The 69551-nt window shown below is 43.8% G+C and overlaps 2 protein-coding genes across 8 annotated transcripts; one reads left to right on the forward strand and one right to left on the reverse strand.

Moving 5' to 3' along the window:
* Positions 1-445: 445 nt before the first annotated feature.
* Positions 446-24490, reverse strand: LOC121573829 (ARF GTPase-activating protein GIT2). Of its 5 annotated transcripts, XM_041886154.2 has the most exons (22): positions 24259-24490; positions 23571-23704; positions 23354-23466; positions 23044-23149; positions 22827-22913; positions 22513-22643; positions 22124-22218; positions 21738-21783; positions 21516-21521; positions 20634-20685; positions 20467-20539; positions 20253-20350; positions 19991-20102; positions 19687-19841; positions 19439-19591; positions 5246-5455; positions 4968-5057; positions 4233-4312; positions 3909-4082; positions 3392-3579; positions 2306-2369; positions 1941-2027 (listed from the first exon to the last, which is right to left on the reverse strand). In XM_041886154.2, exons 1-21 carry the CDS (start codon positions 24308-24310, stop codon positions 2332-2334), a joined length of 2193 nt encoding a protein of 730 aa, XP_041742088.1. In that variant the 5' UTR covers positions 24311-24490; the 3' UTR covers positions 1941-2027; positions 2306-2331. The 5 variants fall into 5 exon arrangements, with proteins under 5 accessions (XP_041742085.1, XP_041742086.1, XP_041742089.1 ...); XM_041886151.2 differs by lacking the exon at positions 3392-3579 and having other exon boundaries at positions 446-2027; XM_041886152.2 differs by lacking the exons at positions 3392-3579; positions 21516-21521 and having other exon boundaries at positions 446-2027.
* A 5462-nt stretch (positions 24491-29952) lies between these two features.
* On the forward strand, positions 29953-50829 carry LOC121573828 (small G protein signaling modulator 1-like). 3 transcript variants are annotated; one of them, XM_041886148.2, is made up of 23 exons: positions 29953-30213; positions 30341-30384; positions 32669-32744; positions 35623-35785; positions 35895-36044; positions 37347-37414; positions 39628-39770; positions 39860-39991; positions 40129-40250; positions 40358-40425; positions 40515-40678; positions 41376-41505; positions 41927-42118; positions 42326-42471; positions 44457-44585; positions 44700-44876; positions 45024-45092; positions 45176-46591; positions 46796-47003; positions 47120-47229; positions 47354-47450; positions 49446-49613; positions 49860-50829. In XM_041886148.2, exons 1-23 carry the CDS (start codon positions 30207-30209, stop codon positions 49946-49948), a joined length of 4068 nt encoding a protein of 1355 aa, XP_041742082.1. In that variant the 5' UTR covers positions 29953-30206; the 3' UTR covers positions 49949-50829. The 3 variants fall into 3 exon arrangements, with proteins under 3 accessions (XP_041742082.1, XP_041742083.1, XP_041742084.1); XM_041886149.2 differs by having other exon boundaries at positions 35898-36044; XM_041886150.2 differs by lacking the exons at positions 29953-30213; positions 30341-30384 and adding an exon at positions 35340-35499 and having other exon boundaries at positions 32682-32744.
* Positions 50830-69551: the final 18722 nt, after the last annotated feature.

Consider the following 69551-nt stretch of genomic DNA (forward strand, 5'->3'; position numbering starts at 1 on the left):
ACACTGTTAATACAACCCCCAAAGTTGTGCATGTTAGCAATCAAGTTTTCAAGATAATTTTTGTCAAATACTATATCTGTTTGGGATTCTTGAGGTCAATTTGCAATGTACAAATTATTTATAACTATGTTCGGGCACCCCGACCATCCACTCATGGAAAAATCGTCCCTCGGCTGAATATAATTGGGGACCCCTGATGTAGGCTACCACAGCTAGTCAGGGTACCAGTCTGTTTAGCTATCATTCCACTCCTTGTCATGCTAAACATCTTATCGTATATTTGGCATATGACACGGAGTACAAGGAGCGTAATGTGTGAAGCTAAACCGAATGGTACCCCGGCTACACCACAGCACACAAACTGTAGCATAATTGTCAAGGTATTCATTACATTTTTACATTTTAGTCATTTATATTCATTCATTTAACACAGAAACTGTAACAGTTCAGTTATAAATTAAAGTGTATTACTTTAAAAGGCAGGTATTTATTTAAGCCACAAAGGCAATAACTGTATGACTTGTGTCAGGCTCATAATAACACTCAATGGCACACATAATTGATCATCACTCCCACATCCCTGGACAACACATGACCCTCACATGCCTAATAGATGAGTCCATATTACATATAAAGAACCAATGCTTTTAACACATCTTAACACCCTATTAGTTGCACGTTTGACCACTAGCAGCATAATCAAGACAAAATCAAGGCATGGGACACACAAAGGCATAGACTGGGTTTAGCACCACACACACACCACACAGTGAGCGACCATGAGCACAACTGATTGCCGGTGGATATATAGAAATACATATACCACCAAGATGAAAACTTCTTGCATGTCTTCAAACAGCACGGAATATATAGGAGGAAACTAACTGTTAAACATACATTTTATGAAAATAAATGTTTTTGTTAGATAGGTGTGAGATATTGTATTCATAAATAGAATATAGATTAGGGTTGTATGAGTTAAGAATAGATGTTTGTACATTTTCAGTCATTCATAAAAAAAAGATCACACAAATGATAGAATTGTGGTTTACCATTTTGAGTATCCCTTTGGGATACATTTCTTTACAAAATACACTAAAACAAAATGTATATTGGTCATGTGTGTGTGAGGTACATGTATATTAGAGGTATGGCTTCACCTTTTGAGCTCAAACTACTACAAAAAAAAAATATTTTAAAAAAATGTAAAACTGGCTTGGCAGTTGTCCTCACCTTTATGGCTTTAGCATAAAACATTGAAATGGCATTCATGGAAAATACCTTGATGAAAACCTTGTAATGGACGTATCATGACTCATGAGGCAGTATTCCACTAAGCTATGTTCAAAATCCCAATGTGTTTGGCATTGAATAAGAAGTTAAAAGCTAACTGTTTAAAAAGCTGTTTGAAACCTTTGGACAGTCACGTGTCATTGGTGCATAGGGAAGCGCACCAAGGACAAGCACCCCAGCAACCACATAAATGTTCGGCCACCAGAAATGTTTAAATGTGTAACGTTGCAAAACTGTTTAGTCTCCTATGAGGTAAGCCCAGATAAGCAGGTCGTCAACCTCTAGCAGTATGAGTATATATAACAGACAAACCCATGGACAAATCCCTGGGTTGACCCATGTTTCGCAAGGTACACTTTCTGTAAACGTTCTTCACTAGAAATCTACTATGACCAATTGAGCGTTTTAAAGAAAAATGGAGGCATTCAAATAATAACATAACAGTAACACTGATAACTTGAAATTAGCGATAATAACATATATTATCAAATATCCAAGAGGGATGTTAGTCTTTGGGTTAAAAATCAGTTGCTGTTTTCTTTGGTTGTCACAGTGACGAGTTGCTTGGCAGCCTTGGCGATGTCGTAGGCGCACTGGATGACCTGCTGCGTGACCAGCTGCATGTCGGAGGGGCAAGGGTCGTGCGGCGTGGCCTTCTGGCACTCCCCCTGGAGCCGGCTGGCACTGGAGGTGAGCAGCCGCAGGGACCCTCGCACTGTGTCAGAGTACGGCCTCTGAGGAGGAGAGAGAAGAGGCAGGGAAGGGTAACATACTGTTGGCAAAACATAGGCAATAAACGGTCCACTTAACATTGGAGTGTAAGGGGCGGATTAACTGCCATTGTGTGTGTGTGTGTGTTAAATTCTCTCCATCCTGAAGAAAGAGTGCATCATCTAACAACAGAACACCAGCTGCAAGACATTTATTTCCCATCCATGTTTACCAAACAAACCCTCACTGGCTCTTGCATACAAAGGAGGAGTCTCTGTTGATGGAGGTCATCCCAGCTTACCTTAGGAAACAGAGTGGCCATCTCCCTCACAGCCACATGGATCCTTTCTGAGCATGGTACAAAGCTGAGGGGGGAGGAGGAAGAAAACGTCAAGTAAGGGAGTGATCCTTTTCCCAACATATATGTTAGTAGAAAACTCCGGCCCTGTTTTTTTTCAATAACATTGTTAAACAAATATGTAGAATACTTAGGAATGTTTACAGAAGCTTGCCAAGCCCTTGACTCCCTTCCTACATGAAACACCTCTCAAAAGAGCAAAGTCAGCCAGCGATATCCTGGTGGAGCTTTATTTGAGAGAATGAGAAGCCCTGGCTAACGGTTGTCCACAGTGAAGCAGACAAAATAGAGAATATACTGAATTCTCAGTGTGTTCATTAACAGCAACCATGTGCTCCATTTGAGTAAACTGAACACATGTACTGTATTATTCCGTAGACAACATAATGTAGTGGAGGCTGTTAAGCCATGACAATATCGTCAACAAAGTTTTTTTTTAAACAAAAAAACAAAACACATGGCTTAAAAATCAGATAACGGAATACATCATAACTTTCCACTGTTTCAAATCAATAACAATGCCTCTGTTATAACCCAGTAGCTAAGTGACTGAGAAGACGCATACAAATTGGCAGGGTGAAATTCTTCAGCAGTGTTCTTTGGTCACCAGCTGGAGTGAGGTTTGGTACACAAGCGCAAAAGCTAAGCAAATACCACACAGCTCTAGTCAATTGGCGGCCAATAGTGAGGGTTTGTGTTAAAGACAACAAAATCAAGTGGACTGTATAAACACTAAATGAATGCCAGTGTGAATATGTCTCTGTATTTAATCCAAAAACGTAGAAAAGAAATCCAAGATAACGCTTGAGAGCACAAATATTAACCAAACACAGACAAATATAGATAAGGATAGCCTGTGTGTTGACATATAAAAGCCCTGTAGGCCTATATTTGGCATTCCATAAGGGAATCTGACACATTATCCTCTTTGTTTCTTGCCAGCTGCGTTTGACACAAGCCCCGCCCCTCAGCACACAGACAGAGGAGACAGTGACAGTGCCTGGGAGACAGGGACAGAGGCCAGAGTACCAGGAGCCAGGAGGGGCCTGGAGAGAGGAGGCCGGGGCGACTTCAGCTCTCTCAGAGCAGGGCAGCAGGGTAGAGAGACAGCCCTGTCAGAGCAGGGCACCAGGCTGTAGAGACAGGCCCGTCCGCGGCCGCCCCCCTCACAGCAGGGCAGCAGGCCAGAGAAGCAGCCTAGACTGCCTGGCCTGGAGCTAGCCCACACCGTAAGGAAGGAAGTCAGACAGACAGGAAAACACAGGGAGGGGAGGACAGAGTGGGAATACAGGACAATGAAAACAGAACTCAGGAGGAGAACAGAAAGATAGAAAAACAAGATACATCCTCTAAAAAACAATTACTGTAGTAGGGTGAAGGACAGGTGCTGGAAGGTTGGATGAAGGAACAATATATGGACAGCCTAATTTCCTATATTTAGAACTGGAAGGGCAAGTTCCACATGAACACACAACCTTTTAGTCAACAGACCTTTTCTCTAACTGCTGATTGGTGTTTTCTGTGTTCTTATGACCCCTGACCTTACCTCTCATGTTTGTTCTCCTGTGCGGCCCTCAGCAGCTCCTGGATGTTCTTGGTGATCTGCTCCGTCTTACAGATGACGTCCTCGGTGAAGGGTAGGGTGGAGTCAGCCTCAGTCTCATCCTCCCCCTGATCTGATGTACTGCCATCCCCCAGCCAATTGCTGTTCCTGCCCAGACTGCATGGGGAGAGGAGAGGTTCCAGTGTTAGGCTCTCCCTCACTTGTGGATCGCTTTGTATAGGAGCGACTGCCACATGACTAAGTGCCTAAATTTTTCTAAAATATATCATATCTTTCTACTATAGAGATTTTAATCAAAAGTCCTACCCGGACTCCTCCAGTTCTGAGTGGTTTGGTGTGTTGTCATAGTCACTCTCCAGCATGCTCTGTCCCTCTAGGCTGCAACCCTACAATGGGATGAATGATACAGTAAGATGTGTGTCATCTCTTAGTTCAGTTTGCAGACAACCGTTGAATCTGGTGAAAGCATCTGAACAGCAGCACAGACATGTTACAGAGGTCTGAACGTGCTTGATGAAGCATACGCGTCAGAATCATGCTCTCTGAACCTAAAAAGCAATTTCATATTAAACAGACCTCAACTGGTTTCAAAGCAGAGAGTAAAAAGAGGTAGGAAGTTTGAAACCAGGGACCAGCGCCGTGTGGCATTAAGCAGTAGGTACAGCAGTGGGTGCTGTTAGTGCAAGATTAAGATCAATGAATTCTGCTGTACGGGTAAAGGCTTCAGTACAGATGGTTCTTTTATTTTTTTTACTTCAGCTTATTTTAATAAATAAAAAAAGTTTTTCAGGTACTCTACAAGGCAGTGCTGGCTGGGGGAATAAGGGTCAATGAAGAACAGCAGCAGCACAGTGGTGTATGCAGCCAGACAGCCATGCGATGCTGAGCGGAGATGTAGTGAGGTACAGGAGCAGTTAAAGGACAGAGGTAAGGAGGAGGTACAGGAGGACAGGGACAGTAGTGGACAAGCAGAGGGGATAGTCCACCCCTTCCCATGGGGCTGCTGCCCCCACCCTCTCGAGGGGAGATTCGGTACTTAACCCTTCGAGCTCTTTCATCCCGCGACCAGGACAGGGAGGAGGGGAAGGTAGGGAGGGAGGATGAGGCGGTCCCCAAAGGACCCCTCCCAATCTAGAAGGGGGTCAAACCAAGTTTACACATAAAAGGAGTCGACTATATTCCAGAGGAGGAGGGGGGAGAGGATAAATGCACAAACAAAAACGGAATTACCGCAAACCAAAATTGCTGACAGCACCAGTCCACGGTGACGGTCATAAAACAGTCCAGGAGGGATCGGTGTGAGTGATTTCTGTACTTACATTTGTAGGGAGGGGCTGTAAGGTGAGACGGTCGTCACGGCGAGGAGGGTCGCCCCTGTGGGGGTACTGCCTCATCCCCGAGCCTGTCTCGTACATGGACATGGGGCGGCCTCCGTGGACAGGGGGGCGGCTGGAGGGGTCCGGAGGGTGCTGCGGGCCCCTGGGGGCCTTCCATTGCAGGGAGGAGTTCTCAGTCTGCAGGGAGTTCAGCTGGAGGGGAAAACAGTTCAGAACGTCAGCTTTATTTCTGTGTAATATCCTAAATAAAGGGCCTATGGGTGAAACCTAGGGTGACCATAACATGGAGGTGTGAGAGTATCAGTGCAGGCTTAGAGAGAGACAAATCTCTCCATCCAGACTGTAAAAAAAGGGAACACATCTCTGTAGAAAAGGGGAACCCATCTCTGTAGAAAAAGGGAAGCCATGGCCAGAGAGCGCAGCTGCACTTCCACTAGGGCTGTCCCCGACTAGAAAATAATCTTGGTCGACCTAGAGTAGTCTGTTCTTTCGATCAATCGATTGATCGAACTTGTAAAATGCGTGTGTTTTAATAAAATCAACTATATGTAGGCTACTGAGCTTGTCTGATGCTTTAAGCACACTGTGATTAAATCATTATGACACAAAAATGACTCAAGAGGGAGCCAGAGATCAAGATAGCCTAACCAGAGGGAAAAAAACACCTGTTCCCAACCATCCTCCAGCTGCTGCTGGCCTTCGCAGATTCTGCCATTAAGCTCCTGAAGTTGCCTGTAGGTAATAGGCTCCACCAGGGGTTGTCAACCTTTTCTATTTGGAGTACCAATTTATCTTACTATTTCTACCGATCTGCGTGCCAGTTATGATTTTCATATGCACATTTTCATGGAACAGTTTAATTTCATTTATAATAAAGTATTCGTATCTCAAAATCATTATCATGTGGTTAATAAACATTCTAAAATTAACTTGTATTGCCAACTATGTAAAAATAGCCTCCATAAAGCCAACAAATAAAAACACTGCAGCCTGCAGGTAGAAAATATCGTGAAAAAAATTAATATCCTATAAACTTGGGTCCAGCCTGAAGCTTGCACTAGAAAACTTGCAACATTGTATAAAATATTCTGGGCCCTCAGAGTTTCCCACGTCAGTGACTCAGACATAGCTGTAGGCTATTTGCGCAAGAGATAAGATGTAATCAGGTAGGCCTATTTTATGACATTTCCACCAGATCAGAGCATTACATGTTTTTCCCCTTTCACGCCGAGTGGATATCGAAAGAGAGCTGGAAAGATTTTTCAAATAGGCTACGTTGAGGAACTATTGTCATTCTCAATTGATGTAAAAACAGACTTCATTTACTTGCTGTTTGAGGTGAAGAAAAAATTACTTTGAGAAGCTCCACAGTGGTGGTGAGTTAAGAAATCGATAGTTACCGGAGTTCTAACTCCAGTTCTATGAGTGGAGCGGAGCCCCATAGGGGAGCTCTGCTCCTATTGGTTTACCCCGCTGCCAAAACAAAATTATGCACACACCTGCAGCCAATAGGAGTACAGGTGTCCCTATAAGAGGGGACGCTTCCCCTCAATCAGCCTCCCGAGAGGGGGTCGGGCAGGGCCTTAAGTCCTATGGGGTTCCGCTCCACTCATAGAACTGGAGTTACAACTCCGGTAACTATCGTTCTATATCATGGAGCTCCGCCCCATAGGGGAGGTCTGCTCCTATTGGTTTAAGGTGGAGCGCAACGCTCCAAAATGTACTCCCTGCCGAGCCCAACACTTCCCACTTAAATGAAAAGGTCGGGCCTAGCAATGGCTGCGACCAAGTCCCACAGTACTGTGACACACTGTGTCACAATATACTGTGTCCTCTGTACAAATCCGCCCCACCTAGTCCAATGGCATTGCCAATGTCTAGTGGGCAGATAACCAGAATATGAGCCATACTAATCTGAACCAGCAGATAGATGGTGCCTCAATATCCTGTTAAACAAAACCAAATCACTAATGGAATGACACAAAGTGTCACTCTACACTGTGTATTCGGTAATCCACCACACTAAATCTATGGATCCCCAAAGATTAGTGGGTAGACTCCAGAACATGAGTCATACTAATCTGAACAAGCAGATAGATGACATCACAATTCCGTCAATATTATATGACCGGTCTAATAGTAATGTAAACAAAGTTACAAACACTATTTCCCTCATCATTCCGCCCCAACCCAGTTATGCACTGGTGGGCAGATCAATAACATGCCTTCTACTGTACTGAACACGTCAGTCAGGAGTTATGCCATATATGTCTCTCTCCTAGAAAAGAGCGGACCTGATGGAGACCAGCCCCTTCAGTTCTGCATTATTTTCTCCTAGTTCAAGTCTTCCCATCAGCTACGCTGAGTACAAACTGAACGGGAGAGTTAAGACATATCCAGAATTGAGGACATGAGCTAAAAACTAAACTGAACAAAGCAGACAGTTAATGCTCTAATATCCCTATAACTACTGGTACTACAGTGTCGCAACACAAAGTGTCGCTGAACACTATCTTCAGTAACCCGCCGTCCCTAGTCCAAGGAAACCAAAGACTAGTGGGCAGGAACGTAATACTTGAGCTCAACTGAACTGCACAAGCAGACAGTTACCGCTCTAATATTCCTTTAATAACTGACGCTCAACAGTGATGCGACATAAAGTGTCGCCCCCCACCGTGTCGTCAGTAAAACCGCCGCAGCCAGCCTAAGGAATAACCCAAAGGCTAGCGGGCAGATAACAGGACATAAAACCACACTGTTCTGATCCCTCAGACAGTCTGTATCTCCATATTCCCACACAACTGATCTCACAGTGAGGCATCACAAGGTGTCGCCCTAGACCGTGTTATCAGTAAATCCGCCTCACTCAGTCTAAGGCTAACCAGAGACTAGTGGGCAGAGGGAACAATATGATGTCCTCTCCATCACCGACACAACAGTTATATAACCCAAGGTGCTATCATAACTTGTGTTTTCAGCAATTCACCACCTTCAATCCAATGATTGATAGGTAAAGGAATATACAAAAACATGAGCAAACACTGCACTGAACCCTCAGACAGTAATAATGCTCTAATGTTATTTTAAGATTGGTTTAATAGTAATATAATACAAGGTTACAAAAAACTATTTCCCTCATCCTCCAGCCCCAACACAGTTATACACTGGTGGGCAGGTCAAAATACATTACCTCTACTGTACTGATAACCTCAGTCAGGAATCATGTCTCTCTCATAGAAAAAAAGCTGACCTAATGGGAACCCAGCCCCCTGGTCCTGCATCTTTTTTCTCTTAGTTCAAGTCCTTACATCAGCTACACTGAGTACAGACTGAACCAGAGAGTTAGAAGACATATCTAACAGGTAGAAATTGATAAAAGGAGACGGTGACGATCAAGACGCAGCTGCGCAATTATCCTCTACACATGTTCCTCTGAAAAAGGTAATAGAAGCCGCTACTCCACGAGTGGATTGGGCTCTTCTACCCAGAGGCAATGGCCGCCCTGCAGCCTCATAAGCTGTCTCAATGCCTTACAAAGCCAATGAGACAGACTCTGTTTAGAAAGTGGTCTACGGAGTGCCGCCGCACCGTGACACACAAAACAGCTGAGGCGATGATCTAATCGCCGCCTTGCGCTCCACGTAGCGCACTGGGCACAGGCGATAGAGCCGTTCCTATCTCCTCTCAACATGGTGAGAGGGAGAGAAGGCCCACAGCTCTACGATCTGTAATATATATAAGCTCTTAATAACCTCAGGCATAAATGCCGGGTTAAGACTTAACACCGTCCTGCTCAATCGCCATAAATGGCAAGGCAGTAGGGTCTTGTCGAAAGAGCTCACAAATCACTTACACGTTTAGCAGTGGTCAAAGCGAGCAACAGTGTCGTCTTCAAAGATAACATCTTAAGGGGGATTTGATTCAATGGTTCGAACGGTGGCTCGCAGAGCGCTTCGAGTACCAAAGTCAAATCCCACTGAGGAAGCGTTGCTCTAGGCATTGGCCTAAGCCGCCGCGTTCCCAAAAGGAAAACGTTTCACAAGAGGGTGGCTGAGAACAGTGTCTCTGCCAAACCCGCATGACAAGCCTAAATCGCCACCGCAAGCACCTACATGGTGGCGGATGAGCGCTGCTTATCACATAGGAACTGTAGGAATAAGAGTATGCTCTCGACCTGACAACACACGTAGTCCACATTTTCTGTGACAACACTGTGAAAAAACATTCCATTTACTGGCATAAGTCCCAGCGGAACCACGGAATGGGCCGACGACATGAGACCCAAGAGTGACATGACCGAAAGTGCCTTTACCGTGTGATTCGGATAAAACCTTCGTAGGGCTAGCAACAGGGCAGCCCGTCGAGGATCTGAAATTCGAGCCCTCATCGTTACAGTGTCTAGCTGTATCCCTAGATAGACAATCTGATGACTGGGCCAGGGCGCGCTCTTTTTCCAATTCACAGCGAACCCCAGACGCGTGAGATGAATCACTGTGTCGTGTGAGTGAACGCCAGCTCTGCTGACGGGGCGAGAACCAGTAAGTCATCTAGGTAGGCTAGTAGCCTTATTCCCTGACGACGTAACGGTTCTATTGCCGCCTCCACACATTTGGAAAACGTGCGAGGTGCCAGGGCGTACCCGAATGGCATCCTCGTTAACTCGTACGCCACCCCTTGAATGGCGAAACGCATAAACTTCCTGTGACGCGGCTGTACCGGCACATGAAAGTACGCGTCCTTTAGGTCTATGCTCGTACAAAAGTCTCCCTTCTGGACACATTCCAGTAGAAGTTTTGTCGTTAGCATTTGGAAGGGCTGTTTGGCTAAGCTCTCGTTGTGAACGCGTAGATCCAATATTGGCCTCATTCCCCCCATCTTTTTGGGCACCAGGAAAATAGGGCGAATATAGCCCCCTGTTCCTTTGCTCCCGGGGATGTGGTGCATTCAGTAGTAAGGACCTGTATTCCTCTACGGCCCTCGCCGCCGCTGTTCCCCGACAATGAAGTGGTGGAACAGCTCAAGGCGGGCCTCCCATGAAAGCGAGAGGAAACATGAGCGCGTTCTGAGAGAAACGGGAGCGCCGACACGTTGGTTATACTCGTAACCTCGTTGTCCCAGCCCACCGTGAACGCAGCACGGGTCTGAACTGCACTGACTGAGGCGCTCGCCTGAGTCAGAGCGCCGTCTCCCAATAGCGATTGCGTTATCGTTCCAGTAACTGGCTGTGTACGCAGGCTACTATGTGAAACCTGTACCACAACACTCCTAGCAGTCTGTGGTGTAAGGATTTTATGAGGTATAACAAAGCGGCTCATCAAAGATGTCTGCCTTGTTCCCTTATTCACACCTGCCTCATGTGTATTCTCAGCTACGCACCCGGCTGTGCTACACTCAGAGTGGTGAGGAGGAGAGAGAGAGAGAGAGAGTAAAGGCACCTGAACGGTCTTGGGTGTATCATGGAAAAGGGGCTCTCTTGTGACAAAAGTCAATTGGAGCCAACTCTTTATTAGACACACAACATGCAGTTTCCTCCATACCCTCAACAGTAGGGTGGGGGGGGGACAGTGGGCACAGTCACACAAGGCCTGCGCCGTCTTCCGTTCTCTCCCCCTCGCCATGTCATAAACGGCGTCTCTTCTGGCCGCCCTTCGGGTGATTCCAGGATGACACTTTAATGTCCTCTCTCGCCGGCGGAATGGTCGGCACCTCTGGCGCTGTAGGAGGGGCGCGGCCCACTCCCTTGCTGCTGGAGGCCGCCGTCTGACGCCGGGCACAACGGCAAGCAGTAGCGAGAGTAAGGGCCGCCCTCCATCATGTCCACTTCCGGGTTGAGGGAATGGGGGGCAGCTTCATCTCCAGCCGTTTAGCAGTCCTCTCAATGAGCCATGGAAAATCAGAGCGCAGAGAGGCTGTGGCATCATCACCCAGTGATGTAAATGACCTCACTTTCCTGAGGGAAAAAGGGGTGTTAAACATCTGGGTCAGTGTAATGGATTGTTCCAATAGAATATCAATTTCCTCCCCAATAGCCCTGTCATCTCCTGAGTCAGTGCCCTCAGATGATGCCTCAGAAGCTGAGGCTAACACTGATAGCACATCCTCAAGAGGAATATCCTCCCTAAAAAATGCCCAACGCTGCTTCCTCTCCTTCAAAGAAAGGAGGGCGCAGCTGGCGCATAGTGGGGGATTAATGAGGCCGTCCCTGGCGTGCTGTGACCCTAAACACACAAAACATAACTAAAATGAGCACACCCTGAGATTTTCCACCCCCAAAAGCTATTTTCAGAGCTCAATGTCACTGTTCCTCTTGGCAGCCATCTCAGGGTGTGCTCATTTTAGTACGACGTCGATGACCTGGAAAATCAACGGCGTTTTCTTCATCCTGAGTCTTCTATCGGCTTCTTCAGTCCAGTCCAGTCGCTGAAGATAATGGGAGGCTGATTGAGGGGAAGCTATTTTCAGGTCTCTCCAGAGATGTTCGATCGGGTTCAAGTCCGTGCTCTTCATACTTCACAATCTTAGCTAGCAAGCTAGACAAGCAGTCATCATCATGAATCACGTCGACAATGTACTCCTATTGGCTGCAGGTGTGTGCATAATTTTGTCTCAGGCTGTTCGCTGCCTAGGCAGCGGGGTAAACCAATAGGAGCAGAGCTCCCCTATGGGGCGGAGCTCCACGATATAGAACAGAAAAACGATCAGTTCCGCAAACGGGCACATTTATAGGCCTACATTTGCATGCAGGCCAGGTAGCCTAAGCGTACTCCTATGCATAATCAGATGCGCGTCCTTACTCAACATTGACAGGGGCGCTACAAACAAAAGACAATTAATAAATTGACAACTCGTAAATGGAATGAAATAAACCAAAACTTTCCCCTCACAAGTGTAGCCTAGGTTGTGCGGTCCGCAAACAACGTGTCCATTCCGACAATGAGAACGGTATAAGACTGTAGTAATAATAATAATAATAATAAATTGAATGCATTAAAAAAAATCCATAACCAAACAAACATTGTAGATTAGAAATGATGGGAATGAATGGTAAATGTACTACTGGTGAGCCATCCCCGCAGCCTCCACAATGGATTTGTCTACTGAGACAGGTGTGAATCAGACAGGTGTGAATCAGACAGGTGTGAATCAGACAGGTGTGAATCAGACAGGTGTCTCGTGTAGCATAATATACAGTTCATTCGGAAAGTATTCAAACCCCTTGAATTTTTCCACATTTTGTTACGTTACAGCCTTATTCTAAAATGGATACAATTATTGTTTTCCCTCAATCTACACATAATACCCCATAATGACAAAGCAAAAACAGGTTTTTAGAAATTGTTGCAAATGTATATATATATTTTTAACAGAAATACCTTATTTCCATAAGTATTCAAACCCTTTGCTATGAGACTCGAAATTGAGCTCAGGTGCATCCTGTTTTCATTGATCATCCTTGAGATGTTTCTACAACTTGATTGGAGTCCACCTGTGGTAAATTCAATTGATTGGACATGATTTAGAAAGGCACACAACTGTCTATATAAGGTCCCACAGTTGACAGTGCATGTCAGAGCAAAAACCAAGCCATGAGGTCGAAGGAATTGTCAGTAGAGCTCCGAGACAGGATTGTGTCGAGGCACAGATCTGGGGAAGGGTACCAAAACATTTCTGCAGCATTGAAGGTCCCCAAGAATGCAGTGGCCTCCATCATTCTTAAATGGAAGAAGTTTGGAACCACCAAGCCTCTTCCTAGAGCTGGCCGCCTGGCCAAACTGAGCAATCAGGGGAGAAGGGCCTTGGTCAGGGAGGTGACCAAGAATCCGATGATCACTCTGACAGAGCTCCAGAGTTCCTCTGTGGAGATGGGAGAACCTTCCAGAAGGACAACCATCTCTGCAGCACTCCACCAATCAGGCCTTTATGGTAGAGTGGCCAGACGGAAGCCACTCCTCTGTAAAAGGCACATGACAGCCTGCTTGGAGTTTGCCAAAAGGCACCTAAAGACTCTCAGACCATGAGAAACAAGATTCTCTGGTCTGATGAAACCAAGACTGAACTCTTTGGCCTGAATGCAAAGCGTCACGTCTGGAGGAAACCTGGCACCATCCCTACGGTGAAGCATGGTGTGGGGATGTCTTTCAGCGGCAGGGAGTGGGGCACTAGTCAGGATCGAGGGAAAGATGAACGGAGCAAAGTACAGAGAGATCCTTGATGAAAACCTGCTCCAAAGTGCTCAGGACCACAGACTGGGGCGAAGGTTCACCTTCCAACAGGACAACGACCCTAAGCACACAGCCAAGACAACGCAGGAGCGGCTTCGGGACAAGTCTCTGAATGTCCTTGAGTGGCCCAGCCAGAGCCTGGACTTGAACCCGATCGAACATCTCTGGAGAGACCTGAAAATAGCTGTGCAGCGACGCTCCCCAACCAACCGGACAGAGCTTGAGAGGATCTGCAGAGAAGGATGGGAAAAACTTCCCAAATACATTTACATTACATTTTAGTCATTTAGCAGACGCTCTTATCCAGAGATTGGAAAAAGTGTTATGGACAGACGAATCGAAGTTTGAGGTGTTCGGATCACAAAGAAAAACATTTGTGAGACGCAGACCAAATGAAAAGATGCTGGAGGAGTGCTTGATGCCATCAGTCAAGCATGGTGGAGGCAATGTGATGGTCTGGGGGTGCTTTGGTGGTGGTAAAGTGGGAGATTTGTACAAGGTAAAAGGGACCTTGAAGAAGGAAGGCTATCACTCCATTTTGCAACGCCATGCCATACCCTGTGGACGGCGCATGATTGGAACCAATTTTCTCCTACAACAGGACAATGACCCAAAGCACTGCTCCAAACTATGCAAAAACTATTTAGGGAAGAAGCAGTTAGCTGGTATTCTGTCTATAATGGAGTGGCCAGCACAGTCACCGGATCTCAACCCTATTGAGCTGTTGTGGGAGCAGCTTGACCGTATGGTACATAAGAAGTACCCAACAAGCCAATCCAACTTGTGGGAGGTGCTTCAGGAAGCATGGGGTGAAATCTCTTCAGATTACCTCAACAAATTGACAACTAGAATGCCAAAGGTCTGCAAGGCTGTAATTGCTGCAAATGGAGGATTCTTTGACGAAAGCAAAGTTTGAAGGACACAATTATTATTTCTATTAAAAATCATTATTTCTAACCTTGTCAATGACTACATTTCCTATGCATTTTGCTATATTTCCAATTCAAACTCATTTAATGTATGTTTTCATGGAAAACAAGGACATTTCTAAGTCGGGATTTTAGTTGTCACACTGCGCATCTACAAGCTTACTAAACGCAAGTTAGATGTTGATCATCTTCGCAGTACGACTGAAACAGACGACCTGGAACGCACATTGTCATGTCAGTTATAAACTGACACTAACAGGCATGTATGCTTATAAAACACTATATATACACAAAGGTGGACGGGAGCGGTTGTCGGGAGAGGTTGTGTTTTCTCTAGCAGGAGGTAAGCTTGGCTTCTTATATGGTGTTGAGTAAAGCTTAAACCATGTATTTAGATTGTAGGTAGGTATTGTAGTTAGGTATTATAGGTAGTTTACTCAGGTAGTTATTGTAGGTTATTGTAGGTTATTGTAGGTAAGTATTGTATTCGGCGGACCCCGGCGAAGCACGAGGCTAGCTTACCCACTACTTGGACCAACAAAGCTAGCTAGCTAGCTAGCGGGTAGCTACTGGTAACTTTTAGCAACTGTGGTTAGTTGTTTCCAATGTTATTTCACGCTTAAGAGTACCTGTGATTGAGCCAGCTAGCTGCCTACCATTCAGCTGTTTTTCTAACCTCATTATCCGAGGCATTAACGTTAGGTGGTTGGTAGCTGCTGTACTTAATTACAGCTACTGATTGCAGTCTGCCACCCAGACAGCTGGCGTTGGGTAAGTTTGGCTTTATACATAGCTTGGGCTTTGTCGAGTAAGGCTTAAACTATGTATTTAGATTGTAGTTAGGTATTATAGGTAGGCATCGTGGGCTGTATATTAATAGGTAGTATAGGTAGGCATCGTGGGCTGTTGTGGGTAGTTGTTGTATGTAGTTATTGTAGGTTACTTTTGTATTCGGCGGTGCCGGGTGTAGCACGGCTAGCTAGCTAACTCACCTCCTGGATTAGCTGGCGAGTAGCTATTAGCAACGGTAGCAACTAAAAACAATATCCTTTTAGCCAGCTACATTCGTTCGCAGCGACGCCGTTTTTCAAACAAAGTCAACACAGCAGCCATTGCTAGCTAGCCAACACTACCAGCTAGCTGTACTGTGGTAGCTAAATACAATATATTTGTGCTAGCTAGCCAACGTTTAATTATTGCTGCGTTATGAAAGAACTAGACACGGACACGAATTATCTGTTTAGTGTGTTCACACACTACTGGTAGTTTGTTGTAACCAAGTATTGGTGCTAAACTGTGTGTTATTGGATGCTAGCATGCTAGTTAGCTATGGCGTCATAGTTAGCTAGCTGAATAAAGTAAGTTGAGTCTATTCATTGAAACATTGAACCGCTGTAGTTTACAACAATTCTAATTTCTAAAGTGGAAGTTGGGAGAGTTTTATTCGGGTGGTTCAGTGAAACAATTATAGTTTCTGAGGTGGAAGTTGGGAGAGTTATATTTTTTTTGGTGAGGGAGGCCCTGCTCTCTCCTTTCCCAGATGTTTAGTTCATTTCATTCCGATCTCCTCTGCATTATTGTAGCCATCTGCTACAGCCTGTCAACTATGCCTCTGCCTATCCCTGTTCTCTCCTCTCCGCACAGGCTACACAAACGCCTCACACAGCGTGGCTGCTGCCTCTCTAACCTGGTGGTCCCTGCACGCACCACACACCTGGAGTTCCAGGTCTCAGGCAGCCTCTGGAACTGCCGTTCTGCCGCCAACAAGGCTGACTTCATCCCAGCCTATGCTACCCTCCAGTCCCTCGACTTCCTGGCGCTGACGGAAACATGGATTACCACTGAAAACACTGCTACTCCTACTGCTCTCTCCTCGTCTGACCATGTGTTCTCGCATACCCCGAGAGCATCTGGTCAGAGGGGTGGTGGCACAGGAATCCTCATCTCTCCCAAGTGGTCATTCTCAATTTTTCCCCTAACCCATCTGTCTATCTCCTCATTTGAATTCCACGCTGTCACAGTCACTAGCCCATTTAAGCTTAATATCCTTGTCATCTATCGCCCTCCAGGTTCCCTTGGAGAGTTCATCAATGAGCTTGACGCCTTGATAAGTTCCTTTCCTGAGGATGGCTCACCCCTCACAGTTTTGGGAGATTTCAACCTCCCTATGTCTACATTTGACTCATTTCTCTCTGCCTCCTTCTTTCCACTCCTCTCCTCTTTTGACCTCACCCTCTCACCGTCCCCCCCTACTCACAAGGCAGGCAATACGCTTGACTTCATCTTTACTAGATGTTGCTCTTCTACTAATCTCACTGCAACTCCCCTCCATGTCTCCGACCACTACTTTGTATCCTTTTCTCTCTCGCTCTCCTCCAACACTACTCACTCTGCCCCTACACAGATGGTAACGCGCCGCCGCAACCTCTCTCTCCCACTACTCTCTCCTCTTCCATCCTATCATCTCTTCCCTCTGCTCAATCCTTCTCCCTCCAATCTCCTGATTCTGCCTCCTCAACCCTCCTCTCCTCCCTTTCTGCATCCTTTGACTCCCTGTGTCCCCTATCCTCCCGGCCGGCTCGGTCCTCCCCTCCAGCTCCGTGGCTTGATGACTCATTGCGAGCTCACAGAGCAGAGCTCCGGGCAGCTGAGCGGAAATGGAAGAAAACTAAACTCCCTGCCGACCTGGCATCTTTTCACTCCCTCCTCTCTACATTTTCTTCATCTGTTTCTGCTGCTAAGGCCACTTTCTACCACTCTAAATTCCAAGCATCTGCCTCTAACCCTAGGAAGCTCTTTGCCACATTCTCCTCACTGCTGAGTGTAAAGTGGTTAACCCACTGGCTATAGGGTGAATGCACCAATTTGTAAGTCGCTCTGGATAAGAGCGTCTGCTAAATGACGTAAATGTAAATGTAAGTGACCCCAAACTTTTGAACGGTAGTGTGTATATACAGTGGGGAGAACAAGTATTTGATACACTGCCGATTTTCCTACTTACAAAGCATGTAGAGGTCTGTAATTTTTATCATAGGTACACTTCAACTGTGAGAGACTGAATCTAAAACAAAAATCCAGAAAATCATATTGTATGATTTTTAAGTAATTAATTTGCATTTTATTGCATGACATAAGTATTTGATACATCAGAAAAGCAGAACTTAATATTTGGTACAGAAACCTTTGTTTGCAATTACAGAGATCATACGTTTCCTGTAGGTCTTGACCAGGTTTGCACACACTGCAGCAGGGATTTTGGCCCAATCCTCCATACAGACCTTCAGGTTTCGGGGCTGTCGCTGGGCGATACGGACTTTCAGCTCCCTCCAAAGATTTTCTATTGGGTTCAGGTCTGGAGACTGGCTAGGCCACTCCAGGACCTTGAGATGCTTCTTATGGAGCCACTCCTTAGTTGCCCTGGCTGTGTGTTTCAGGTCGTTGTCATGCTGGAAGACCCAGCCACGACCCATCTTCAATGCTCTTACTGAGGGAAGGAGGTTGTTGGCCAAGATCTCGCGATACATGGCCCCATCCATCCTCCCCTCAATACGGTGCAGTCGTCCTGTCCCCTTTGCAGAAAAGCATCCCCAAAGAATGATGTTTCCACCTCCATGCTTCACGGTTGGGATGGTGTTCTTGGGGTTGTACTCATCCTTTTTCTTCCTCCAAACACGGCGAGTGGAGTTTAGACCAAAAAGCTATATTTTTGTCTCATCAGACCACATGACCGTCTCCCATTCCTCCTCTGGATCATCCAGATGGTCATTGGCAAACTTCAGACAGGCCTGGACATGCGCTGGCTTGAGCAGGGGGACCTTGCATGCGCTGCAGGATTTTAATCCATGACGGCGTAGTGTGTTACTAATGGTTTTCTTTGAGACTGTGGTCCCAGCTCTCTTCAGGTCATTGACCAGGTCCTGTCGTGTAGTTCTGGGCTGATCCCTCACCTTCCTCATGATCATTGATGCCCCACAAGGTGAGATCTTGCATGGAGCCCCAGACCGAGGGTGATTGACCGTCACCTTGAATTTCTTCCATTTTCTAATAATTGCGCCAACAGTTGTTGCCTTCTCACCAAGCTGCTTGCCTATTGTCCTGTAGCCCATCCCAGCCTTGTGCAGGTCTACAATTCTATCCCTGATGTCCTTACACAGCTCTCTGTTCTTGGCCATTGTGGAGAGGTTGGAGTCTGTTTGATTGAGTGTGTGGACAGGTGTCTTTTATACAGGTAACGAGTTCAAACAGGTGCAGTTAATACAGGTAATGAGTGGAGAACAGGAGGGCTTCTTAAAGAAAAACTAACAGGTCTGTGAGAGCCGGAATTCTTACTGGTTGGTAGGTGATCAAATACTTATGTCATGCAATAAAATGCAAATTCATTACTTAAAAATCATACAATGTGATTTTCTGGATTTTTGTTTTAAATTCTGTCTCTCACAGTTGAAGTGTACCTATGATAAAAATTACAGACCTCTACATGCTTTGTAAGTAGGTAAACCTGCAAAATCGGCAGTGTATCAAATACTTGTTCTCCCCACTGTATGTGTGTATATATATATATATATATATATATATATAGATTGTTTTGTCTGTAGGCTGTTCGTCGACCGAGATTTACTAAATGGAGTCAGCCCTACCTTCCACTGTGTTTTCACTTCCTTTTCTGTCAATAGCCCTGGTCTGGTCATGAAAGATACTCCAAGACTATTGTTCTCAATTACTCATGAGAAAACAACAAATCAGCTGCTTCCTTGAATGAGCTAAATGTTCACGTCATGTACAATGTTACAATCTGAATGTGTCCCCACCCAAGCACATCCAGTTCTAAAATGCTGTAAAACAGGTTACCCTTTTTTGCACTGACAACATGAGAAACATGAGAAGGACCAACACAACAAGGGAGCAGTCCTTGTTCTTTCTCTCTCTCTCTCTCTCATGGGACTGCAAACATCTGCATCAGCACAAAGCCACTAGACTTACTGTGGGAACAGTTAGTTGTTATAATACCCAAGTCATAAATGTACCTTGCTCTGCATCATCCGGATCTCCTCACTCAGGTGACAATTGACCTTGAGCAGCTGCTGTATCTTTGCCTCGGAGGCCGTGAGGGCGCTCTTCACCTCCATGAACTCCTGTACTGTGATGGGTCCATCAGATAGGTCAGACGACTCTGAGCTCTGAAGCATGGTGGAACGGAGAGTTTAATGGCTTTGCCGTTACAATATTAATGGTAATGAAAAACTAAACTAAAAAAATACAAATATGGTGTTACCTTGGTCCTGTGATCTTTCCCATTCTTCCCAGAGGCTGGTTCCCGCTCTGGATCTTCATCCGACGCCACACTGTCATAATCTGGCTGGTCTTCATTATCCTGGTTCTCACTCCCATGACGGCTGCCGATTCCCTTCAGGATGAGCTCTATGTCCTCTGAGGAGAGAGAGCAACAGTCAGGGGAGTGGACCACGCAACAACCATGCCCTGGTGGGTACAGTAATGAGCTTTGTTCTAATCAGGTGCTGGATCAAATCATAAATACCATATTTGAATAAATGTAGCTTCAGATTACTGTACTATACCTCTGGGACTTTCACAGGAGTTCCCCCGTTGCCGACGTTTGGCATCAGTTAAAATATCAATGACGAGTGTTGCAAATTCATGTGCATTGAACCTTGCTAGCTTCTGTCTGCCCTGAAAAACAAATGACCACAAGACAACATTATGAAGCAGCAGTGCGGGAAGTGTAGGCTCTTCAATCAAATGCATAACATTTACCTAAAGGCTCGGGAAAGAGACCAACCAATTTGACATAACATTGAAAGACATTTTTAGGTGACTTGCCTGGTTCCTGGTGGATGAGTACTCAGGGTTGACAGGGAGGAAAGGCACCAAAGTTGTGTCTGTTACCAGAGTACTGTGGTTCTGAGTGACCAGCCACACTGATACAGCAAAGACAGAACAGAAATATACATTATTGTTTTGTGAAAAAAATACTAATAATCAATAAAACACCTAGTGAAATCAAACACTACAAACACGTCCAATGTCAGTTCACCGGCATCAGTTTCTCTTCTGTCCACTTCATCATAAACGTCCATGGCAAGCTCTTCAAACTGATGGTTAGTGAGCTGAAATCACAAGCCACAGTAAAATCACATCACTGGTATGTCTAAAAGGACCATAATAAAACCATGTTTGGAAAAAATATATACTGTCACTCACAGACTGGAGTTTTTTCTTTGCAGCTTTTGCAAAGTCGGACAAATCCAGACTGCTGTAGACAAAATAAAAATAAAAATATATATATACACACTTTACAAAAATATAAACGCAACATGCAACAATTTCAATTATTTGACTGAGTTACAGTTCATATAAGGAAATGTGTCAATTGAAATAAATCTATGGATTTCACATGACTGGGCAAGGGCGCAGCCATGGGTGGGCCTGGGAGGGCATAGGCCCACCCCTGGTGAGTCAGGCCAAGCCAATCAGAATGAGTTTTTCCCCACAAAAGGGCTTTTATTACAGGTAGAAATACTCCTCAGACGATTCCGCAGGTGAAGAAGCCGGGTGTAGTGGTCCTGGGCTTGTGTGGTTACACGTTGTCTGCGGTTGTGAGGCCGTTTGAACATACTGCCAAATTCTCTAAAACGACGTTGGAGGCGACTTATAGTGGAGAAATGAACATTCAATTCTCTGGCAACAGCTCTGGTGGACATTCCTGCAGTCAGCATGCCAATTGCACACTCCCTCAAAACATCTGTTGTCTTGTGTGACAAAACTGACAATTTAGAGTGGCCTTTTATTGTCCCCAGCACAAGGTGCACCTGTGTAATTATCATGCTGTTTAATCAGCTTCTTGATATGCCACACCTGTCAGGTGGATGGATTATCTTGGTACAGGATAAATGCTCACTAACAGGTATGTAAACAAATTGCTGCACAAAATTTGAGTATGGACAATTTCTGGGATCTTTTATTTCAGCTCATGAAACATGGGACCAACACTTTACATGTTGGGTTTCTATTTTTGTTAATTACACATCAGTTTATATAGTACATTCAAGACAATAAACTATAGACAACAGTTGACATACTTACACATTTCTTTTCCATCAAGATATGTCAGCAAAGAGAGAAACAAGGATGGTGTGATAAATGCATTACGTTTTAACGTCAGTTACTAAGCCATTGGATGGATACACACAGCTGGTTTATCAGGACTTTGAGAAGAGGTTTTTGTAAAATGCCACTGAAACACCAACGTCTGAACAGCATTCCCATTCTCCATAAGCATGCCATTAAATTTGGTTCAGTTCTTACCTGTCAGCCATTTGTGGGATTATGAAGTGTTGTCCACTTCTATGATCTAGTAGACAAACACAGTCAGATTAGAACGACTGACATTTACATTTTAGTCATTTAGCATAGAGTTTCCCAAACTTGGTCCTGCCCCCCCAGCAGATTCAAAGAACCAACTCACCATCAAGCTTTGATTGACTTTGAGTGACTTACAGGAGGAATTACGGTTAAGTGCCTTGCTCAAGGGGAAACCATCAACAGATTTTTTTCACATAGTCGGCTCAGGGATTCAAACCAGTGACCTTTCGGTTACTGGCCCAACGCTCTTAACCGCTAGGCTACCTGCAGCCCATATCATGCTTCAATTATTCACTATCTCCCTGTCAATGCCTCTTCTCCACTCTTACCTGGCCTTCTCCCACAGAGGTAAAATGCCAGGCGGTCTGTGAGTTCATACTGGATCTCTACCAGTCTGTCTGCCAGCTCCTGGTGGCCTGCTTGTCTGATTGGAACAGGAATAAAAGGTTCTTTTCCACATCAATATTAGTGACAGTGAGGTCAATTTATGTTTGCTGTAAATGTCAACCATAGCACTATATTTTTAAGACCTCTTTACAATAAAACCAAAGGTGGTAAAGTTGCAGTTTATTCAGTATCCGTAATCATTTACATCATTCTTCTAATAAATGTAAGTACTAGGCAGCCTCACTAACCGTACTCTGGGAAAGAGTTGTGTCACCATCAGCGGTAATGGATTGCTCCAGTGCAGTACGAAAGAGTAGAAAGACTGCTTTACCTTGCGTAGTCAATAGGGGTCTTACCCCCTGTGTCTAGGGCACCGGGATCCGCCCCATACACAGCCAGCAGCTCTGCCTGTGAAGCCTGGCATGCCTTAGCTGCTACATGCAGTGGAGTGTTTCCTTTTTCCTGAAGGACAAATAGGCCACACCAGGCCAACACAATGAGACACTGGACAGGCCACACCACCCCAATACAATGACACACTGGACACTGTGTGTGGGCACTGGTATAATAGTGTGCAGGCTCATTATCATTCTATTATGTATTGATACATTTCAGGCAACTGTTCTCTACAGACAATTTACATACCGGGTGGAAGAAGTTGGCCTGGGCTCCCAAAGACAATAGTCTCAGGCACGTCTCCAAGTTCCCAGTCCGAACACTGGAGTGGAGTTGCTAGAGGGTACACCAAAGGAAGGTTTGGTTAGCTAACAGATAATAAAAACAGTTGATAAATTGGTAAATTAATGAGCTCAACGGCAATGAAGCCTGCAATCCAGGGCGTGGTCTGGCTGTAATCTCCCACCTTACTGAGGTCCTTTGTGGTGACACTGTCATCCTCTCGACAGGGCATTCGATGGACATACGCCAGCATCTGATATTTGGCCTTGATGAACTCAGTTTTATGGGGACTGTAAAGGGAACAGGAAATCACACTTACAAACCTCAGACTGTCCAGGCAAACCTCACCCCAATGGCACTTTAAAACAACAGACAGTCCCACACTGTGAGAGTGATAAATCATGGTGAGATGAGATGCTCAGATTTGTCATCACGTTGGTTTAAATTTCTATTGTTTAACCTTCAACTAAAAGTTTGAAATGTGGCCCACTCACTGGACTCTGTCCTGGGGGTTGGCCTTGCGTTTCCCACTCGTGATAGACGAGGGGTCCAGAAGGCTGTGCTCCCAGATGGAGTTGGCCCCATTGCTGTACAATTTCTGAACCATCTACAAAGGAAGCAAACAATACAACCAATTGGTAAGGGAAAACAACATTTGAAGAAGTCGACTGTTCTTGAGTGTCAGTACAGCTGTTTGTGTGAGGTGCTCACCTGTAGCTGGGAGGGGGGCCATTGTGTATGGGTCAGGTGTCGGACTTGGGAACTGTGTCGGCCCAGACCCCGGTGGACGCTGCAACACTCATCACAGATCAGCACGCCCCTGTTCACTGAGGCCCAGCACGGGCCTGGAACACACACACACACCTTTAGACTCAATATTACCACAAAGGCTCCGAGTCCACACAAACCATGAAGACTAAAAGAGTCACGCATCCAGTGCACACATCATTCTGCATGCATTCTTTTTCATGATTTCAGCCAGCTCCCTAGCTACTTATGTCATACGTTTACTTAGCTACAAACTAGATATACCCCAAGCTAAAGTGACAAAACAAAGACTATTGTAAAGTCTAGCTAGCCATAAGCTAACTAGCTAGCAACAATAACAAAGTTGAGAGCTACCAGCTGCTAACTAGCAACAGACAGCTAATGTTAGCTGACTTCCCCATTCTTCTTGGACATTGTCATACTAGCAGCTAGTTTAGCTTGCAAGCAAAGCTATGCGTTGCTGGAACTACAAGCAATCAAACAGAATGGGAATCCCATTGAACGTGAAATTCAAGCAAGCAAATATTAAAATAGCTTGGGTTACCATTACATGAAATACAATTGCTAACATAAACTAGCTATCATGCTACTTAAATTCCTAATAAGGCTAGCCAGCCATCGTTTAGCTTACCCTGGGAGCTACAATCAGCGCAGACCTCTCTGTTCCGCAGCCGCTTTGACATCCCTTTTTACTTTAGGTAGCAAACTAGCTGGTTGTATACAGAAAGCCCTTTAAACTCTCCGATTCAGACAGGCACTCATGAGACACAGTTTATACTACTGTACAACGACGAGGTCAGAAAATCTGATAAGGAAAATGCTAACTGTCTAACATTAGCTTCTTCTTCTTCTTCTTCTTCTTCTTTGAGGTTTATTGGCAGACTACACTCATAAGGTGTATTGCTGCCACCTACTGTACGGGGTAGTAAAAAAATACACCAACAACAAAATATGTTTTGGATGAACAAATTCATACTAATTACCAAAAACAAAAACACTAACGAAATTCACGCTACTGTACTACCCTGAATTTCAAACAAAAACAAAAAACTGTACACTACTCCTTCAGTCAGATTTAAATGTCTATTCAGATCACTACACAGGCTCAGGAACCTGGGAGGAGGGAACCTCCTTCAGTAGGCCTACTCCCTGTAACATTTTGGCTGTAAAGTCCTGGAGATCCAAACATTTATTTGCCGCCTTCACAATGATGTCTAGCTTCTTTCAGTTTTTGTTAGTTTGACTAGTGCAATTTATCGCTATAAACGCAACAAAGTCCACCTTCTTCACTATTACTGTGTCGGGATCCTTCTCCTGAATGGCATTCACTGCAGACTGTGGGACATCCACTACCATCTCCTCTCTACTCACTCCTTCAGCTATTTTCACTGCCTCCACATAGGAGATCTGCTGGATGGCCCTGAACCTAGCTACTGCGATCTCCATCCTTACAGGGCACTCCGGGAACTCGGGAACATGATTCCCATCACCATTACAACAACATGCTTAATCTGACTTTTCAAATGCAATGTATTTATTCCTTTGACAAACACTTGCCACATGTCCAAATTTTTTACAATTGTAACACTGCAGCGGCTTCTGTACATATGGTCTCACCACATATCTCACATACCAAAGTTTTATATAAGTTGGGAGAACCACTTCATCAAACGACAGCAACACCGATAGGCTTTGCTCCTTCTTTCTGTCTATAATTTGATTCAAGCGACGACTACCACTCCTGGAATGTTACTAACGTTAGCTACCTCACCAGTGGCGACCCTTCATTCAGGCATTGAGCCCCACCTGTTTAGCTAAAAATAATATTATTATTAATAATAATAATAATAATAATAATAATAATAATAATATACAGTACCAGTCAAAAGTTTGGACACACCTACTCTTCCAAGGGTTTTTCTTTATTTTTACTATTTTCTACATTGCAGAATAATAGTGAAGACATCAAAACTATGAAATAACACATATGGAATCATGTAGTAACCAAAAAAGTGTTAAACAAATCAAATTATATTTGAGATTTGAGATTCTTCAAAGTAGCCACCCTTTGCCTTGATGACAGCTTTGTACACTCCTGGCATTCTCTCAACCAGCTTCATGAGGAATGCTTTTCCAACAGTCTTGAAGGAGTTCCTACATAGGATGAGCACTTGTTGGCTGTTTTTCCTTCACTCTGCGGTCCAACTCATCCCAAACCATCTCAATTGGGTTGAGGTCGGGTGATTGTGGAGGCCAGGTCATCTGATGCAGCACTCCATCACTCTCCTTCTTGGTCAAATAGCCCTTACACAGCCTGGAGGTGTGTTGGGTCATTGTCCTGTTGAAAAACAAATGATAGTCCCAATAAGTGCAAACCAGATGATGGCGTATCGCTGCAGAATGCTGTGGTAGCCATGCTGGTTAAGTGTGCCTTGAATTCTAAATAAATCACTGACAGTGTCACCAGCAAAGCACCCCCACACCATCAAACCTCCTCCTCCATGCTTCACGGTGGGAACCACACATGCAGATATAATCCGTTCACCTAATCTGCGTCTCACAAAGACACGGCGGTTGGAACCAAAAATCTCACATTTGGACTCATCAGACCAAAGGACAGATTTCCACCGGTCTAATGTCCATTGCTCATGTTTCTTATTCCAAACAAGTCTCTTCTTCTTATTGGTGCCCTTTAGTAGTGGATTCTTTGCAGCAATTCGACCATGAAGGCCTGATTCACACAGTCTCCTCTGAAAAGTTGATGTTGAGATGTGTCTGTTACTTGAACTCTGTGAAGCATTTATTTGGGCTGCAATCTGAGGTGCAGTTAACTCTAATGAACTTATCCTCTGCAGCAGAGGTAACTCTGGGTCTTTCTTTCCTGTGGGGTCCTCATGAGAGCCAGTTTCATCATAGCGCTTGATGGTTTTTGCGACTGCACTTGAAGAAACTTTCAAAGTTATTGACATTTTCCGGATTGACTGACGTTCATGTCTTAAAGTAATGATGGACTGTAGTTTCTCTTTGCTTATTTGAGCTGTTCTTGCCATAATATGGACTTGGTCTTTTACCAAATAGTGCTATCTTCTGTATACCACCCCTACCTTGTCACAACACAACTGATTGGCTCAAATACATTAAGGAAAGAAATTACACAAATGAACATTTAACAAGGCACACCTGATAATTAAAATGCATTCCAAGTGACTATTTGACCAAAAATGAGAGTGATGGAGTGCTGCATCAGATGACCTGGTCTCCACAATCACCTGACCTCAACCCAATTGAGATGGTTTGGGATGAGTCGGACCGCAGAGTGAAGGAAAAGCAGCCAACAAGTGCTCAGCATATGTGGGAACTCCTTCAAGACTGTTGGAAAAGCATTCCTCATGAAGCTGGTTGAGAGAATGCCAATAGTGTGCAAAGCTGTCATCAAGGCAAAGGGTGGCTACTTTGAAGAATCTCAAATATAAAATATATTTTGATTTGTTTAACACTTGTTTTGGTTTCTACATGATTCCATATGTGTTATTTCATAGTTTTGATGTCTTCACTATTAATCTACAATGTAGAAAATAGTAGAAATTAAGAAAAATCCTGGAATGAGTAGGTGTATCCAAACCTTTGACTGGTACTGTATATATATTTTTTGTTGTTGTTGTTGCCTGTTTTGCATGTTATTTTGGCATTTTTATTTTATTTTACCTTTATTTAACTAGGCAAGTCAGTTAAGAACAAATTCTTATTTACAATGACGGCCTACAACGGCCAAACCTGGACGACGCTGGGCCAATTGTGCGCCGCCCTATGGGACTCCCAATCACGGCCGGTTGTGATACAACCTGGAATCAAACCAGGGGGTCTGTAGTGACGCCTCAAGCACTGAGATGCAGTGCCTTAGACCGCTGCGCCACTCGGGAGCCCATTAATACGTGTCATATATCAGTTTGCAAACAATGTAAAAAATTAATACAAATCATTTAGTTAATAAAGCCGCATACAAACATGGCCTCTTTTTTTGCTTTCTTGAGTAAGGCAGCTCCAAAATGCAGGTGTTTCAGCCTAGCTCAGTGCTTTCTGTGGCGGTGGGGCAGCCAGCGGAAAATACGGAGATTAGGATTGGTAATGTTCTCTAGTTGTGCCGTGATTGGCTCAGTGTTCTGTCACTCATGGGGACACTACGTCACCGCAAAATCTATGGGGAGAGCTCGAAAACTTTAGCCCCTTGGGTGCTGCCATAGAGTTACATTAGAAGTCCCCATACAAGAAGGCTCAAGGTCATTGGCCACAGATAAAATGACGTCAAATCACATTATATCTACCGTCGCTTTTATTGGACTGATCATGTCAACATCATACTTTCAAAATCTTAGCTAGCAAGCTAGACAAGCAGTCATCATCATGAATCACATCGACATCTACTGGCAAATCTTTTTCAATCCTTGTCATATGAAGAGAAATTATAGATAAAATGTATCGGTGCTCATCGGCCATTGGACATAAACATTACACAACAAGTTGGAAATCGCAAATTCAACAATGAGTGGTTTGGAAGGAATCAGTGGCTAACTGCAAGCCTTGCAAAGCAATCACTAGTTTGTTATTCAGTGGAGTGGGTGTGTGGTCCAAGTCTGGGTTTAAGGGTCTCTTTTCCAAGCTTAAAAGCATAAACATTCACATGCCATGGGCCAGAAAAGGTTAAATACATTGGCCTGCTGTTAATCTGATGCGTTCAAAACAACTAGAAACTCGGAACTGGGAAATCTCAGACTTCAGTGAGTTCAAGACAACTGGGAACTCTGAAAAAAACGAGCTCCGACTGGGAAAATACTTTTTGAAATTCCAAGTCGGGAACTCGGGCCTCTTTCTAGCGCTCCGACCTGAAGATCACTGACGTCATAATTTTTGAGTTCCCAGTTGTCTTGAAAGCACCATAAATCCAGGGAACGCCAGACTTTGATGACAAAGTTTGATGACAAAATTTGCCCACAAGGACCGCCGCGCCACCTTCCTGTTTAAGTGAGCACAGCACAACAAGGTGAGTCCAAAAATGTATTGTATGCTGCTGCATAAATTATGTAATATGCCAGGGAGATATGTATACTGTAGCTAAGGAAGTAATACTAAGTGTATGTTGTATAGTAAGCTGTTAGTAGCCCATGTGCCTCACCCTAATAATTTGGTCCCTTTGCCCCTCTTAACTTAGCCTACTGTTCTGACTTGGTGGTGCACATGTAGCCTATAGACTGTTTTAGAGAAATGTAATCATCTAATATTGTAAGAGCTTTCTTTGTCTGCTTATATGCCCCCTTTATTTATTCTACGGTTCTGACTTGGTGTACAGGGAGAATACTGTAAGAACGGCCCATGTTCTGAATTCTGTCACTGTACATTTCAAAAGTGCTGAACAAATAGTTATATTGACTACGTCTGTCCTAGCTCGCTCATTAATGTCTTTATTGAAATTACGGATTGCCTTTAATCCGCTCATCGTCCCCTTATGCCATAGTTTGTACATCTCAATTGTCAGTAGAAACCACATTTGTTTAGGAAAGTCAGCCATATCAGCTATGTTTTTTTTAAAGGCAGTAAATGAGGCTGCATTAACTATTTCGCTGCCAGACAAAGCTCTGCTGATAGCCAGATGTAGCAGTGGTAAGGATTCACTCCATGGTGCTGAAAAGAAAGCTCTGCTTTCGGACAGCTTTATGTGGGCCCTAACAGTTTGTGGGCACCGTTTGCCACCATTATAGTTCAATTCATGTATTGTTTAGTGTTGTGTTGTGTTGTGTTGTCGTGTGTAGTGGCTTTGCTGGCATGCATCTAAAAATATATTTTTTAATTTGCCCCACCAAGATTTACATGCTAACATCGCCACTGTACCTCACTATCATCAAGATACCCTCCCCAAAGAGCCCTCCCTCCCCATTATGTCTGACATCAACGACGGAAAGCCAGAGGCATCTGGTGATGTGCCATTGAAAACGCAAACTCAAAATTCTATACATGCTTACATGAAATTGTGTTAGGCCTACTACTAATTTATTTTGATGCGGGACGTGAAAGCCTCTTTTTCACATTGACTACAATGGAGATAGTGGTAGATTGATATCTTAACTTTATTAGCTGTTATCTAGAAAATATTGGTTAGCTGCCTACTACAAATTAGTTATTCTTACTGTCATAAATCATATATTGTCTATTATGAGGTGGAGATCATCACAGATTGCCCCGCAAAATAAGACAGTGGAATACCATTCAACCCACACATTTAACCCCTTATTGCGTGTGTGTATGTGTAGTGAGTGAGCGAGCGAACGAGAGAGAGCGCGCGTACTTGTACCTGCCTTCGTGTGTAGCCTACCTGCGTGCGTCCTTGCATCCTTTATCAACCATAGACTGTAAATACATGCCATATCATCAAGATTGGCTGTGTATTGCACCGTGTGTCGTGTGTTGCTTTAAAGGGGCGTTCGGCCGCATATTCACAATCCGCCAGAGTGTAAACTGAAGAGAGGGACTCTTTTGAAGCAAATAGCTGTCCTTGTGCAATTGAATCAACAGCAACAGTGGGTCGCAATGGGAGGTAAAATGTTTCAATAATTTCGTTTTTCTATTTGAATAGGCAAAAAAAAATCGATGAAAAAAATATCAACATAGGTTTGAATGCCTCGGCAGCTTTCGTATGATACGGTTATGTTTTCTTATTCCAGAGGCCGAGACGCGTCAGAAATTGCTGCGCAATGTGAAGAAAGAGGTGGGTGCCTATATATTTGCAATGTTTATAACAACTAATTATTAGAAGCAACCGTTGGTCATGGATCGCTGGCAGCAGTTCTGTTTTATTGGGATGGCCAAAATTAGATTGTAAAATAGGGAGGTCTGATCAAATTGATATGCTTCAATAAAATGTAGCCTAATTGTGAAAATGTAGCCTAATATGCTTCTTTGGATCGTGATTTAATTATAAAGGGTGCGCTCATGCGTTCAGTGGCGACTTGGATTGAAATACTTGGATTATAGCCTATGCAGAGAAATCATAATCATCATTTGGGCTCAGTAGGTAGCCTAGGCAATACCGTCAAGATCAATGTAACGGTTAAGGTATGGATCCGTTATCTGCATGTGAATACGTGTGCATGTCACAGTGCAGAGCCAATGAGCATCATCATTTATATAATTATTGATAACAGCTCTTACATGTGATGTCTTTCATGTTAATGCTCGTGCTGTAATGGAGGGCAATTCAATTCACTGGGCATGCTAATATCTCAGATAGCCTATTGCCCCTCTCTCTTTTATATAAAAAACAACATCAAATAAATTGATAAGATTATGTCTTGCTTCATCCAGTGTTTAGAAAGTTAATGTGGAACTGACAGCATTTGAGCAACATTAAATCTTATTCAAATCTGTTCATATACACCTCCAGAAAGAATATTACACTTTGTTTTACATTTTCTGACAAGCGAGCACTAAGATATGGTCATTTTCATAAATTATTATGATGTTGCTGTTGTTCCATGACAGTTTATTATTTGGCGACTCATCGTTATCTGACCCCACCACCTCTGCCAGAGACCCCCATCTGTTAGCTACAGCCATATCATACTTCTTCAAAGGAAAATTGGCTCATGGTATAGTTCGGCTGCAGCCTTAGGGAAACCTGAAAGGGAGAAAGGAGACTTCCTCCCTGTCTGGCTCCTTTTCTTTGTAGCTGCATGCTGGTGTATCCTCTGTCCATTTAAGAGTTGCACTTTGTTGTTTTGTGCTGATAGAAAACAAAAACTACATCATTAGCAGCAGACTGTATAGTGTATTCATTTGTATGGATAGCACTGACCAGTGGTGGAGTGTAGGGTAAACGCAAGTAAACGCAGTTTACCCAGCTTTTGCGTTCAAAGTTTACACACCTATTTTTTGTATTATCACTATGTCTCTGGCCCTGTCCAGCTTTGTGACATTTTTAGATGAGGGAAAAAACGGTATGGACAACAGACCAAGTGATTGGCTATTCACTTTCATTGTTTGTAATTATGAGAGCTTCATCTTTGACAGAGCTGAAAAAATTAATGGGTGACTTTCATTGGTGATACATTTTAGAATGTTATCTATAGATAGTTTATCATCATATCAGTTATCTGTATCTCTCACTACACACACTTACAGTACACGCGCACCATCACACACACACGCAGACACCCACACACCCCCACACACACACACACATGCACATGACAAGTTATTCATGGCAGCAATTCTTATTGTGAGTCTTGTGAAGTCAATCATTGGGTCTGGTGCCCGCTGGGGGGTAAACAGGATGTTTTATTCAGTAGTGTGCGGATTGGAGACTTCCAGGTTTAGCTTCACCATGCTCTCAGTCACCTGTGTGTGACTCATTGCATGTGGAGGCCTCATCACACTGGGGACATGACTGGCACCAGGCTGTGCAGCAAGGAAAAGGGTCTTAGTTGGTGATACTAAATATACTGTATCTCAAACCCTGACTGTTTTTTCCCATTTTTTCGAGTAGATCTTATTGAATTTCTATCAATTTCCTCACAATGTTCACAATTACTCTGCACTGTATAATTTCATAATCTGGGAATTGGTCACACTATATTTTACTATTGCGTGTTTGTTGTGTTTTATTTTGAGGTTATATGAGAAATACTAAGATAACATAAGCAGCTTCATCAAACAACCTAAAAGTTATCTCAGAGACATTTCACTGGAAAATCATTGAAAATATACACTTTAGTCGCTCCTTTTACGCTAGTCAAGCTCTGTCTTGTCTGAAGTGATACATATCTACCACCCTTTCTGTCTCTAGTCTGTCAATAAGTATCTGCACGCTTGCTTGCATTCCCTCGCCACCCTCCCTCTGCCTGCCCGTGATTATCTATTGTTGCATAATCACTCCCCATCCTTCCCTCCTTCCACGCTTTGATTTTCTTTCTGTTTCCTCATGTCAGAACCGGTCTCTTTATCTGCCGGTCGAATTAAACCCAACTTCACCTTTAACTCTCTTTTCTTCCCAGGTGAAACAGATCATGGAGGAAGCAGTGACTCGGAAGTTTGTGCACGCAGACAGCAGCCATATAATATCCTTCTGTGGTGAGTGTGTTCATGAAGTAGTATATTACTTATTTAATCAGTGTTGCAGATTTTACAAAAGTATTGACAGTTCATATTGCTCATTGGAGTTTGACTTGCCTATATATTTTTTGATGGTTTGCTATCCCCAATTAAAGGTTATGCAGATAGATTAGGGATGGATTCATTAAACTGATCTACAGTAACTGTTTATTAAATGTACTTGATGGTGTTGTACACAAAATCATTACACCAAATCTACAAGCCCACTGAAGGACTTCAGAGGCATATGGCAGTGCTCCAGTGATTTGATGGGAGGGAGGGTGCCATGGTTGATGGGCAGGCCTAGCTGCATAGCTGATCTGGGTGGGTCTAAGTGTCGATTCAATGACTGCTTAGCTTATGTGTAACAGATGCACAAGTGCTTGGTTTATCATCTTGGAGCAAACACCATTATGATTGTAATGAGAGCAAGAGAGGAGTGGATAGAAGCAAGAGATTGTGGCAAGTAAGAAACACATGTTTCGTGAGATGAGTAACCTTATCTCCAAAGATCACCTTTCTCTCTCTTATCACAGACCCATGCATTGCTGCTATTCTCTATCAACTGAAGAATCACTGTTGGTTTGAACTAGTGCTTTGTAACACATAGGATTATTGTTACATTAACAGCACAGCAGTAAGATTCTGGAGTCAAAAGCAGGGGGATTATTATTTGGCCCCCCAGGTTTTCTGAGCAAAATGTTTATATATTTATTTATTTATGTTTTTCATTTTTTATTGTTGGACATATCAGCTCCAAGTGATTTTAATTTTGGAAATCTGTTCCAAACTATTCCCACGCATAATAGAGAGATACAGTGTATGTAATCGTAAACAAATGTAAGCAATGTTTGAAATGATTATGTTTAGTAAAATATTATATCTGTTTGGACTTCTTGCGGTCAATTTCCAGTCAATCAATTATTTGTAATCACGTTCCGCCCCCCTGACCATCCGATCAAGAAAAAATCTGCCCGCTGCTGAATCTAGTTGATGATTCCTGCCATAGACATACAGTTAATTTCACATAAAAAGTCTGAACTGATTGCATGGTCAGACATTTACTCATGACTACATTGACATTTACAGAGCAAAGTGACATCAGGCATCATCCTGTGGAGTTGAAATGTCAAACCCTGTCAAGTCCTGCCACCTCCTACTACCCCAATCTGCGTATGGTCACATTCTCAACCAACACAGCTTGATTTTAGGCTGTCTCTTATTCTTTACAATGGCTGTGGCCAGAGCCCGCCTAAAATCAAGCTGTGTTGGTTGAGAATGTGACCGTACACAGATTGGGGTAGTAGGAGGTGGCAGGGCTTGACAGGGCTTGACATTTCCACTCCCACAGGATAACGCCTGATGTCACTTTGCTCTGCAAATGTAGGTCTATCTGTGTTAAATTGAACTGTCAGCAGACAGGTAGGGCAGGTCAAGCCACCCTTTGTCACCACCCCAACAGGGGGAATTCATTACAATATTCAAAGGTGTTGATACTACACCTCCACACATCCACGGATACCCTACACTCTTAGAAAAAATGGTTCCAAAAGGGTTCTTTGGGGGAGGGATAGGGTTCTACCAAGAACCATTTTGATCAGAATAACTCTTTCTGGAAGACAAGGTTTCTTTGTAAGGCAAAGGGTTCTACCTAGAAGAACCTTTAACATCCTAAGAACGATTTTGTGGAAGAAAGGGTTCTTTGATAACTCTTTGGAAGGCAAGAAGGATTCTTTGGAAGACAAGAAGGGTTCTAAATAAAACCATATATAATATTTCCCAGCATGCTCTATTGCAGGGAGATTTTCAGAATTGTTTTACTGTAATATCTGTGTTTTTGCATGTACATTGATTGGTTGATTAATTTTATGCTACACAAAGATAAATAACATACAGTTTTCTAAACTAATCCAATCTGTTGGATTTATTGCACCTGTTACTGAGATGTTTGTTCCAGTTTAGATGATTGAGGTAGTCTCAGTATTCTTCCCTACCCTGGCAGTCATTCTGGATGCGGGTTGCGGGTGATTAACAATTCCACTTGTTGGATATCCTAACTCTGGCTGGATTCCAATAGAAATTACAAATCACTTTACAAGCCAGCATAATGTGACTTGCAGGCCGGATGTGGCCTGTACACCAGGAGACTCCTAACACCACTGTGTAAGGGTATAACTAGGCCCTCAAAGAAAGGCTTGATGTATATAATGTATTGTCATAAATAATACAATTTTAAAGGCTAATAAGGCTAGTAGAACCCTTCATAGACAGTTCTAGGAAGAACCTTTAGATGATCAAATGGTTCTTGGTAGAACCCTTCATAGACGGTTCTAGGAAGAACCTTTAGATGATAAAATGGTTCTTGGTAGAACCCTTCATAGAGGGTTTTAGGTAGAACCATATACAGGGGGTTCTTTGAAGAATCCTACATAGAGGGTTCTAGATAAAACCCTCTGCAAAGGGTTCTACCCAGCACCAAAAAGGGTTCTCCAATGGGGACAAACCGAAGAACCCTGTATGGCACCTTTTTTTCTAAGAGTGTAGCAACAGTAAACAGCGTTTGTCGGTTTTCAGTCTATTTCTGGTCCTGCTGAGAGCCACCTGCACCTGCCCTCCAACCCATCCCTGCCTCTCTGCAGTTAGCACTCAGATTGTCCAAGGGTTTCTCACTTCATTTTCACTGGGTGCTCCTGAAAAACTCAATATCAAACTCTGCAAGGGAAATCCATAAACAGTATGTGGTTTACTTGTTGTTTACAATATATGCAATCATAGCTTAGTGAATATGGCTTTGGGGAAAGCCAAACTCTGTGTTTACTGTTGGTGTCTGTATATTCTGTACTATGCGTGTCTACAGCTGTAGTGGAGGCATGTGTGCTCCATGGGCTGAAGAGGCGAGCAGCAGGCCTCCTGTGCAGTAATAAGGTAGCAGCACTCTTCATGAAGGTGGGGAAGAGCTTTACCCCGGTGGAGGAACTGTGTCAAAAGGTCCAGGAACTAGAGCAGCTCATCGAGACCAAGTAAGACATTGATCTAACTCTAACCCCCCCCCCCACACACACATACACACATACGTTAAATGTATACAACATTTGTATCAAACTCTCCTTTCCTCTCTGTATTCTCCAGCAGACAGGCTCAACTAAATAATGTCAGTGTTCCGAAACAACCCAGGGTGACCAACCTCCCTCCTCAGGGCTTGAGGAACCTGTGGATCCGCACTGCTCTCATGGAGAAGCTTCTGGACAAGATTGTCATGTACCTAGTAGAGAACAGCAGGTTAGCAATTAATAAACTGATCAGCTTCAAGTTGATAGGCTGACATTGTGTTTGATCTTACAAATACCAACAGTTGTAGCTGTTCAATATGTATAGCCTACTACTTATATCCCTTTCACACTAAAACGTTTTTCTGGTGACTTTACCATACCGCCAACTTTTTCCGCCTCTTCCTTACATCTGAAAGGTATTGCCTGTATCAAAGGCAAAACTTTTATTTCCGTCTAACAACCCAATAATCATTTTGGTAAAGTTCTGCCTACGGCTTAGTATAAAACGTAGCCGTAATGCTGAGGCGGCATTGGCACGCACTACGCTCTTAAACTCTTGATGGTTGCTAGGGTGCGGCAGTTAACCATCCTCCTACCAGTTCTACAATTAGGCTGGGGAAATGTTAGCTAAGTTGAGGTGAGTGCTGCTCATGATCATCTTGTCTAGTTGGCTCATTATTTAGGACATGTTGCCAGCATGTTATGTAGTTTAACAAGTGGATTAATTTGCTCTTCACTCACAGACGCTTAGTAGCCCAGGCCTTCTCCCAACCAAAACCTTGTGACTTCACTGACTTGTCTCAATCAATGTGATTTTGTTTAACTGAATCTCTGTCTGTATAGGCTATTTGGTTAATTGGTTTCTGGCTGGGAAAATACTGTAAGTGGAGGTGGTATAGCTCATCTATTAGTTTGCTCATCTACAGTATCGCTTTTTTATATGACAGCTGCTCCACACATTCCCGTGACACAAGCTGTGTGGGAAAAATATTATTTGTATTTTATTCTGTTATATTCTATTATATTCTTACTACAAAATATATGCGTGTGGACTGTGATCGGGGTAGGTGTGTCTTGACTGTTTAATTAACAAAATTGATTTCATTTATTTGGATGTAACATAATTAAACTCCAAATATACCATTCTATTGTTTTGAAAATGTATTTTATTAGTCTTATAATGTTTTGTAGGACCTGCCTAAACAAATTAATAATGGATTTATTTTTGATGGTGTACTGTATATTCAATGGATTTATTAAAATAAACGCCCACCCACATCTGCACACCACTACTACCACTTGTCACCGGTCTGCCGGCATGTGCACGGGAGGTATAAAAGGCGTGTGTAGGCAAGAATGTGGTAAAAATTGGCCTGTTTGTAAGGGGGTCATATAAACATTGGCCATTTGTTTTTACAGGCAAAATACTGTAAATCCTATGTGAAAACAGTATTATAATCACTTTTCAGGGAACATGCAGCAATGCCTCTTCTTGCACCATTTTTAGTAAACATGGTTTTCTCTCTTCCAGTACTTTCTATGACAGGGAGGCCATTCTAATGGATGCTGTGGATGGACCAATCCTTGCCTCTCTGTTAGGTATTGATGTACCTCTTCTTATGGCTTCTATTGCCAGGATGTGGCCGGACGGATCTCTGATAAGATAAGAAATAACACATTGAATGGCACATTACAGTGAATGTGACTCCCTCTGAGATAACCTATAGATACAACATGACATAGGAGACTAGTGCTTAACAGTGGATATTACCTTATTTCAGATAAGGACATACAGTGGGGAAAAAAAGTATTTAGTCAGCCACCAATTGTGCAAGTTCTCCCACTTAAAAAGATGAGAGAGGCCTGTAATTTTCATCATAGGTACACGTCAACTATGATAGACAAAATAAGATTTTTTTTCCCTGAAAATCACATTGTAGGATTTTTAATGAATTTATTTGCAAATTATGGTGGAAAATAAGTATTTGGTCAATAACAAAAGTTTCTCAATACTTTGTTAAATGCCCTTTGTTGGCAATGACACAGGTCAAACGTTGTCTGTAAGTCTTCACAAGGTTTTCACACACTGTTGCTGGTATTTTGGCCCATTCCTCCATTCAGATCTCCTCTAGAACAGTTATGTTTTAGGGCTGTCGCTGGGCAACACGGACTTTCAACTCCCTCCAAAGATTTTCTATGGGGTTGAGATCTGGAGACTGGCTAGGCCACTCCAGGACTTTGAAATGCTTCTTACGAAGCCACTCCTTCGTTGCCCGGGCGGTGTGTTTGGGATCATTGTCATGCTGAAAGACCCAGCCACGTTTCATCTTCAATGCCCTTGCTGATGGAAGGAGGTTTTCACTCAAAATCTCACGATACATGGCCCCATTCATTCTTTCCTTTACATGGATCAGTCGTCCTGGTCCCTTTGCAGAAAAACAGCCCCAAAGCATGATGTTTCCACCCCCATGCTTGACAGTAGGTATGGTGTTCTTTGGATGCAACTCAGCATTCTTTGTCCTCCAAACATGACGAGTTGAGTTTTTACCAAAAAGTTCTATTTTGGTTTCATCTGACCATATGACATTCTCCCAATCCTCTTCTGGATCATCCAAATGCACTCTAGCAAACTTCAGACGGGCCTGGACATGTACTGGCTTAAGCAGGGGGACACGTCTGGCACTGCAGGATTTGAGTCCCTGGCGGCGTAGTGTGTTACTGATGGTAGGCTTTGTTACTTTGGTCCCAGCTCTCTGCAGGTCATTCACTAGGTCCCCCCGTGTGGTTCTGGGATTTTTGCTCACCGTTCTTGTGATCATTTTGACCCCACGGGGTGAGATCTTGCGTGGAGCCCCAGATCGAGGTAGATTATCAGTGGTCTTGTATGTCTTCCATTTCCTAATAATTGCTCCCACAGTTGATTTCTTCAAACCAAGCTGCTTACCTATTGCAGATTCAGTCTTCCCAGCCTGGTGCAGGTCTACAATTTTGTTTCTGGTGTCCTTTGACAGCTCTTTGGTCTTGGCCATAGTGGAGTTTGGAGTGTGACTGTTTGAGGTTGTGGACAGGTGTCTTTTATACTGATTACAAGTTCAAACAGGTGCCATTAATACAGGTAACGAGTGGAGGACAGAGGAGCCTCTTAAAGAAGAAGTTACAGGTCTGTGAGAGCCAGAAATCTTGCTTGTTTGTAGGTGACCAAATACTTATTTTCCACCATAATTTGCAAATAAATTCATTAAAAATCCTACAATGTGATTTTCTGGATTATTTTTTCTCAATTTGTCTGTCATAGTTGACGTGTACCTATGATGAAAATTACAGGCCTCTCTCATCTTTTTAAGTGGGAGAACTTGCACAATTGGTGGCTGACTAAATACTTTTTTCCCCCACTGTAGCTCTGTGGTTTAGAAGATAAATATACTGGTTACTAACTCCAAATTAACATTGTACTCACACTTATAACAGACAAGTGCATTTACCTCTTCCTGTGAAGTTAACAATGACATTGCTGGTACTTCAATCGTTCACTCTGGATGATGATGATTCAGTACATTGCTTTAGGGGCTAGGGGCTGGTCCTCTGTAGCTCAATTGGTAGAGCATGGCGCTTGTAACGCCAGGGTAGTGGGTTCGATCCCCGGGACCACCCATACGTAAAAAAATTTATGCACACATGACTGTAAGTCGCTTTGGATAAAAGCGTCTGCTAAATGGCATAATATATTATATATTATATTATAAATAGTGATTTCACCTTTCCACGCCCAAACTGTTGTGGATCTTAGTGTTTTGTTGCTCTTACTCTTGCAGTCGGCCCCTGTGCTCTCGAATACACTAAGGTGAAGACAGCCGACCACTTCTGGACAGACCCCTCTGCTGATGAGCTAGTCCAGAGACACCGCATCCATAGTGGCCACTGTCGCCAGGACTCCCCCTCCAGGCGACCTGCCCTGGTCAGTGTATGGATGATGTGTTTGTAAATGAATGATGCGTTGTGAAATATATGATGTATAAAGAATGGTCCAATGGTCTTTTCTAATAGATCCAGAAGAGGCAGTCCAGTGGCAGTATGGAGGACCGGCCCATCCTGTGGGCTAGGGACTATGTTGAGTCCCTCCATCAGAACAACAGGGCTACACTGCTGTTTGGCAAGAACAATGTCCTGGTGCAGCCGGTGTGTGTATGTGTGTGTGTGTGTGTGTGTGTGTGTGTGTGTGTGTGTGTGTGTGTGTGTGTGTGATTTAAAGGATCTGACATAGCTTTTTAACAGCAGGGAATGCTTTTTAGCAAATCTATTTTCTTGGTCAACAGAGGGATGACATGGAGGCTATCCCAGGGTACCTGTCTCTCCACCAGACTGCAGATCTCATGACCCTGAAATGGACACCTAACCAGCTCATGAATGGCACTGTGGCAGATGACACTGAAAAAAGGTAATATCAAATCACAGTAATAGAAACATATTCTGACACTCATATTTGTCCACAAAGAGCATGCCAAATTATATATGATTTGTTCACTCTTATTGATTTTCCTACAGTGTTTACTGGGACTTTGCCATGACTATTCGCCTGGCGGAGATTGTTTATCTGCACTGCCATCAGCAAGGTACAGGAACCTCTCTTAATTATGTAGGCCTATAGCTTTGTATACATTTGCTTGTGTGTTCTTGACCTTGTGATCACGTTTTTTCCCAGTGGACAGTGGTGGGACAGTGGTTCTGGTGAGTCAGGATGGGATCCAGAGGCCTCCACTGCGGTTCCCCCGGGGAGGACACCTGCTCCAGTTCCTGACCTGCCTGGAGACGGGCCTGCTGCCACACGGACAACTGGATCCTCCGCTCTGGTCCCAGAGGGGAAAGGTCTGCATGGAACATATAAATGCCCCAGATAAAGTCCCATTCTGAATTCATGACAATTATTCCGATCTCAATTAATGTTTACTGTAGCTATTATGTCCACATCCACTAAATCAAGCCTGATGGTATGATTTAGCTAGTTGTTTCTTGTAACATTAGAAATAGGCTCATAAGTAGCAGTATTTCTGTTGTTTGACTGAGGATAACTCTGATCTCTGTGTTAGTACACTGCTGCCACCAATTTAGCCTCCAAGTATAAAATAACCTTGACCTGCCAAAGCAAAGGGAACAACATGTGAAGGTTTTGATATGGGTTGTGATGATGAACGTGGTAGTGATAGCAGAGCTGAGACTATAATTCACAGGCTGCAGTAGAAGATAGCTTTGTAAGGGTTGTGGTATATTACCTGGCGGGGGGGTGAAAGACTATAAAGCCTAGGAGTTTAGGTGTGAGTGGGGTCTTAATACATCCTCTGGATAACATGAAGGACATTTGCAAGACCAAGGACAAGGACATTGACTTGAGATTGGCGTTCTCAGGCTGGATTATTAATTGTATCTAGCCTAGTCTTGCGTCAAAATTAAATGATAGGGATCAGAGTTTTAGAGTAAGATCAAATAAACTTTAATCACTCTCGCGAATCATCATCATAACATCCTTTTGTCTTATACTGAGTGCAGTACCTTCCTTTGCCTACAGGGAAAGGTTTTCCCTAAATTGCGGAAGAGGAGTCCGCAGGGGTCTGTGGAGTCTGTGTCGGATAAAGAGGAGGACGAGGCCACTGATTATGTCTTTCGGATCCTGCTCCCTGGTACTCCGTCAGACTTTGGTATGTCACTTGTGATCTCTTTATTCTGTATCGATTTTCTGTTCAAATATGTACTGAATATACTTTTCATTCGTTTTTTTCTCTCTCTCTCTCATTGTTTGTTTTGTTGACCATTGTCCCACCTGCCTTCCCTCAGCCCCTCTCTGTCCAGCCCTTGTGTCTCTGCCTGTATCTGTAGTCCTGTGAACCTGCGAACACCCTCCATTAGTTACCCTGGATTTGAGACCATGCATGGGCATTAAGTTGTCTTTGTCACACCGCCATCTTCTGGCTTGGTTTGTCAATGTTTACATGTTTATTATTAAAGAAAGTCACCCAAATCCTCCATCAGTTCTAGATGATCATGTAGCTGCTGCTAATGACAATAACAATAACGACGATGTTCCTGCTGATGGTAACATTGACCCTGTTTGCTGTCCAGTGGCTCCAGAGCTGATGGACCAGGCGTTGAACATGTGGCACCCAACTCCCAGGAAGTCCTCCTGTTTCTCCTGCTCTCTGAACGGATCCCCTGTTGGCTCGCTACCCAACGGCTGCAACCAGGACAGGGCTCCCCTGAAACTCCTCTGTGACACCATGAAGTACCAGATAATTTCCCGTGCTTTCTATGGCTGTGAGTACATGCATCTTGAATTCATTTTGGAAAGACTGATTCAAATGCTATATTCTTCATGCAGTGGCATACTGTAGTTTCGCAGGGGCCCTGCAAGGTCTGGTGGTGGGGGGCGGAGCCCGTCTTGCGGGAACGTGTGGTACGCCAGTGTCTTCATGTTATGGTTGGATTGATAACCATGCACGTTTCTTCACTTCTTCATTGAAGGGCTTGCCTACTGCCGTCACCTGTCCACCGTTCGTATCCACCTCTCTGCCCTGGTCAACTCCACCATCGTCAACCCTGACGTGCCACATGATGCCCGGGAAGGGCTCACTGTGGATGTCTGGAGCAGCTTCCTCCAGGACTGCTCTGTAAGATCTACTGTACCATCTGCTCATCATTCTAAACACACTGTACACACAACCACAACCTGCAGTGATTGTGTATGTTCTACAGGGTTTAGCTAACTGCTCACAGTGCGAATGTATCTGCCTTCATCAACATCAACATCCCACTGAGAGGCATACAGAACCACACAGCAACTGATGACAGTACTATATTGAGTCTGTACAGTGGCTTGCGAAAGTATTCACCACCCTTGGCATTTTTCCTATTTGTTGCCTTACAACCTGGAATTAAAATAGATTTTGGGGGGGTTTGTATCATTTGATTTACACAACATGCCTACCACTTTGAAGATGCAAAATATTTTTTCTTGTGAAACAAACAAGAAATAAGACATAAAAAGAGAAAACTTGAGCATGCATAACTATTCACCCCCCCAAAGTCAATACTTTGTAGAGCCACCTTTTGCAGCAATTACAGCTGCAAGTCTCTTGGGGTACAGCTGCAAGTCTCTTGACTCCCGAGTGGTGCAGTGGTCTAAGGCAGTGCTAGCTGTGCCACTAGAGGTCCAGGCTCTGTCGCAGCCGGCCGCAACCGGGAGACCCATGGTTCGAGTTCAGGCTCTGTCGCAGCCGGCCGCAACCGGGAGACCCATGGGCGGCGCACAATTGGTCCAGCGTCGTCCAAGGTAGGGGAGGGTTTGGCCGGCAGGGATGTGGGTTCGCCTTATACCACTCAAGTGTTGCTTTAGCAGTATGCTTAGGGTCATTGTCCTGCTGGAAGGTAAACCTCTGTCCCAGTCTCAAATCTCTGGAAGACTGAAACAGGTTTCCCTCAAGAATTTCCCTGTATTTAGTGCCATCCATCATTCCTTTCAATTCTGACCAGTTTCCCAGTCCCTGCCGATGAAAAACATCCCCACAGCATGATGCTGCCACCACCATGCTTCACTGTGGGGATGGTGTTCTCGGGGTGATGAGAGGTGTTGGGTTTGCGCCAGACATAGTGTTTTCCTTGATGGCCAAAAAGCTAAATTTTAGTCTCAACTGACCAGAGTACCTGCTTATTTTTCTCTTTAAGCAATGGCTTTTTTCTGGCCACTCTTCTGTAAAGCCCAGCTCTATGGAGTGTACGGCTTAAAGTGGTCCTATGGACAGATACTCCAATCTCCACTGTGGAGCTTTGCAGCTCAGTTGGTAGAGCATGGCGTTTGCAACACCAGGGTTGTGTGTTCGTTTCCCATGGGGGGCCAGTATAAAAAAATATATAAAAAATGTATGCTCCGGATAAGAGCGTCTGCTAAATGACTAAAATGTTAAATGTTATCTTTGGTCTCTTTGTTGCCTCTCTGATTAATGCCCTCCTTGCCTGGTCCGTGAGTTTTGGTGCGCGGCCCTCTCTTGGCAGGTTTGTTGTGGTGCCATATTAATTCAATTTTTTAATAATAGATTTAATGGTGCTCTGTGGGATGTTCAAAGTTTCTGATATTTTTTTATAACCCAACCCTGATCTGTACTTCTCCACAACTTTGTCCCTGACCTGTTTGGAGAGCTCCTTGTTCTCCATGGTGCTGCTTGTTTGGTGGTGCCCCTTGCTTAGTGGTGTTGCAGACTCTGGGGCCTTTCAGAACAGGTGTATATATACTGAGATCATGTGACAGATCATGTGACACTTAGATTCCACACAGGTGGACTATTTAACTAATTATGTGACTTCTGAAGGTAATTGGTTGCACCAGATCTTATTTAGGGGCTTCATAGCAACGGGGGTCAATACATATGCACACACCACTTTTCCGTTATTTATTTTTTAGAATATTTTGAAACAAGTGATTTTTTTCATTTCACTTCACCAATTTGGACTATTTTGTGTATGTCCATTACATGAAATCCAAATAAAAATCAATTTAAATTACAGGTTGTAATGCAACAAAATAGGAAAAACGCCAAGGGGGATGAATACTTTTGCAAGGCACTGTATGTAATCACATTCACAACCTTTTCTCCTGCAGGTATATGATGAGCAAGAGCTTCTGCGGCTGGTGTACTATGGTGGTGTGGATCCTACAATACGCAAGGAGGTCTGGCCATTCCTGCTGGGTCACTACCACTTCGATATGACCGAGAAATGTAGGATGGAGGTGGGCACTGTTATATTGTGGTAAAATTACAAACTCAGGAATCAAAGTAGGGAGGAGGGTCAAATGTAATACCATTACACACTAGTGACCCTGTGTGTTTATCTGTGTGTATAGGTGGACGAGCAGGTGCGGGCCTGCTATGAGCAGACTATGAAGGAGTGGCTGGGCTGTGAGACCATCGTAAAGCAGAGTGAGGGGGAGAAGCATGCTGAAGCCATAGCCAAGTGCAACTCTGTGGCCAGTGTTGACAGACCAGGACCAGTGCAGCAAGACTCCACCATCAGCACTGATGTAAGGGGGTCATACCTGTCCCATTTGATGGCAATACATGACAGAATTTGTGACTCATACTCATATGGTTAACACACTTACATACGTCTCTCCCCATGCTGTTCCGGTCTCTTCCTGGTTGGCATTTGGCTCATCCTCCTACACCAGTCCTCACAGAGCATTGGTTCAGACAAACAGATTGTCCACTCACAGAGTGACTCCAGCAGTAGCACACAGGTACAGTATGTTTATACTGAAGGATTTTAATATAATATATTGATGACACTTAGTATTCACTGTCCTATGGTCTGCTGTTGCAGGCATTTTGGTCTGTCGAGGAAGTGGATCTGATTGAATCTGAGACAAAGCTAGAGAAAAGAAAAGAGCAGTCCATAACCCCAATGAAAGACCTCCGAGATGTAGCCATCCCAAATGATACCTCAGACTCTGGGGACCCATCCTTCTGCAACTTGTCTGTTGACTCAGGTCTTCCAGAACAGCCTCAAAGCACAAACAACAACAACAGTCATGTATCTGACTCACCAGTCAGACCAGCAGCCACTCAGCCATCACCAGAGCCATCAGCGGCCCAAGGAGCTGCATCTAGCCCAGTGGCCAAGGCTGAGCCACCCCTAATAGAGAGTCCTTTCACTGTCTTGGGAACTGAAGGTGAAACTGAAGAACTGAAGCTGCCGATAACAGTTGATAACAAGGCTGCATCAGCTGGAGAGTTCAAGGCCCCAGAGCGTGAAGTGGTTGAAAGCTCAAAATTGGTAGAAATCGGGAAAACCTCAGAAAAGGTTGAAGAGGGTTCTGACAAAGAATATGTAAAGTCCTTAGGAAATGTTGAAATGGAAGAAAACAAAGTTATAGCAGATGGGTTGTCTGAAGTTTCCACCACAAAAGACCCAAATCTCTTTGTGAGAGCAGCTTTTGCAACTGAGAATACTGATATTCTCAAACTAGAAATTGAGGTTTCTAATGTATATATTCCAGCACCGCGACTAGGCGAGGCCACAGTTACTAAAACACAAAAGAGCAAAGCCCCAGCGACAGAGCCCTTCTGTCCCACAGAGCCATCTGTAACAGAAGGAAACAAAGATTCAACAACGATACGGGAGGCTGGTATTGCTGGAAAAGAGGACACAACCTCCTCTGACATTGAAGAAATCACAGAATCTGAATTTCTAAAAATTCAAACCCCTCAAACCAGCAAGGCTTGTGTTTGTGAGAAAGACATGGATAGTACTAAAGGAAAGGTTGCAAAAGTATTCGAAACCAAACCATTAGTCGGTGTCCCTGAGAAATACAATAACACAGCTCCAGAAAAGACAGTTGCCATAGATTCAGAGAAACATGCACCTGCATTGCCAGTACTGAATCCACCCCCGCCTGAGGCCAGGGCCAGTGTTACAGTGACAGCCCCCTCTAGGCGATCTCCTGATACACTAGATTCTGATGACTCGCCCTCCGCCTTAGAGATGGAGGACATTCCCACGGCCTGGGCTAGACCCTTGTCTGGCCTGATGGCTCCCCCACAAGCCCCCTTGGCCCTCGGGAGAGTTGGCTCAGGGGAGCCTGTCCTGGATGCACGCTCCAACACCAGTCCTGATGGAACAGAGCCAGCCCTGTCTGAGGAGGAGCCTGAGATAGAGAGTCTCTACCCTCAGTCTGAATCTGTGGTTGCGACAAAGGAACTCAAACCTGAGGTCTCACCTGCAGGGACTATCTATTCTGTAAGTACTCCAAATGAGTTACCTACTGTATGTGTACTGTAATGAATGTCACAGATTTTGAGGTTGATTGGCTAAGAGTTGGTTTAACATACAGTACCCAACTGGCTACAGAGCTGACACAATGCTGGTATGAATGACGAAACAATAGCCATTTGAAGTTGAACAACTTTAACTCATCTTAGTCCCTTTTGTCACTCTGTGCAGCAAGAGCAGCTGGATTTGTACTTGCTCAACCTGCATCGCATTGATAAGGACGTGAGACGCTGTGACAGATCCTACTGGTACTTCACCCCTGCTAACCTGGAAAAACTACGCAACATAATGTGCAGTTATGTGTGGCAGCATCTGGAGATTGGCTATGTCCAGGGCATGTGTGATCTGCTGGCTCCTTTACTGGTCATTCTGGATGATGGTCAGTCTGCATGAACAATAGCTCTCTTATACTGCATAATATTACTGCATCATTTGCAGACATGAGTAAGATAACATTCATCATTTGCTGTTTATTTGTGTCTGTGTGTTACCCAGAGGTCATGGCTTTCAGCTGCTTCTCTGAGTTGATGAAAAGGATGAATCACAACTTCCCCCATGGAGGGGCCATGGACTCACACTTTGCCAACATGCGCTCCCTCATCCAGGTACCATAAACACGTATGCTCACACACACGCACATATATTCACAGTCACACATGCAAATTATTATAAGTACAGTGATATTACTTTGTAGTAACAGATAGGCACTCTCATATTTTTTTCTGCTAGATCCTTGATTCAGAGCTCTTTGAAGTGATGCAGATGAATGGAGACTACACTCACTTCTACTTCTGCTACCGCTGGTTCCTGCTAGACTTCAAACGAGGTGCTGACATCTGCATGAGCATGTCTTACATCGCACACAGTGCCTTGCAAAAGTATTCATCCCCCTTGGCGTTTTTCCTATTTTGTTGCATTACAACCTGTAATTTAAATTGATTTTTATTTGGATTTCATGTAATGGACAGACACAAAATAGTCCAAATTGGAGAAGTGAAATGAAAAAAATCACTTGTTTCAAAAAATTCAAAAAAATAAATAACGGAAAAGTGATGCGTGCATATGTATTGACCCCCGTTGCTATGAAGCCCCTAAATAAGATCTGGTGCAACCAATTACCTTCAGAAGTCACATAATTAGTTAAATAAAGTCCAACTGTGTGCAATATAAGTGTCACATGATCTGTCACATGATCTCAGTATATATACACCTGTTCTGAAAGGCCCCAGAGTCTGCAACACCACTAAGCAAGGGGCACCACCAAGCAAGCAGCACCATGAAGACCAAGGAGCTCTCCAAACAGGTCAGGGACAAAGTTGTGGAGAAGTGCAGATCAGGGTTGGGTTATAAAAAAATATCCGAAACTTTGAACATCCCACAGAGCACCATTAAATCCATTATTAAAAAATGGAAATAATATGGCACCACAACAAACTTGCCAACAGAGTGCCGCGCACCAAAACTCACGGACCAGGCAAGGAGGGCATTAATCAGAGAGGCAACAAAGAGACCAAAGATAACCCTGAAGGAGCTGCAAAGCTCCACAGTGGAGATTGGAGTATCTGTCCATAGGACCACTTTAAGCCGTACACTCCATAGAGCTGGGCTTTACAGAAGAGTGGCCAGAAAAAAGCCATTGCTTAAAGAGAAAAATAAGCAGGTACTCTGGTCAGTTGAGACTAAAATTTAGCTTTTTGGCCATCAAGGAAAACGCTATGTCTGGCGCAAACCCAACACCTCTCATCACCCCGAGAACACCATCCCCACAGTGAAGCATGGTGGTGGCAGCATCATGCTGTGGGGATGTTTTTCATCGGCAGGGACTGGGAAACTGGTCAGAATTGAAAGGAATGATGGATGGCACTAAATACAGGGAAATTCTTGAGGGAAACCTGTTTCAGTCTTCCAGATATTTGAGGCTGGGACAGAGGTTTACCTTCCAGCAGGACAATGACCCTAAGCATACTGCTAAAGCAACACTCGAGTGGTTTAAGGGAAAACATTTAAATGTCTTGGAATGGAATGGTCAAAGCCCAGACCTCAATCCAATTAAGAATCTGTGGTATGACTTAAAGATTGCTGTACACCAGTGGAACCCATCCAACCCATCATGTAGCTCAGTTGGTAGAGCATGGCGCTTGCAACGCCAGGGTTGTGGGTTTGTTTCCCACAGGGGGCCAGTATGAAAATGTATGCACTCACTAACTGTAAGTCGCTCTGGATAAGAGCGTCTGCTAAATTACGTAAAATGTAAAAACTTGAAGGAGCTGGAGCAGTTTTGCCTTGAAGAATGGGCAAAAATCCCAGTGGCTAGATGTGCCAAGCTTATAGAGACATACCTCAAGAGACTTGCAGCTGTAATTGCTGCATAAGGTGGCTCTACAAAGTATTGACTTTGGGGGGTGAATAGTTATGCACGCTCAAGTTCAGTTTTTTTGTCTTATTTCTTGTTTGATTCACAATAAAAAATATAGTGGTAGGCATGTTGTGTAAATCAAATGATACAAACCCCCCCAAAATAAATTTTAATTCCAGGTTGTAAGGCAAGAAAATAGGAAAAATGCCAAGGGGGTTGAATACTTTCGCAAGCCACTGTATGTGTATGGTGATGGAATCAAACAGAAAGGGGCATGCTGGTGATGCTTAAACCTAAATTAATCTTGATCAAGGTATTCAATATGAAGGTCCTATACAGATTTTAGAAAATGTCATTGTTAGGATTTTCTGACGTTTTTATTTATGTAACATGACTGTTCTGCAGGCAGGTCACATCACAGCGTCTTACTTGGTGTATAACCTGCTGTGCCATTCTTCCCTTCAGAGATGGTGTATGATGATGTGTTCTCCGTGTGGGAGACCATCTGGGCGGCCACGTATACCTCCTCCACTCATTTTGTTCTCTTCATCGCTCTGGCACTGGTGGAGATGTACCGAGACATCATCCTGGAGAACAACATGGACTTCACTGACATCATTAAGTTCTTCAACGGTGAGGCTAAAGGATGATGTTAGATGTTGTTATGGAATGGAATATTTGATAATTCAGTTATTTCATTCATTTCATTGCCACTTTCTTTTTGCTTGCTGAATGTATGTTTTGAATGTAGCAACTGCTTTTATTGTGCTTGCTAACAAAGGCAAAAAGCATAACTCCATAGGCTGCACTCATATGTAAATCAACACAACCAATTAGGTTATTGTAACACAGTGTGTTTGATTTGATTTCCCTCTTCAGAAATGGCTGAGCATCATAACGTCCCACAGGTCCTAACAATGGCTCGAGACTTGGTCCTCAAAGTGCAGACTCTCATAGAAAACAAGTAATCCTCCATGTGTCTGTTCTTCTCCCTTACACTCAGTGTGCAAAATGTTGACAATATGTTAACTTGTATTTGTATGAAAGCTAAACCAACAATTGACAAATGCAGAGTAGTCAGTATTTCATTGCTTCTAAATAATTATTTTTATTTCTGAAATCATCAGGTGACCCATACTGAAAATATTATCACACTACAATAATTGCACAACACAGTATTTCTGTGTCTCAGTCTCTAAAAGCACTTTCCTATGTTCAGGTAATTAACATTATAATCAATACGTTTTAATAAATGTAATTGTTCACATAGTGAATGTACCCTTTTAAAAACAAGAACTATTTTGCATATTGCTTCAGGATGGTTTTGTATTTGTTTTGCCTTAAATTGAGCTATTTTGTGCAGGGATATTCTCAATATGATAACCAAATGAGGTCTTGTTTGTACATTGCCATCCGACACTTCCCATCAGTTAGAACCATTCACAGAGTAGAGGTACAGCCAAAAAGCCTGCACCCCTCCAACATGGCAGCCAGTATTTTTGTATTAGTGCTTAAATCGGTCTCTTCATTATATCTTCTCCTGATCGGCTAAATGTCTGTGTGTATTGCTGTTGTACTGTAATGTTAACTGTAAAAGTATTTGTAACACATAGGCTAATGTTCAAAATATCTGTGAGTATAACAATGTAGCTATATTGTTTCATATCAGATATGTACACACGTCGGCTACTGTACATGTGATTTGTCGCTTGACAATAACAATTAATAAACCGTCAAACATATATAAGCAAAGGAGAAAAATACTCATATTTTTTCAATGTATTCTTGAACTGTTTATTGTTGTTATTACTTTGCTGTGTATTAAACAATCCGTATATTTGGGATTCAGCATTGTGTAAACTTTGGTTTAATTCATTGCACTTCACTCCGTGTTGTCTTTGGTAAAGCCACGTTTGCCTGTAGCCAAAGTGTGCTGTAGGGTCGTCACTATCACAACTCAGGTTATGCAGACATAGGAGGCGGCTGGTTCGGTTCTCAGAATATTTATTATCACAAAGGGTCAAGCAAAACGGCAGGTCGAGGGCAAGCAGAGGTTTGTAATCCAGGGCAGAGTCAACAAGGGACAGAACGGCAGGCAGGCTCAGGGTCAGGGCTGGCAGAAAGGCTAGTGTCACGATCGTCATTAATTGAGGAGGACCAAGGCGCAGCGTTGAATGCGAACATTTTTATTTAAAGAATGATCACACGATCAAAACAACAAAACGAAAACGTAACGTCCCTGGTTACAAACACGAACCAACACGGAACAAGAAACCACAAATAATGAATGCCTAACGGCTACCTAAGTATGACTCCCAATCAGAGACAACGAGCTACAGCCGTCTCTGATTGGGAGCCACCCTGGCCAACATAGAATTACAACAACTAGAACATAAACAAATGAAAACTCACACCCTGGCTCAACATACTAGAGTCCCCAGAGCCAGGGCGTGACAACTAGAAAACAAAACTAGAGAGAAGGTAACACACAGAAAAAACGCTGGAACGACTTGACGAGGCAAGATGAACTGGCAACAGACAAACAGAAAACGCAGGTATAAATACACAGGAGATAATAGGGAAAATAGGAGACACCTTGTGGGGGGATAGAGACAAGCACAAGACAGGTGAAACATATCAAGGTGTGACAGACACTAGTTATCACAGCCATAAAGTTATCATTATGTCTAAACCTGCCTATTTCTACAATTTATCTTCTGTTGGATTCTATTTTTCTCATAATTGGATCTGTATGTGATGAATAGCTTGGAAGGAATGCATTAATGAGGAGCATAGGTTTGAACTGTACTGATATGGATTGTTTCACATAGCAGGCTGTGATTCATGTGGGGAACGTTAGGGGCTAGGATGAGATAAGACTTGTATTTCTCACAGATACGAACACTCTCTCTTTGTTGTCTGTGAAACCGTCCTTGAACGTGGGTACATGGAGTACAGTGGAATGGTGTCTTTTGGGTGCTGACTCCACAGGTTGTTATGATAAACTTGTGCCTGGCAACAGTGTGCAACAAATGAAGCGCCGAGGAGTTGGGACCAACCCCTGCGCCAACGGATTGGCTGAGTAAAGTCTAAACCACACTCAGTCCTTTACTCTGATTGCCAAACAGAAGAGGTGGGAACTATCTGTCAGAGTATTTGAGAAATAACCTGAAAACAATGTGTTAGTTCTCTGAGTGCCCTGCGAGGTATTTCAGTGGACCCGTATATACGAACCTTCATACTTATCATACATACATTTTGCATATAATAAATTAAGCTTGGATTGAAGATCTCTTGATTCTTATTCCAATACCAGATTTGAATTACGCAATTTCTAACACTTCTTAAAATCTGATTTTAAACCTAACTATAATCACACTGCTAACCTTATGCCTAACGCAAACCTTAAATTAAGGCCAACAAGCAAATTTTTTGTGCGCCAATTTTGACCTTGTGGCTGTGGAATCTGACTTTGCGGCTGTGTTATCTAGTGGAAACCGTGCTGGTGTAGACAAAGATACACTACATGACCAAACGTTTTTGGAAACCTGCTCGTCGAACATCTCATTCCAAAATCATGGGCATTAAGTTGGTCTGCCCTTTGCAGTTATAACAGCCTCCACTCTTCTGGGAAGGCTTTCCACTAGATGTTGGAACATTGCTGCGTGGTCTTGCTTCCATTTAGCAGAAAGAGCATTAGTGAGGTCAGGCACTGATGTTGGGCGATTACGCCTGGCTCGCAGTCGGCATTCCAATTCATCCCAAAGGTGTTTGATGGGGTTGAGGTCAGGGCTCTGTGCAGGCCAGTACAGCCCCAGACCATTATTCCTGATCCACCAAACTTTATAGTTGGCACTATGCATTCAGGCAGGTAGTGTTCTCCTGCCATTCGCCAAACCCAGATTTGTCCGTCGGACTGCCAGATGGTGAAGCATTATTCATCACTCCAGAGAACGCGTTTCCACTGCTCCAGAGTCCAATGGCGGCAAGTTTTACACCACTCCAGCCGACGCTTGGCATTGCGCAAAGTGATCTTAGGCTTGTGTGTGGCTGCTCTGCCATGGAAACCCATTTCATGAAGCTCCCAACGAACAGTTCTTGTGCTGACGTTGCTTCCAGAGGCAGTTTGGAACTCGATAATGTGTGTTGCAACCGAGGACAGACGATTTTTATGCACTACGCGCTTCAGCACTCGGCGGTCCTGTTCTGTGAGCTTGTGTGGCCTACCACTTTGCAGCTGAGCCGTTGTTGCTCCTAGAAGTTTCCACTTCACAATAACAGCGCTTACAGTTGACCGAGGCAGCTCTAGCAGGGCATACATTTGACTAACTGACTTGTTGGAAAGGTGGCATTGAAAGTCACTGAGCTCTTCAGTAAGGCCATTCTACTGCAAATGTTCGTCTATGGAGATAGCATGGCTGTGTGCTCCATTTGATACACCTGTCAGCAATGGGTATGGCTGAAATAGCCGAATCCACTAATTTGAAGGGGTGTCCACATACATTTGTATATATAGTGTATTTATAACTAACTAGATGGTAACTTTACAAGTAAAGTTGTGGGGCTTGCTTAAGCTCTTTAACAGTATTTTTGTGGTGGTCGTAGAAGTTAAAAACATTTTACTTTACTATTTAAAGCAAAACAGTTTTAAAGTATGTATGGTTTTCAAAAATGTTATAGTAGTAGTTGTGACTGGTTATAGTTGAAAAAGTAGGTAGATGAAAAGTTAGAATAGCCTGAACATATGAAAGTTGGTTTGTTGTATCTAGCTTGACAATCCAAGATGGCGAAGTAGTGCAGTTCTGTTTTTGTCGTGTGTCTGTAAATAGCCTGTAAATACCCTGTTTTTTTTGTATTTTTCGTACATATTTCCCTATCAGACTTTTCATCCTTCTACAAAATATACTTTCCTGCAACCCGCCTCACTCAATGTGGAACGGATTCTATTATTGACTTACCTTTTATATAGAATCTCCAGTTGAAACTAGCTAGCCAGCTAACTAGCTACTTGCTATTAGCCACAGTTAGCGGTATTTCACCCAGAACATTGGATTTATTTTTCTGTGGGATTAATTTAATCACTGGATATTAATCACCGGATATTCGGCCAGTCTGCACAGCGCGTTATCGACCCAGAACATATCAGTTTTTCTGCCGGAATCACTGAATCACTGGACCTTTAACTCCGGGATTCATCGCTACCAGCTAGCTTCAACTAAATGGACGCTGTGGTCTGGCTAATCATCCTGAGCTAGGCCCCATCTCCCGGCTATCTACCTCTCTGTCAACCGGACGGGACCACCTAGTGTTGACACGGAGCCCCGCCGATCCTACACGACTGGTCTGCCGACGAAATCGTCTGATGTGGTTACGACGACGTCGACCACGAAGATTCCATCTGCTAGCCCCCGGCCCGCTAGCACACGCTAGCCGTGGCCTCTTACCTGCTAGTGCTTTAGCAGCCTCCGAACTATCCTATTGCTGTTCACCGGACCTTATGATAACTCAGCTATACAGCTGATGTCTGCTGGACTGTTCCTTTTTACGGTACTACATCCTGTTTATGTTTAGCCTCAGCCCAAACATGGTTAGCTTATTGTTGTTTCGGTTATTTCTAATTGTACTATTTCACTGTAGATCCCCCCAGCCCAGCTAAACCTGCCTTAGATAGCTCCTTTGTCCCACCCCCCATACACGCAGAGACCGACTCAATTGATGCCTCTAGTGATACTATCTCTTTCATTGTTACCCAACGCTTAGGTTTACCCCCACTTTACTCATATCCTTCCATATCCTTGTCTGTACATAATGCCCTGAATCTTTTCTACAACACCCGGAAATCTGCCCCCCTTTATTCTATGTACCCAACGCACTAGAAGACCAGTTCTTAAAGCCTTTAGCCGTATCCTTATTCTAGTCCTCCTCTGTTCCTCTGGTGATGTAGAGGCTAACCCAGGCCCTGCAGCCCTCAGTATCACTCCTACTCCCCAGGCGCTATCATTTGCTGACTTCTGTAATCGCAAAAGTCTTGGTTTCTTGCACGTAAACATCAGAAGTCTACTTCCTAAGTTTGAGTTATTCACTGCGTTAGCACACTCCGCCAACCCTGATGTTCTAGCAGTGTCTGAATCCTGGCTCAGGAAGGCCACCAAAAATTCTGAAATGTCCATCCCCAACTATAACATTTTCCGTCTAGATAGAACTGCCAAAGGGGGGTGGAGTTGCAATCTACTGTAGAGATAGCCTGCATAGCTCTATCATACTATCCAGGTCTGTGCCCAAACAGTTTGAGCTTCTACTTCTAAAAAATCCACCTTTCCAGAAATAAGTCTCTCACTGTTGCCGCTTGCTACAGACCCCCTCAGCCCCCAGATGTGCCCTGGACACCATATGTGAATTGATTGCCCCCATTTATCCTCAGAGTTCGTACTGCTTGGTGACCTAAATTGGGATATGCTTAATACCCCGGCCATCCTACAATCCAAACTAGATGCCCTCAACCTCACGCAAATTATCAACGAACCTACCAGGTACAACCCTAAATCCGTAAACATGGGTACCCTCATAGATATCATCCTGACTAACATACCCTCTAAATACACCTCAGCTGTCTTCAACCAGGATCTCAGCGATCACTGCCTTATTGCCTGCGTCCGTAACGGGTCCGCGGTCAAACGACCACCCCTCATCACTGTCAAACGCTCCCTAAAACACTTTAGCGAGCAGGCCTTCCCTAATTGACCTGGCCCAGGTATCCTGGATGGATATCGATCTCATTCCGTCAGTAGAGGATGCCTGGTTGTTCCTTAAAAGTAATTTCCTCTCAATCTTAAATAAACATGCCCCATTCAAAAATACAGAACTAAGAACCGATATAGCCCCTGGTTCTCCTCAGACTTGACTGCCCTTGACCAGCACAAAAACATCCTGTGGCGTACTGCATTAGCATCAAATAGCCCCCGCGATATGCAACTTTTCAGGGAAGTTAGGAACCAATATACACAAGCAGTCAGGAAAGCAAAGGCAAACTTTTTCAAACAGAAATTTGCATCCTGTAGCACTAACTCCAAAAAGTTTTGGGACACTGTAAAGTCCATGGAGAATAAGAGCACTTCCTCCCAGTTGCCCACTGCACTGAGGCTAGGAAACACTATCACCACCGATAAATCTACAATAATCGAGAATTTCAACAAGCATTTTGCTACAGCTGGCCATGCTTTCCATCTGGCTACCACTACCCCGGCCACCAACTCTGCACCCTCCGCTGAAACTTGCCCATGCCCCCCCGCTTCTCCTTCCCACAAATTCAGACAGCTGACGTTTTGAAAGAGCTGCAAAATCTGGACCCCTACAAATCAGCTGGGCTAGACAATCTGGACCCTTTCTTTCTAAAACTAGCCGCCGAAATTGTCGCAACCCCCTATTACTAGTCTGTTCAACCTCTCTTTCATAACGTCTGAGATCCCCAGAGATTGGAAAGCTGCCGCGGTCATCCCCCTCTTCAAAGGGGGGTGACACTCTAGATCCAAACTGCTACAGACCTATATCCATCCTGCCCTGCCTTTCAAAGTATTTGAAAGCCAAGTTAACAAACAGATCACCGACCATTTCGAATACCACCGTACCTTCTCCGCTATGCAATCCGGTTTCGAGCTGGTCATGGGTGCACTTCAGCCACGCTCAAGGTCCTAAACGATATTATAACCGCGATTGATAATAGACAGTACTGTGCAGCCGTCTTCATCGACCTGGCCAAGGCTTTCGACTCTGTCAACCACCGCATTCTTATTGGCAGACTAAATAGCCGTGGTTTCTCAAATGACTGCCTCGCCTGGTTCACCAACTACTTCTCAGATAGAGTTCAGTGTGTCAAATCGGAGGGCCTGTTGTCTGGACCTATGGCAGTCTCTATGGGGGGTGCCACAGGGTTCAATTCTTGGGCCGACACTTTTCTCCGTGTATATCAATGATGTCGCTCTTGCTGCTGGTGACTCTCAGATCCACCTCTACGCAGACGACACCATTTTGTATACATCTGGCCCTTCATTGGACACTGTGTTAACAAACCTCCAAACGAGCTTCAATGCCATACAACACTCCTTCAGTAGCCTCCAACTGCTCTTAAACACTAGTAAAACTAAATGCATGCTTTTCAATCGAACGCTGCTGGCACCCCGCCCACCCGACTAGAATCACCACTCTTGACGGGTCTGACCTAGAGTATGTGGACAACTACAAATACCTAGGTGTCTGGTTAGACTGTAAACTCTCCTTCCAGACTCACATAAAGAATCTCCAATCCAAAGTTAAATCTAGAATCGGCTTCCTATTTCGCAACAAAGCCTCCTTCACTCATGCTGCCAAACATGCCCTCGTAAAACTGACTATCCTACCGATCCTTGACTTCGGCGATGTCATTTACAAAATAGCCTCCAACACTCTACTCAGCAAATTGGATGTAGTCTATCACAGTGCCATCCATTTTGTCTCCAAAGCCTCATACGCTACCCACCACTGTGACCTGTACGCTCTTGTTGGCTGGTCCTCACTACATGTTCGTCGTCAAACCCACTGGCTCCAGGCCATCTATAAATCACTGCTAGGCAAATCCCCGCCTTATCTTAGCTCATTGGTCACCATAGCAGCACCCACCCGTAGTCTGCGCTCCAGCAGGTATATCTCACTGGTCATTCCCAAAGCCAACACCTCATTTGGCCGCCATTCCTTCCAGTTCTCTGCTGCCAATGACTGGAACGAATTGCAAAAATCTCTGAAGCTGGAGACTCTTATCTCCCTCACTAACTTTAAGCATCAGTTGTCAGAGCACCTTACCGATCACTGCACCTGTACACAACCCATCTGAAATTAGCCCACCCAACTACCTCATCCCTATATTGTTATTTATTTTGCTCTTTTGCACCCCAGTATCTCTATTTGCACATAATCTCTTGCACATCTAGCATTCCAGTGTTAATACTATTGTACTTATTTTGCACTATAGCCTATTTATTGCCTTACCTCCATAACTTGCTACATTTGCACACACTGTATATATATTTTCTGTTGTATTTTTGACTTTATGTTTTTTACCCCATATGTAACTCTGTGTTGTTTTTTATCGCACTGCTTTGCTTTATCTTGGCCAGGTCGCAGTTGTAAATGAGAACTTGTTCTCAACTGGCTTACCTGGTTAAATAAAGGTGAAAAAAAAATACTTGAACGGTTCAAGACTTACTGTTGGTGGGTTCTTTTATGCACATTTCTGGTAATGTAGCATTTTGTGTATCTAGCTTGAATGGTTCAAGAGTTACAATTATTGTTGGTATGTATTATATGCTCATTTATGTAGTTATAATTTATAGCACAGACCAGAGCTAGACTAGATCTAGTGTGAGCCAGAGCTAGCTAGCTATGCCCTGGACCAGCGCTGGACCAGAGCTAGTGCAGACCATAGCAGTAGTTGTGGTCAGTAATTGTGTGATTGTGGTCAGTAGTTGTGTGGTTGTGGTCAGTAGTTGTGGGTAGTAGTTGTGTTCAGTAGTGGTCAGGGGTTTTGGTCAGTCGTTTTGAGGTTGTGGTCAGTAGTTGTGGTCAGTAGTTGTGGTATTTATTGGTCAGTAGTTGTGGTCAGTAGATGTGTGGTTGTGGTCAAAAGTTGTGTGATTATGGTCAGTAGTTAGATGTGTGGTCAGTAGTTGTGTGGTTGTGGTTAGTAGTTATGTGGTTGTGGTCACTAGATGTGGTCAGCAGTTGTGTGGTTGTGGTCAGAAGTTGTGTGGTTGTGGTCAGCAGTTGGGATCAGCAGTTGAGGGGCCAGGAGTTGTGTTGTCAGAAGTTGTAAGGTTGTGGTCAATAGTTGTGTGGTTGTGGTCAGAAGTTGTGTGGTTGTGGTCAGAAGTTGTGTGGTTGTGGTCAGTAGATGTGGTCAGCAGTTGTGTGGTTGTTGTCAGTTGTTGTGGTCAGTAGTTGTGTGGTTATAGTTTAGTTGTGTGGTTGCAGACAGTAGTTGTGTTGTGGTCAGTTGTTTTGGTCAGTAGTTGTGTGGTCAGATGTTGTGTGGTTGTGTTCAGTAGTTGTGTGGTTGTGGTCAGACATTGTGGTTGTGGTCAGTAGTTGTGTGGTTGTGGTCACTAGATGTGGTCAGCAGTTGTGTGGTTGTGGTCAGACATTGTGGTTGTGGTCAGTAGTTGTGTGGTTGTGGTCACTAGATGTGGTCAGCAGTTGTGTGGTTGTGGTCAGATGTTGTGTGGTTGTGGTCAGTAGTTGTGTGGTTATGGTCTAGTTGTGTGGTTGTGGGCAGTAGTTGTACTGTGGTCAGTAGTTGTCTGGTCAGTAGTTCTATGGTTGTGGTCAGTAGTTGTGTGGTTGCAGTCAGTAATTGTGGCCAGTAGTTGTGTGGTTGTTGTCAGTTGTTGTGGTCAGTAGTTGTGTGGTTATGGTTTAGTTGTGTGGTTGCAGACAGTAGTTGTGTTGTGGTCAGTTGTTTTGGTCAGTAGTTGTGTGGTCAGAAGTTGTGTGGTTGTGTTCAGTAGTTGTGTGGTTGTGGTCAGACATTGTGGTTGTGGTCAGTAGTTGTGTGGTTGTGGTCACTAGATGTGGTCACCAGTTGTGTGGTTGTGGTCAGATGTTGTGTGGTTGTGATCAGTTGTTGTGGTCAGTAGTTGTGTGGTTATGGTCTAGTTGTGTGGTTGTGGTCAGTAGTTGTACTGTGGTCAGTAGTTGTGTGGTCAGTAGGTCTATGGTTGTGGTCAGTAGTTGTGTGGTTGCGGTCAGTAATTGTGGCCAGTAGTTGTGTGGTTGTGGTCTGTAGTTGTGTGGTTTAGTTGTTGTGTGGGAGGTCTGGACCTATCGCCGGGAGTTGCGGGCGTATGCTATCCTGCTTCTCGCGGGCCAGTGAAAGTTCCACAGATTGTGTGAGGGGTAGGAATGGGCGGATTTCTCCATCCCCTTCTCCGGCCATTGTATTGAGCAGTTCAATGGTGAGAAATGTCTCAGTCCCTGGAGCAAAAATGTTGTGCTATCCAGGAGCACGAGTACAGGACATCAATAAGCTGCTCCCAAACATTTTAAACCTGCATCAGGAAATTGAGTCTATCATAGTTCATGTGGGATTCAATTACATTATGAAGGGCAGCTCCAAACAGCTGAAGATGGATTTTAAAGAACTGATTGGGTCTCTGCTTGACACCAACAAACGCCCCATAATATCTGGCCCTGTGCCCTCCCTAAATCGTGGCATTGAACGTTTCAGCAGACTTTTAGCCCTCCATAACTGGCTACATGACCATTGCAGCTCTGTGGGTGTAACATTTATTGAAAATGTTAATACCTTCTGGTAACAAAGCTTGTTTTATTAGAAGGATGGGATCCACCCAAATCATTTGGGTTCCTGGATCCTTTCACAGCATTATAAGTCTGCGTTGAGACAATGACTTATCAATGACCCAAGCCCAGCTCAGTTAATCCCTACCATTGTGTCGCTGAGTTGTCATAATGCTTCAGCAAATGTACATTATCTCAGGGGCATTGGAAGACACAATGTAAGTAACCTAATCTATGTCCCTCTAACTGCCCTGAATGCCTCTGTTGATCCTACAGCTTTTGTATGCAGTAATCATGTGCCTATGAACCAGAGTTATACTGTTAGCACTGAGGCGGTGTGCCCTAGTAGCAAGTCCACTGAGTGCAGCTCACCCTGCACTAACATAAATAACATGAGCATGTCTACTTCTGCTAAGCTTCCCAGTAAAGCAATGAAATCAAGCATCCTGGAAAAGTGCTAAAAATAGCCCACATTAACATATGTAGCTTAAGAAACAAGGTTCATGAAATCAATAATTTGGTAGTAACAGATGACATTCATATTCTGATAATCTCTGAAACTCACTTAGCTAATACCTTTGATGATACAGTGGTAGCAATACATGGTTATATACAGAAAATACAGAAATACCAATGGTGGAGGTGTTGCGGTTTATATCCAGAACCACATTCCTGTAAAGCTTAGAGACGATCTCATGTTAAATACTGTTGAAGTAATATGGCTACAGGTTCATCTGCCTCACTTAAAGCCCATTCTTGTGGGAAGCTGTTATAGACCACCAAGTGCTAACAGTCAGTATCTGGATAACATGTGTGAAATACTTGATAATGTATGTGATATCAACAGAGAGGTATATTTTTTGGGTGATTTCAATATTGACTGGCTTTCATCAAGCTACCCACTCAAGAAAAAGCTTCAAACTGTAACTAGGGCCTGCAACCTGGTTTAGGTTATCAGTCAACCTACCAGGGTAGTTACAAACAGCACAGAATGAAATCATCAACATGTATTGATCACATCTTTTCTAATGCTGCAGAAATTTGCTTTAAAGCAGTATCCAAATCCATCAGATGTAGTGGTGACAATATAGCAGCCATATCTAGGAAAACCAAAGTTCCAAAGGCTGGACCTAATATAGTGTGTAAGAGGTCGACAATAAATGTTGTAGTGATTACAATGTTGTTAATGTAAATAATATGTGTTGGTCTGTGGTGTGTAACGAGGAGCAACCAGACGCTGCACTTTACACATTTATGAAATTGCTTATTCCAGTTACTAATAAGCATGCACCCATTATGAAAATGACTGTAAAAACTGTGAAATCCCCGTGGATTGATGAGGAATTGAAAAATTGTATGGTTGAGAGGGATGAGACAAAAGGAATGGCAAATAAGTCTGGCCACACAACAGATTGGCAAACGTAATGCAAATTGAAAAATCATGTGACTAAACTGAATAAAAAGAAGAAGAAACTATGCTATGAAACAAAGATAAATTATATAAAGATAGTAAAAAGCTTTGGAGCACCTGAAATGAAATTTTGGACAAAAAGGCAAACTCAGCTCCATGGCTCATTCATCACAAAACCCACTGATATTGCCAATTTCTTTCATTATTGTTTCATTGGCAAGATTAGCAAATTTAGGCATGACATGCCAGCAACAAACGCTGATACTACATATCCAAGTATAACTGATCAAGTTATGCAAGACAAGCATTGTAATTTTGAATTCCGTGAATTGAGTGTGGAAGAGGGGAAAAAATGATTGTTGTCTGACAACTTGGATGGAAAATTACTGAGGATAATAGCGGACGATATTGCCACTCCTATTTGTCATATCTTCAATCTAAGCCTACTAGAAAGTGTGTGCCCTCAGGCCTGGAGGGAAGCAAAAGTAATTCCGCTACCCAAGAATAGTAAAGCCCCCTTTACTGGCTCAAATAGCTGACCAATCAGGCTGTTACCAACCCTTGGTAAACTTTTGGAAATAATTGTGTTTGATCAGATACAATGCTATTTTACTGTAAACAAATTGCCAACAGACTTTCAGCACGCTTATCGGGAAGGACATTCAACAAGCAAGGCACTTACACAAATGACTGATGATTAGTTGAGAAAAATTGATAATTTAAAAGATTGTGGGAGCTGTTTTGTTAGACTTCAGTGCGGCTTTTGACATTATCGATCATAGTCTGCTGATGGAAAAACATATGTGTTATGGCTTTATACCCCCTGATATATTGTGGATAAAGAGTTACCTGTCTAACAGAACACAGAGGGTGTTCTTTAATGAAAGCCTCTCCAACATAATCCAAGTAGAATCAGGAATTCCCCAGGGCAGCTGTCTAGGCCCCTTACTTTTTTCAATCTTTACTAATGACATGCCACTGGCCTTGAGTAAAGCCAGTGAGTCTATGTATGCGGATGACTCAACACTATACACGTCAGCTACTACAGCGAGTGAAATCACTGCAACACTTAACAAAGAGCTGCAGTTAGTTTCAGAATGGGTGGCAAGGAATAAGTTAGTCCTAAATATTTCAAAAACTAAAAGCATTGTATTTGGGACAATCATTTACTAAACCCTAAACCTCAACTAAATCTTGTAAAAAATAATGTGGAAATTGAGCAAGTTGAGGTGACTAAACTGCTTGGTGTAACCCTGGATTGTAAATTGTCATGGTCAAAACATGTTGATACAACAATAGCTAAATTGGGGAGAAGTCTGTCCATAATAAAGTGCTGCTCTACCTTTTTAACAACACTATCAACACGGCATGTCCTACAAGCTCTAGTTTTGTCGCACCTGGACTACTGTTCAGTCGTGTGGTCAGGAGCCACAAAGAGGGACCTCGGAAAATTACAATTGGCTCAGAACAGGGCAGCATGACTGGCCCTTAAATGTAAATGTATGCACTCACTAACTGTAAGTCGGTCTGGATAACAGCGTCTGCTAAATGACTAAAATGTAAAATGAGAGCTAACATTAATAATAGGCATGTAAATCTCTCATGGCTCAAAGTGGAGGAGAGATCGACTTCATCACTACTTGTTTTTGTAAAAAGTGTTGACATGCTGAATGCACGGAGGTGTCTGTTTAAACTACTAGCACATAGCTCGGACACCCATGCATACTCCACAAGACATGCCACCAAAGGTCTCTTCACAATCCCCAAGTCAAGAACAGACTATGGGAGGCGCACAGTACTACATAGTGCCATGGCTACATGGAACTCTATTCCACATCAGGTAACTGATGCAAGCAGTAGAATCAGATTTAAAAAAACAGATAAAAATACACCTTATGGAACAGAGGGGACTGTGAAGAGAGACACACACACACAGGCAAAGACACACATACACATGATAAGACACACACTCTACACATACGTACACATGGATTTTGTAATGTAGATATGTGATAGAGTAGAGTAGTGGCCTGAGGAAACACACTTAATGTGTTGTGAAAAGTGATTTGAAATGTAATGTCATGTAATATTTTAAATTGTATATAACTGCCTCAATATTAGGAAGAGGGTGGTCCTCTGTAGCTCAATTGGTAGAGAATGGCGCTTGTAATGCCAGGTTAGTGGGTTCGTTCCCCGGGACCACCCATACGTAAAAATGTATGCACACATGACTGTAAGTCGCTTTGGATAAAAGCGTCTGCTAAATGGGTAGCTGCTGCCTTGACAGGAACTAATGGGGATCCTTAATAAATACAAATACAAAATATTTGTGTAATTGTGGTCATGCTCTTCACCCTTACAAAAATGTATCATGGTAGTACAATGAAAAACATACCATGCTTTTTTGGTCACTGCCATGGCAGGAAAATACCATGGTACTGGTGCAAATACCATGGTATTTTCCTGCCATGGTAGTCACAAAAAAAACATAATAGTGGCATGGTAATTTTTTCATTGCAATACCATAGCCGGAAAATACCATGTTATTTGCACCAGTACCATGGTATTTTCCTGCCATGGTAGTGACCGAAAATAACATGATATTTTAAAAATTGTACTAGCTACCAATGTACACAAATTAACCATTGTAGTACAATGAAAATGTTTTACCATGGTAGTACAATGGTTTTGTACTAGCAGCATGTAGTGAAACATGAAAGCATGGTAGTTGTTTACAATTTACATTTACGTCATTTAGCAGACGCTCTTATCCAGAGCGACTTACAGTTAGTGAGTGCATACATTTTCATTCTGGCCCCCCGTGGGAAACGAAACCATAACCCTGGCGTTGCAAGCGCCATGCTCTACCAACTGAGCTACAGGGGACTATATTATGATGGTCTGTGTCCCACAGTTTTTCGGGTAAAGTGACCAAAAACATAGCAATTTATGGTCCTCACATTATGCAACATTGACTACTTGCTCTGCAATGGCAAAGTGTAGGCCTAGTACCCTCTTAAACCCCTTTAGCGCATAGTGAAAAACCACAACACACATGGTCTAGTAGTGTAGTGTACCCTCTTAAACCTTGGGACCTGTATTGGGTATGGTGAGAAGAATGAAACCTTGAAGATTTAAAATTGTATCTGGTGTGGCTCTCTTTTCTTTATCATTTAGCAGACACTCTTATCCAGAGCGACTTACAGTTTTAGTGAGTGCATACATTTTTCATACTAGCCCCCCGTGGGAATCGAACCCACAACCCTGGCTTTGCAAGCGCCATGCTCTACCAACTGAGCTACAGGAGGCCCTTACAGTTTTAGTTGGCTCACTCTCATTCAACTGACTTGGCTACTCTTATACAATTCTAAATATGCAACATAGTAACATTTTCTTTGTTGTAAAAAGGTACTGTCATCTTATCTCATAGATACATTTCATTATGTAATTATCAACATATCCCTAAAAACATAAAGTTACAATGTTTCCCTTTGTTTACACTCTGTGCGAACGTTTGTTGGTCCTGTCGCCATAACTACGACAGGCTAGCTTGACTGGAGATAACTTTAGCCAATGTTAGTTTAATTAATTTATAAAAGTCAGTTAGCATAGAAGCTATCAAAACAATATTTCGTTAATCTGGTGCTTCTCTCTTCAGTTCAGTTGCCTTGGCTCTCTCATTCAACTGGCTCACTGACTAGTAGCCATGGCTAGCGTGAGAGCCAAAGAAGCACAACACCCTTTGACTATAAATACTGTAAATGATTACAAAATGCCAAAGACTAGGCTTCAATATATCACACATTCTCCCACATTTCAGGTTGGCAACACTGGGAACCCAAACATGAGCAAAAAACTGTACTATTTATACAGAAAGTATTACCCCTTTTTCATAGCAACTCTTTCCTTTTTCTTTGATGTAACAGACAAACTAGGACCAGCAATAGTAGCCTGCCTCTGATTTGATCAGAAACGTGCCCATACTGGTATATACATTTATCAACAAAATACCAACCACGCTCTTTTGACCTTGGGGGGTTTATTTATTTACTGCATTATACTGCCATTGTACTATATTACATTTACATTTTAGTCATTTAGCAGACGCTCTTATCCAGAGCGACTTACAGGAGCAATTTATTTTTTTATTTTTATTTCACCTTTATTTAACCAGGTAAGCCAGTTGAGAACAGGTTCTCATTTACAACTGCGACCTGGCCAAGATAAAGCAAAGTAGTGCAATAAAAACAACACAGAGTTACATATGGGGTAAAGAAAAAAAAACATAAAGTCAGAAAATACAACAGAAAATATATATACAGTGTGTGCAAATGTAGCAAGTTATGGAGGTAAGGCAATAAATGGGCTATAGTGCAGAATAATTACAATAGTATTAACACTGGAATGCTAGATGTGCAAGAGATTATGTGCAAATAGAGATACTGGGGTGCAAAAGAGCAAATTAAATAACAATATAGGGATGAGGTAGTTGGGTGGGCTAATTTCAGATGGGCTGTGTACAGGTGCAGTGATCGGTAAGGTGCTCTGACAACTGATGCTTAAAGTTATTGAGGGAGATAAGAGTCTCCAGCTTCAGAGATTTTTGCAATTCGTTCCAGTCATTGGCAGCAGAGAACTGGAAGGAATGGCGGCCAAAGGAGGTGTTGGCTTTGGGAATGACCAGTGAGATATACCTGCTGGAGCGCAGACTACGGGTGGGTGCTGCTATGGTGACCAATGAGCTAAGATAGGGCGGGGATTTGCCTAGCAGTGATTTATAGATGGCCTGGAGCCAGTGGGTTTGACGACGAACATGTAGTGAGGACCAGCCAACAAGAGCGTACAGGTCACAGTGGTGGGTAGTGTATGGGGCTTTGGAGACAAAACGGATGGCACTGTGATAGACTACATCCAATTTGCTGAGTAGAGTGTTGGAGGCTATTTTGTAAATGACATCGCCGAAGTCAAGGATCGGTAGGATAGTCAGTTTTACGAGGGCATGTTTGGCAGCATGAGTGAAGGAGGCTTTGTTGCGAAATAGGAAGCCGATTCTAGATTTAACTTTGGATTGGAGATTCTTTATGTGAGTCTGGAAGTTGAGTTTACAGTCTAACCAGACACCTAGATATTTGTAGTTGTCCACATACTCTAGGTCAGACCCGTCGAGAGTGGTGATTCTAGTCGGGTGGGCGGGTGCTAGCAGCGTTCGATTGAAAAGCATGCATTTAGTTTTACTAGTGTTTAAGAGCAGTTGAAGGCTACTGAAGGATTGTTGTATGGCATTGAAGCTCGTTTGGAGGTTTGTTAACACAGTGTCCAATGAAGGGCCAGATGTATACAAAATGGTGTCGTCTGCGTAGAGGTGGATCTGAGAGTCACCAGCAGCAAGAGCGACATCATTGATATACACGGAGAAAAGTGTCGGCCCAAGAATTGAACCCTGTGGCACCCCCATAGAGACTGCCATAGGTCCAGACAACAGGCCCTCCGATTTGACACACTGAACTCTATCTGAGAAGTAGTTGGTGAACCAGGCGAGGCAGTCATTTGAGAAACCAAGGCTATTTAGTCTGCCAATAAGAATGCGGTGGTTGACAGAGTCGAAAGCCTTGGCCAGGTCGATGAAGACGGCTGCACAGTACTGTCTATTATCAATCGCGGTTATAATATCGTTTAGGACCTTGAGCGTGGCTGAAGTGCACCCGTGACCAGCTCGGAAACCGGATTGCATAGCGGAGAAGGTACGGTGGTATTCGAAATGGTCGATGATCTGTTTGTTAACTTGGCTTTCGAATACTTTCGAAAGGCAGGGCAGGATGGATATAGGTCTGTAGCAGTTTGGATCTAGAGTGTCACCCCCTTTGAAGAGGGGGATGACCGCGGCAGCTTTCCAATCTCTGGGGATCTCAGACGTTATGAAAGAGAGGTTGAACAGACTAGTAATAGGGGTTGCGACAATTTCGGCGGCTAGTTTTAGGAAGAAAGGGTCCAGATTGTCTAGCCCAGCTGATTTGTAGGGGTCCAGATTTTGCAGCGCTTTCAAAACATCAACTGTCTGAATTTGTGTGAAGGAGAAGCGGGGGGGCATGGGCAAGTTGCAGCAGAGGGTGCAGAGTTGGTGGCCGGGTTAGTGGTAGCCAGATGGAAAGCATGGCCAGCTGTAGCAAAATGCTTGTTGAAATTCTCGATTATTGTAGATTTATCGGTGGTGATAGTGTTTCCTAGCCTCAGTGCAGTGGGCAGCTGGGAGGAAGTGCTCTTATTCTCCATGGACTTTACAGTGTCCCAAAACTTTTTGGAGTTAGTGCTACAGGATGCAAATTTCTGTTTGAAAAAGTTAGCCTTTGCTTTCCTGACTGCTTGTGTATATTGGTTCCTAACTTCCCTGAAAAGTTGCATATCGCGGGGGCTATTTGATGCTAATGCTGTACGCCACAGGATGTTTTTGTGCTGGTCAAGGGCAGTCAAGTCTGAGGAGAACCAGGGGCTATATCGGTTCTTAGTTCTGTATTTTTTGAATGGGGCATGTTTATTTAAGATTGAGAGGAAATTACTTTTAAGGAACAACCAGGCATCCTCTACTGACGGAATGAGATCTTTTAGGGTTAAGTGCCTTGCTCAAGGGCACATTTACGTCATTTAGCAGACGCTCTTATCCAGAGCGACTCACCAATTGGTGCGTTCACCCTATAGCCAGTGGGATAACCACTTTACAATTTTTTTTTGGGGGGTAGAAGGATTACTTTATCCTATCCCAGGTATTCCTTAAAGAGGTGGGGTTTCAAATGCCTCCGGAAGGTGGTGAGTGACTCCGCTGTCCTGGCGTCGTGAGGGAGCTTGTTCCACCATTGGGGAGCCAGAGCAGCGAACAGTTTTGACTGGGCTGAGCGGGAACTATGCTTCCGCAGAGGAAGGGAGCCAGCAGGCCAGAGGTGGATGAACGCAATGCCCTCGTTTGGGTGTAGGGACTGATCAGAGCCCGAAGGTACAGAGGTGCCGTTCCCCTCACTGCTCCATAGGCAAGCACCATGGTCTTGTAGCGGATGCGAGCTTCAACTGGAAGCCAGTGGAGTGTGCGGAGGAGGGGGGTGACGTGAGAGAACTTGGGAAGGTTGAACACCAGACGGGCTGCGGCATTCTGGATGAGTTGTAGGGGTTTAATGGCACAGGCAGGGAGGCCAGCCAACAGCGAGTTGCAGTAGTCCAGACGGGAGATGACAAGTGCCTGGATTAGGACCTGTGCCGCTTCCTGTGTAAGGCAGGGTCGTACTCTCCGAATGTTGTAGAGCATGAACCTGCAGGAGCGGGTCACCGCCTTGATGTTGGCGGAGAACGACAGGGTGTTGTCCAGGGTCACGCCTAGGCTCTTCGCACTCTGGGAGGAGGACACAGCGGAGTTGTCAACCGTGATGGCGAGATCATGGAACGGGCAGTCCTTCCCCGGGAGGAAGAGCAGCTCCGTCTTGCCAGGGGTTCAGCTTGAGGTGGTGATCCGTCATCCATACTGATATGTCTGCCAGACATGCAGAGATGCGATTCGCCACCTGGTTATCAGAAGGGGGAAAGGAGAAGATTAGTTGTGTATCGTCAGCGTAGCAATGATAGGAGAGGCCATGTGAGGATATGACAGAGCCAAGTGACTTGGTGTATAGGGAGAAAAGGAGAGGGCCTAGGACTGAGCCCTGGGGGACACCAGTGGTGAGAGCACGTGGTGCGGAGACAGCTTCTCGCCACGCCACTTGGTAGGAGCGACCGGTCAGGTAGGACGCAATCCAGGAGTGAGCCGCGCCGGAGATGCCCAGCTCGGAGAGGGTGGAGAGGAGGATCTGATGGTTCAC

Source organism: Coregonus clupeaformis, chromosome 9, assembly GCF_020615455.1.
Source record: "Coregonus clupeaformis isolate EN_2021a chromosome 9, ASM2061545v1, whole genome shotgun sequence".
In the NCBI taxonomy this organism is placed as follows: Eukaryota; Metazoa; Chordata; class Actinopteri; order Salmoniformes; family Salmonidae; genus Coregonus; species Coregonus clupeaformis.

What these genes read in the sequence shown, in the direction of transcription:
- LOC121573829 (XM_041886151.2), bottom strand. Translation starts at nt 24,310, where the DNA reads ATGTCAAAGCGGCTGCGGAACAGAGAGGTCTGCGCTGATTGTAGCTCC. An exon ending in CTCCTGTGAAAGTCCCAGAG is followed by an intron (nt 19,842 to 19,990) that starts GTATAGTACAGT and finishes CTCTCTCCTCAG; the next exon opens with AGGACATAGAGCTCATCCTG. An exon ending in TACAGCCCCTCCCTACAAAT is followed by an intron (nt 5,058 to 5,245) that starts GTAAGTACAGAA and finishes ACCCCCTTCTAG; the next exon opens with ATTGGGAGGGGTCCTTTGGG.
- LOC121573828 (XM_041886148.2), top strand. An exon ending in TACCTAGTAGAGAACAGCAG is followed by an intron (nt 36,045 to 37,346) that starts GTTAGCAATTAA and finishes TCTCTCTTCCAG; the next exon opens with TACTTTCTATGACAGGGAGG. An exon ending in CCGAGAAATGTAGGATGGAG is followed by an intron (nt 44,586 to 44,699) that starts GTGGGCACTGTT and finishes CTGTGTGTATAG; the next exon opens with GTGGACGAGCAGGTGCGGGC.